General features: G+C 38.7%; 1 protein-coding gene and 1 pseudogene across 2 annotated transcripts; both read left to right on the top strand.

Moving 5' to 3' along the window:
• Positions 1-12,119: 12,119 nt before the first annotated feature.
• Positions 12,120-12,420, top strand: LOC132014542 (large ribosomal subunit protein eL43-like; annotated as a pseudogene).
• A 19,646-nt stretch (positions 12,421-32,066) lies between these two features.
• Positions 32,067-63,840, top strand: BPNT2 (3'(2'), 5'-bisphosphate nucleotidase 2). Of its 2 annotated transcripts, XM_059394600.1 has the most exons (5): positions 32,068-32,742; positions 49,181-49,343; positions 50,851-50,946; positions 60,152-60,313; positions 62,186-63,840. In XM_059394600.1, exons 1-5 carry the CDS (start codon positions 32,353-32,355, stop codon positions 62,455-62,457), a joined length of 1,083 nt encoding a protein of 360 aa, XP_059250583.1. In that variant the 5' UTR covers positions 32,068-32,352; the 3' UTR covers positions 62,458-63,840. The 2 variants fall into 2 exon arrangements, with proteins under 2 accessions (XP_059250584.1, XP_059250583.1); XM_059394601.1 differs by lacking the exon at positions 60,152-60,313 and having other exon boundaries at positions 32,067-32,742.
• Positions 63,841-72,089: the final 8,249 nt, after the last annotated feature.

Below are 72,089 nucleotides of genomic sequence, written 5' to 3'. Positions count from 1 at the left end.
ATTTTAGCACATCTGTCAAGTTTATTTTCTTTAGTTTCTTTGACTTTGCTATTATTCATTAGTTTGTCTTAATGTATTCAAAAAATTTAACCTCATCTATTTTTTGCTAATATTTAATATAAGAAATTTCTTTCCAGTTTAGGGGATGAATAAATATACATTGATATTTCTCCTACCTTTTTTAGAGTTGCTTTTTTTTTACATTTAATTCCTTAATGAAACTATAACAGTATTTCAGAAGTCCCAGATTGTCTAAAGCTTTATTTCAAGTTTGACATTGATTTCTCAAATAGCTATCTTCAAATATTTAAATGGATGCAGAACGTAAGTGGTAGAATTAAACTGGCTTTGCATGGCTCCAAGAGAGAGCATTAGAATCAATGGGTTAAATTATAGATTTTGGTTTCATAAAAGAAAGCACATTCTAAATGGTGATGACATTGAAATATTTAACACCTGATATAGCATGTTCTCCAAGCATCCAAGTGGATTTCCAGCCATAAAAAAAACTGACAATGCCCTTTGGTGTAACAGGATGAACATCAACCAATGTTAAAATTACCTGGAGAATATGAAATGGACCACTTTGAAGTTAAAGGTGCAATTACCACATGCATCAGTTATCCCATGATAGTCCTGATTTATGCCTGTTGTTCAGGTATGATTATCTGTAATGTCTTTTTTCCCCCACTTTCATACTCTTCCAATTTAGATAGCTCTGATCAAGGCAGCACTCTCTGAATGAAGATATTCAGCTGGAAGTGGGGGGACTAATTTGGAAGGTGTGGAATAAGGAATTCTGCCATTAAGGGACTATTCTAATCACTTCCCAGGCCCTGTTGTCAGGTTCTTATGGCCCAGAGTGCATCCAGCTGTACCCAAGTCCCTGTATCCTCTGCACAGCTTGATGACTACTTTGTGGGACTGTGTATATGCTTATATATTTCCCCATCAGAGCTCGCGTGTAATGTGATATTATGCTGGTTTTTCCCACTCACATTCCCTAACTCATGCCTAATATAAAGCAAGCACAATTTGTCTTGGTTGTCGAGCACTCCCCACCCTAAAAAAAGGTTGAGGAGGTGGGAGACATCCCCAGTGACGACGGAGTAAGTCATCTGGTCGCCGTTGAAATGTTGACAACCATGAGATTTACATGGTTTATGTCCATAGACTATGGAAGCCCTAATAAGGCATACAAAGTTCCCTGAAATTCTATCCTTTGACTCTACTGCAGAGTCTGTAAATCCTTCTGAGCCCTCAAGATAAAAAGGAAGAGAAAAAAGAATTCCCATATCATCCCTCGGCAACCTTTGGAGTAGATGAAACAGCCTAACTGCTTAGACAGGAAGCCTTCCACTATGCAGCATCACACTCAAGGACCTTTTAGGAGGGAAACAAGTATGGGTAAAAATGTGACAATACACAAGAAGATAATTTCACTCCTCTGACTGTATTATATCCTATAGCTAGAGGAACTAAAGAGGGTTCATTTGAATGGTAAGTGTTCACATTAGTGAAGTTGAATGAGAGTGTGTATTAGGCAATAGGAGGTGGGGAATGCAGGACCTGCAGTTGCAGAAATAATTTTCTAGACTGACCAATAAAATACGCCTCACTTTTTATTAAGGGTTTTAGGAAATCATGCTCACATTCTCAATCAAAGGATCTTTCTCGAAGAATCCGTAATAACAAATCTACAAAAACCTCAGGGGTTTAACACATGAAGTTTGTACTCATTCAAGTCCATTAAGAGCTCATGAGCTCTTTATGTGGTTCATAAAGTAGGATGATGAGCTTTCAGTAAAGGTTATTTGGGTCATTTTAAGGCCAAATTATGAATATAAGTCAATGACCCTTAAACAAGACCAAGATGACATAATGATAAATTAATATGATGTCAAGCAATTCATACAATTAACTATCACTTGCCTCCGTAAAGAAACTTTTCTCATCTGAACTTGAGCAGCTTCTCGTTCACTCAAATTTAAGATAGGACTCAAATTCTTTAAGAATTAAGAACAAATGATTCTCATTTGGAGACCTGGATTTTACCGGAGAGGAGAATAGGGTTTTCCCCCACATTGTTCCCTCTCCCTGAGAGTCTTCTTGTTGGGGCAGTGGGGGATTCTTCTGATGCTTCCTGAGGAAAAATGCCCTTTCTCCAGCCTGGGAATGACTGCTGAGTGAATCTCCATAACCAATGGATTTGTGGGGAAAGATTTACTTAAAATGTACATTGAAACTTATTAAGAGACTAGTCTAATATGATACTGAGATTTTATTTTATTTTATTATTATTATTATTATTATTAGATTTTATTTATTTATTTGACAGACAGAGATCACAAGTAGGTAGAGAGGCAGGCAGAGAGAGAGGAGGAAGCAGGCTCCCCGCTGGGCAGAGAGCCCGATGTGGGGCTGGATCCCAGGACTCTGGGATCATGACCTGAGCCGAAGGCAGAGGCTTAACCACTGAGCCACCCAGGCGCCCTGATACTGAGATTTTAATACAGAACTCCAGACATTGTTTGAGCACTATGAAATATAATAAAGCTATTATCTCTTATATTGTTCATTTCCTACCTATAATAATACAGCTATCACTATATTGTTTCTTAGGCTTTACAGACCTATCAATATTCATGGTTTCTTATTAATATTAAAAATACAAGTGTCTCTGATTTTTTATCTCTGCCTTCTTATTTGCTACTTTGTGCGTCTCCCACTCTGCTCTCAAACACATGCTGTGTATTTCTTGAACACACACACACATACACATATCCACTTCAGTGTAGTGCTGGCTCTTTTAAAGTGTATTTCGTCATTTACTTCCCACAAGAAGTGCTATGTGTGTAGTAGTCTTACTTTACAAAGCAAAAATGTTAACATAGGGAGGTTAAATGCTCTGCCAAGTTTCCATGCCTCTCAAATGGTATATTACCATATAATTGTTTAGATAAATACAAGGTGCTCTTGTGCAATAGGGTAATAGACAGTACAATTATTTGGCACAAGGGTTTTAAATGATTCTGTCTTAAATTCATAGCCACACAGATGGACCATTTCAAATCATTGTGTTTTCATTACCTTTATTTTCATGGAATCGCAGACTCCCCATACCACACTCTGTGAGTTCAAGACTGTGGTCATAGTCCTTACAACCTTTCTTGGAGTTAGGAGCAGTCATTGAGCAGACTGAAGATATACATTCAAGGCCAGTAAAGTCCAGAGTGGAAGTGAAAGTCCATGGAATGCGAATGCGTTAATTACTTGTGCACCCAAGTTCCTTCACGTTTTTCATAACTGCCTCAGACATGTCCTCAAACTACATTATTCACATCTCATGTCCATCTGAGCTCAACCTCTAACCTCCTAGGTCACTAGTTCCTACATTTTTTGCACCAACCAGGTTGTTGCTGCTGTAGGTGAAATGTAATGGCCACAGACATATCATGCCTGAGCTCCTATAATGCACAAGCAGGTCCAACTAATGCTAATGGCAGCACAAATGTTTCTGTAGTTAAACCTCAATATGTTTCTCAACAGCACTTTTTAAAAAAGATTTTATTTGTTTATTTGACAAAGAGACAACACAAGTAGGCAGAGCAGCAGGCAGAAGGAGAGGGAGAAGCAGACACCCCACTGAGTGGAAAGCCTGATGTGGGGACTCTATCCCAGAGTCCTGGGATCATGACCTGAGACAAAGGCAGCTGCTTCACCAACTGAGCCACCCAAGTGTCCCGCTCCTCACAAGTACTTTTTAAAAAATCTCCCCTGGTGTCCAAGCAGCTTATGAACAAAGATTCTGAAAAATCAGGACTAATTTTTAAAATTTATGGTCACCAAAGGAATATGGACTAGTTTAATGACTTCCCCACCACTAAGAAGGCAGGCAGGTCATGAGTCAGCCTGGGACCATCCTGAGTACTTTTCTTCAACCTTCAGTCTAAAAGTATTTCTCTGATAGAAGCTGCTACTTCATGTAAAATAAAGAAATTCCTCCAAACTAATGCACTAATTTCTTTTTTTTGGTCCAAATTTCTACACATAGATCCTATGTTTCTTTTTCATTTCCAAAAAACATGTTTCTATACCATTTTTTAAAGATTTTATTTATTTATTTGACAGACAGAGATCACAAGTAGGCAGAGAGAGAGGAGGAAGCAGGCTCCCTGCTGAGCAGAGAGCCCGATGTGGTGCCCGATCCCAGGACCCTAGGATCATGACCTGAGCCGAAGGCAGAGGCTTTAACCCACTGAGCCACCCAGTCACCCCTCTATACCATTATTAATGCTTTATTTTATGCAATGAAAAAAATCTTATCTGGATAAATTTTGTAATAGCACTGACTTAAACTTACTCTCCCTTCATTAAAAATAATAATCACAGTACAATAAGCAATAACAGAATAAAAAATTCCCACCAAAGCTTCTCAGTTTAGTTCACAGTAGAACAAACTAACCAAACCACAAAACATACTTTGGTGGAAGCTGACATAGTAGAAAAAGCCTTCTATTCGAAATCAGGGAATTAATTGCTGAGAGACCTTGTGGGGATTGTTTGAAAACTGGCGTAAAAGTGAAAATGCTATTTGAAATGCCATCATTGACTTTAAATCCCTCACTTGGAAATACACATATGTACTCATGCATTTGGTCAATCAACAAATATCTGTAGAGTGTCAATCATGTATTGCAGACATAAGTGTTAGGTATTTATTCTGATTTAGGTTACTGAACCGTCTTTCTAATCTAATCTCTTTTTAACAAAGAAGAAAATAACTTTCTGCTGGATAATTAAAAACTCTGCAACAAGCTGCAATAAGAAGTCATCTAAGGCATATTTATTTACTTCTAAATTTCATGCGACTATTGAAATCGAATTATGTATTACTCATCATTGAAACTTGGGATTTCTTTCCACTGAGGTATTTCTGTTTCTGGGGAAACTGAGGTCAGAGGCTTATTTTCATTGCTCTCCCTTGTGTGTTTCCTCTGTCCCTTGCTTTCTGGTCAGACTGAAAGGATAGACAGAATGAATTGAGAGAGGAATGTTAAGAATTTAAGACATCCATCTTTTGTGTGACGAGGCCCAATTCAATTTAAGAAGAATGAAGCAGAAGAGTACTAGAAGAGAGCCATCTAACCTGTTCTTTCGAAAAGTTCGGCTTCTGAAGAGCAGGGAGGGAAGGGTTCGAAAAAAGGGACAGTTAAATGCTTGCATTTCTACTTAAGAATGAAGGGGGCGACATCTGTATCCTTGGGGTAAATACCCAGGAGTGCAATTGCAGGGTCATAGGGAAGCTCTATTTTTAATTTCTTGAGGAATCTCCACACTGTTCTCCAAAGAGGCTGCACCAACTTGCATTCCCACCAACAGTGTAAGAGGGTTCCCCTTTCTCCACATCCTCTCCAACACATGTTGTTTCCTGTTTTGTTAATTTTGGCCATTCTAACTGGTGTAAGGTGATATCTCAATGTGGTTTTAATTTGAATCTGGGCATTTATCCCAAGGATACAGATGTCGTGAAAAGAAGGGCCATCTGTACCCCAATGTTTATAGCAGCAATGGCCACAGTCGCCAAACTATGGAAAGAACCAAGATGCCCTTCAATAGATGAATGGATAAGGAAGATGTGGTCCATATACACTATGGAGTACTATGCCTCCATCAGAAAGGATGAATACCCAACTTTTGTAGCAACATGGACGGGACTGGAAGAGATTATGCTGAGTGAAATAAGTCAAGCAGAGAGAGTCAATTATCATACAGTTTCATTTATTTGTGGAGCATAACAAATAGCATGGAGGACATGGGGAGTTAGAGAGGAGAAGGGAGTTGGGGTATATTGGAAGGGGAGGTGAATCATGAGAGACTATGGACTCTGAAAAACAATCTGAGGGGTTTGAAGTGGTGGGGGGGGTGGGAGGTTGGGGTACCAGGTGGTGGGTATTATAGAGGGCACGGATTGCATGGAGCACTGGGTGTGGTGAAAAAATAATGAATACTGTTTTTCTGAAAATAAATAAATTGGAAAAAAAAAGAATTCAAACAAACAAACAAACAACAACAACAACAACAAAAAAAAAAAAAAAATGAAGGGGGCTGTGCTATTTCTCCCCAGCAGGTGATGGTGGCTGAGAGCCATGTTTGCAATTCTCAGCTACAACCTCTCTAGCAGTATAGATAGTGAGGTGGACACCTCTCTCCACACCCATCTTCTTAAAGCCTGGAGATGAGTCACCCTCACAGCTCAGATAAGAGGAGCTTGTTAAGCATTTCAGGCTGGGAAGGGTGGGTGCTCTTTAATAGCTGTGTTCTACCTTTCTTAATGGGAAACTATAAAAAGAGTTCCTTCCAAAAAAAAAAAAAAGAAGTAAAGGCTCCCCACTATTCTCTATAATTGTTTTGAAGGTCCTTATCAACATAATTAGTCAGTATGAAGTAGTTACAGGCATAAGAATTGGAAAGGAAGAGATATAACCATCTGTATTAACAGAAATGAAGTTATTAAATATATGGAAAACCTAAAAAAATCATGTTAAAAAACTACAAAAATAATAGAATTCAATGAACATAAAAAATATTAGTCTTTATAAATACATATGATAATTTTCTAACAACAAAATGGAAGCAGAGACTTCATTTACAGTAGTAAAAATAATAGTAATAACAACAGAATACCTAGGTATAACTTAACAGTACATGTTTAATAGCTATATGAAGAAAATTCTTAAAGAATCCTGAAATACACAAAAATAGACTTGAGCAAATGAAATGATACATACCTTGTTTGAGATAGGAAGGCTCAAATTATAAATATGTCAATTCTTTCTAAATTAATTTATAAATGTAATGCATTCACTACAAAAATATTCTCATATTTTCTAAATCAAGATAAGTTGATTATAACAAGCAATAAAAGCCAAAAAAGAAACCTTGAAGAGAATGAGAGGTGATTAGGAAGCTAGCCATCTGTCTAGAAATTACTCCATAGCATGAAAAATACACTTTCATACTAAAACATATTACATTAAAGCATGTGATAATTCTCAATGGGGAAAAACTGAGAGCCCTTCTCCTAAGGTAGGAACACAGCAGGGATGTCCACTATCACCACTGTTATTCAGTGTAGTACTAGAAATCCTAAACTCAGCAATCAGACCACAAAAAGGAATAAAAGACATTCAAATCAGCAAAAAGTCAAACTTCTACTCTTCGCAGATGACATGATACTGTATGTTGAAAACCCAAAAGATTCCACCCCCAAAATGCTAGAACTCATACAGCAATTCAGCAATGTGGCAGGATATAAAACCTATGCATGGAAATCTGTTGCATTTCTATACACTTAACAAGACAGAAGAAAGAGAAGTTAAGGAGTTGATCCCATTTATAATTGCATCCAGAACCATAAAATACCTGGGAATAAACCTAACCAAAGAGGTAAAGGATCTGTACTCAGAAAACTATAGAACACTCATGAAAGAAACTGAGGAAGACACAGAAATGGAAAACCATTCCATGATGATGGATTGGAAGAACAAATATTGTTAAAATGTCTATATCACCCAAAGCAATCTACACATGTAACGCGATCCCTTTCAAACTACTACTAGCATTTTTTCACAGAGCTGGAACAAAAAATCCTAAAACTTATATGGAACCACAAAAGACCCCAAACAGCCAAAGAAATCTTGAAAAGGCAAAACAAAGCAGAAGACATCACAATTATGGACTTCAGGTTTTGTCACTAAGCTGTAGTGCTCAAGACATTATCATGCTGTCACAAAAACAGACCCATAGATCAATGGAATAGAATAGAAAACCCAGAAATGGACACACAACTCTATGGTCAACTATTCTTCAACAAAGCAGGAAAGATTATTAGTGGAGAAAGACAGTCTCATCAATGAACAGTTTTGAGAAAAACTTTTCTTACACCATACACAAAAATAAATTCAAAATGTATGGAAAACCTAAATGTGAGATAGGAAATCGTCAAAATCCTAGAAAAAAACACAGACAGTAACCTCACTGACATCAGCCATAGCAACTTCTTCCTAGATATGTCTCCCAAGGCAAGGAAAACAAAAGCAAAATTAAATATGGGACTTCATCAAGATGAAAAGCTTCTTCACAGGGAAGGAAACAATCAATAAAACTAGAAAGCAACTTATGAAATGGGGAAGATATTTGCAAAAGACATACCTGATAAAGGGTTAGTATCCATAGTCTATAAAGAACTTCTCAAACTCAACACCCTAAAAATAAATAATCTGGTTAAGAAATGAGCAGAAGACATAAATAGACAATTTTCCAAAGAAGACATCCAGATGGCTAACAGATGCATGAAAAAATGCTCAACATCACTCATCATTAGGGAAATACAAATCAAAACTGCAATGAGATACCACCTCACACCAGTCAGAATGGCTAAAATTAACAAGTTAGGAAATGACAGATGTTGGTAAGGATGCAGAGAAAGGGGAACCCTCTTACACTATTGAGAGGAATGCAAATTTGTGTGTAGCCACTCTGGAAAACAGTATGGAGGTTTCTCAAAAAGTTAAAAATAGGGGCACCTGGGTGGCTCAGTGGGTTAAGCCGCTGCCTTCGGCTCAGGTCATGATCTTAGGGTCCTGGGATCGAGTCCCGCATCCGGCTCTCTGCTCAGCGGGGAGCCTGTTTCCTCCTCTCTCTCTCTGCCTGCCTCTCTGCCTACTTGTGATCTCTGTCTGTCAAATAAATAAATAAAATCTTTAAAAAAAAAAAAGTTAAAAATAGAACTACCCTACAACCTAGCAATTGCACTACTAGGTATTTACCAAAGGATACAAAAACACAGATTTAAAGGGATACATGCACCCCGATGTTTATAAGCAGCATTGTCAATAATAGCCAAACTATGGAAAGAGCCCAGATGCCCATCAACAGATGAATGGAAAAAGATGTGAGATATATATATATATATATATATATATATATATATATATTTAAATAATATATCTATATCATATATCATATACCATATACATGTAATATCTATATATGATATCTATCACATATATATATATCACATATATATGCATATATATCATATATATGTATACATATATATCTCAAAGAAGATGTGGGGTGTGTGTGTGTGTGTGTATACATATTTGTATATGTATATATACACCCATATATATTACTCAGCCATCAAAAAGAATGAAACCTTGTCATTTGCAATGACATGGATAGAATCATGTCATGGATAGAGTCATGGATAGAGTGTTGTTATAGGTACATAGAGTGTATTATGCTAAGCAAAATATGTCAGTCAGAGAAAGACAAATACCATATGATTTCACTTATATGTGGAATTTAAAAAAAAAAAACAACAGATGAACATAGGAGGAGAAAAAAAGGAGCAAACCATAACACAGACGCTTAACTAGTAAAGAACAAACTGAGGGTTCTGGAGGGGAGGTGGGATTAAATGGGTGAAGGAGGGCACTTGTTGTGATGAGCCTGGGGTGTTGTACGAAAGTGATGAATCACTAAATTCTTCTCCAGAAACTATTGCACTATATTTTAACTAAATGAAATTTAAATAAAAACTTGAAACAAGGGCGCTTGGGTGGCTCAGTGGGTTAGGCCGCTGCCTTCGGCTCAGGTCACGATCTCAGGGTCCTGGGATCAAGTCCCGAATCGGGTTCTCTGCTCAACAGGGAGCCTGCTTCCTCCTCTTTCTTTCTCTGCCTACTTGTGATCTCTCTCTGTCAAATAAATAAATAAAATCTTAAAAAAAAAAAAAAAAACTTGAAACAAGAAAAACAAGCAAAAGATATCTGAACAAAAATATGAAAATATGTATATGTGTGGTTTTCTCTTGTTCTTGTTAGATTATCTGTAAAATACTGGAAACAATCTTAATATGCATCCTCAGAGTACTGGGTGAAGACAGTTATAGTATACCCACGTGATATCATGCTATCAAATAGTCACAAAATGAAGTATTAGTCCTCAAAGGAATGAGGAAGACTGTCCTATGGAGTAATCTCCAATATGCACTACTAAATGAAAAGGCAAGTTGCACCACAGTCTGGGTAGTAGGTTTCTTTATATCTAAGAAATAGAAAACATTCTGGCTTGTGTTTTTTTCAAAAAGCAATTCTTAAAAGCTAATAAAAATTGTTTCTTGTATGGGGAGATAGAATTGATTGAATCAGAGGTGGAACTTGGGCTGCTTACACTGTTCCTGGTTTTGTGCTTTTGGCTTTGGAACAGTGTAAAGGTAAATAGAAAAGGAAATCAAAATTGGGGGTGGGATCCCTAAAAATTAAAAACATAAATAAACAAATGACCCTAGCTGTATATCAAATTGGTGGTTTAATGACCCAGAGAAAAATCATATAATCTGATTTTAAAACATAGCATTTGACAAATATAGTCCTAGTGGGAAATATTCTAAGAACAACAACAAATAAAAAACTGCAAAGAAATCTGTGTTCATTATTCCCAGTGTTTAGTAACGAAGCACCAGGCCCTTCTTGCCAGGATTAAGGTGTTGGCTTTTATTCTCTTCTTCAGAACTCTTGGCTAGAACTGGGTTATATGACCACACTCTAGCTTTAAGGAAGCTGGAGGCAACAAAGAGCAACATTATCACAATTATTATTATTTTTTAAAGATTTTATTTATTTATTTATTTGACAGATAGAGATCACAAGTATGCAGAGAGGCAAGCAGAGACAGAGAGGAGGAAACAGGCTCTCTGCTCATCAACCCTGATGCGGGGCTAGATCCCAGGACCCTGAGATCATGACCTGAACCGAAGGCAGAGGCTTAACCCACTGAGACACCCAGGTGCCCCCATTATCACAATTATTTAGATGAATCATGAACCATTCCTTGGGGTGAGGCCTTTATCTGTTCTCTGCCACAAGAAGTAGCATCTGTTAGCAAGGATGAAGCAGAGAATGTACTGGAGAGAAGTAATTTAAAGCACTGGCCACAGAGGGTAAGGATGAGGGGAAAATCTCAGATGAATGCTTCCTGGGGGACACTGGAAGGGGACAAACACATTTGTAGAGCATTCATGGGGCAAGTTAACCAAAGGACAGATTTGACTTCTAATCCCTACCACTCTTATGAGTTGGATTATGTTTATCTCTCTAAAGCATTCTCTGAAGATTCTTTTTTTTTTTTTTAAATATTTTATTTATTTATTTAACAGAGGGAGAGAGAGAGATCACAAGTAGGCAGAGAGGCAGGCAGAGAGAGGGGAAGGGAAGCAGGCTCCCCGCTGAGCAGAGAGCCCCATGCGGGGCTTGATCCCAGGACCCTGAGATCATGACCTGAGCTGAAGGCAGAGGGTTAACCCACTGAGCCACCCAGGCGCCCCTTCTCTGAAGATTCTTGAGCATCCTCTGTGTGTGTGTGTGCATGTGTGTCTGTGTGGTCCACTGACAAGAGAGGTCAAGCATCTTGCCTGAGAGCATACAGCCAACAAGTGGACGAACCTGGATTCCCACTCTCACAGCAGCAACAGAGCCAGGGTCTTAAGTACTCGTCGAGAGACTGGTTTTACCTAATCCAAGATAAGGGCCATAATACCTAGGATTCATTTTGCAATGACAGCTAACATCTAACAGGCAAGCAGTGTGCTAAGGGCTTTATATAGACGATCTCTCTTAAACCTAGAAAAAATTCAGCCATTACCTTGTGATTCCAGACAGGAACCCTGAGATTCCCATAGCCTGAGTAATTGTCCAAGTTCTTGGCTTTTCTAAGTGGCAGAGCTGGAATGTGTGCCTAATTCTTTCTGCCTCCAGTGTCTCTCCTCTACTCTGCCTTGGGAAACTGTCTCTTCCAGAAAGAAGTTTTTTTAAAAAGCTTTTTATTTCTGAGACATCCTTTTCAGTTCTTAAATTTACATTGGGTGATTGTGGGGGTCTTGGGGTCTCACTAAGTGGACAAGGAATTTAATAAAAATATTTTAGAATATAAATTGCCTTCCATAGATAACACGCAAATTAGAGGAAACTTTCTGAAAGAAATATGAATGAACATTGAGAGTTAACAATTCTGAATTCCAATCTCTGGTTTCAGACCTAGTTTTTAGCAACATGGCTAAACACACCAAGAAGGTCAGAATCCTTGGTGACTATGGGACTGGTTATGGTGCCTCCTTCGGGAAAATGGTGAAGATTTAAATAATCCAGCATGCTAAGTATACTTGCGGCTTCTGTGGCAAAACCAAGATGAAAAGATGAGCTGTGGGGATCTGGCATCATGGTTTCTGCATGAAAATAGTAGCCAGTGGTGGCTGGACCTACAATACTACTTCTGCTGTCCATGAAGTCTGCCATCAGAACACTGAAAGAGTTGAAAGACCAGCAGAAGCTCCACCATTTGAAACACAGCTAGCCTATAATAAATGGGTTAATTTATATAACAACAACAAAAAAGAATTCTGAATCCCAGAATTGGTGGTCTAGATCACAGTGCCCTTAAGCAAAACTCAGGAAGTTGTATGCCAAGTTAAAAACCTACTGTTGGCACAGAGATAAAGGCATATACTATCTCTAGGACAGGGACCAAGATGAAGGCCAAGAAGTCTACAGAGCATGTTAGGATCTGAGAGTCCCGAATGTAAGACCATAGAACTTTCCAAGGCCAGCTATTGGAGTAGCCAAGAAAATATATAGGAGTTGCTTCCCCCCACAGATAACAAGAAGACTTCTGCATGAAGCAACGTAGGTTCACCTAGACTAAGAGTCACATGCTGTCAGACAATGTGTTCTTTATAAACCACACTGTCTGTACTTAAACCAGCTTTGCTTTCTGCATCAGTGACTCTAAAGAAATACAGTTGACCCTTAAACAAAACAAGTTGGAACTCTGTGGGTCCACTTATGCCCAGAGTTTTTACAATATGGTACTGTAAATGTATTTCCTCTCCCTTATTATTTCTTAATAACAATTTTTTTTCTTTAGCTTACTTTAAGAATACAATATGTAATATATAGAATATGTGTTAATCAATTGTTTATGTTATTGGCAAGGCTTCTGGTCAGCAGTAGGCTATTAATTAGCTTCGGGGGAGTTGAAAGGTACACTCAGGTTTTTGACTATGCAGGGGGTTGGTGCTCCTGACCCCTTAATTGTCCAAGGGTCACTTGTAATTTTCTTGTTTGAGGAGCTCTTGATCTCTGGGCTCCCTTTCATTAGTGTTATCCTCTGAGGACTGTCCATCCCACATAAAGCCAGACAGCTATGAATGTTACCAAAACCCAGTGTACCAGAACAAATATGAAAGCAAGACAATGTCCCTACAGTAAGAATAAATAATTTTAAAAATAGGCAAAGCCTCCCAAAAATTTTAAAATTTATTTATGAGAAATACATAAACACCCCAATAAGTATATGAAAATCAATAAAGGGAAACCTCACTAAGGTAGAGTCAGCTGGCTGGCAGAGGGAGGCCTACCACTCAATGTCAGCTACAGGAAGAATTGTCAATTCCAGACTAGAACAGAAGAATCCTCAACAGGAAGAGATGTAAGTTGCATCTTTTACAAGAAATGGAATACCCTGGAAATCAGTCAATGGGGAATCGTCTTCACCCTAAACCCTCACTTTTCTCCAGTTCACTTTTACTCAAAACAGCCCCTCCCAATTTCCTCCTCCTTCTCCATACACTAACATTTTTCTCCTTTGTTTGTTGGACATGTCTGAATTTGTCCTGAATTTGTAGCTTCCAAGTCCTGAACTACAATTCTCTGATAGTCCTAACAAACCCATTTTGCGGTAAAATAACTGGCTGTTTTATTTTTAAGGTTAACAAATAAAAAGATAGTGTTTTACTTTAGGCATTATTATCCTCTCACCATTTTTCTTTTGTGTTTATTAATCTTATGACTAGTATTGGGCCGCCCAGAAGGAAAAGAAAAAGCCCCTGAACATTTTACATTATTTAAAGATTCAAAATATTTTTACTCTTCCCTGATGACCTGGACCTGTCCTGCTTACCTGGCCTTTCTCTTGCTTTGCCTCTGCATCTCACAGCTGTGAGATATCATGTTTCTTTCACTGAGTTCTGGCTTTGAGATTAAGATTTAGTATGCCTCTCAAAATATCTTCCAGTATTGAGGTGGATGAAATATTTAGATTCATCAAAGTGTTACAGAGAGTGAGATGGTTCTTTTCGGTGCCACAGTAAAGAATTAGAGGAAGAGGAAACGAAAGGGAGGCAGAAGAAAGTTTTATTAAAGTACACTCCAAAAGGATACCTTTGCCTCAGGTCATGATCCCAGGGTCCTGGGATCTGCTCAGTGATGAGTCTGCTTCTCCCTCTCCCTCTGCCCCTGTTCATGCGCCCTCTCTCTTTCTCTCTTGCTCTCTCTCTCTCAAATAAATAAAATCTTTAAAGAAGGGATGCCTGGGTGGCTCAGTGGTTTAAGCCTCTGCCTTCAGTTCCGGTCATGATTTCAGGGTCCTGGGATCAAGCCCCACATCTGGCTCTCTGCTCAGCAGGGAGCCTGCTTCCCCCTCTCTCTGCCTGCTTCTCTGCCTACTTGTGCTCTCTCTGTCAAATAAATGAATAAAATCTTAAAAAAAAAAAAAAAAAACGATCTTTAAAGAAAAAGAAAGATAAAGTACACTCCAAGGGAGGACCCGGCCAGTCAAGAGAGACAAAGGTCTGGGGAACTCTAGGGTGTGGGCTTGTTTTTTTCTTGTGGGTGGGTCCTAGGGTCCCAACATTTGAGTGGCATGCCTGAATTACCTAAGAATTAGCCAACTTTGCCTGTCTTTCCCTAAAATGTATTTAAAATACCTGCATGGGGTAGGAAATTGCAACATTATTTCTATTCTAGGGACACAGGTCACATGGGAAGAACCAAGCAGCTGCTTTCTGCACAAGTGTAACAAATACAACAAATTTAACTCTGTCTCTGCCCAGATGCTGTAACCACAAACTGACTGTGAGATGGGTGGAATGTGGTGGTCCCCTCTGCAATCCTGGATTGGGGCTCTCCAGCAGGACATCTAACGACTTTGGTGAAGATGACAATTCTGCCCAGTCCAGTGATAACCATGTTAAATCAGCTTGCTGGGAAGCACAGATCCCCCTCCTCCCCTCACCTCATCCCCACTATCCAAAAGCCAAACATTCCTATGAAACCTTTAATGAACCAATACAGCCACAAAGAGGAGGAGCAATTGCCATTGATGTATATAGAAAAGTCCTTTGAGTGCTCCCAGACTCAAAAAGCAATCTGTCTTAGGACACACTGATTGAGAAATACTGTGCTCTAACATGGCTGACCAAACCATCAAGGGAATTCCAGTCCCTGCCTCAAAGCCCTTCCAGGTTTTCCTTCCTACCACATCTCCCACATGTACCAAATACCAAATATGTGGAAGTAGAAAGGTATAAATCCCCCTCCCTGCTTGAGCTAGGGGCTCAGACCTTTGGAAAACAACCTCATCTGAGCTCACCGGTGTTAAATAAACCTCTGATCCTCCAAGGTCTCCGAGTGCTGCTAGGTTCTTCCACCAGGATCCAGTCCAGGTTCTGCAACATTTGGTTCCCTGACCAGGAAACCCAACCGCACTGGCCCATTGATTTGGGGCAATGGTGGGGTAGTGCCAGAATGAGGGATCGTAAGGGAGAAGGTGCGCCCTGCCTGGTTTTTGGCAGTCTCCCGCCCGGTCGCCCCAGCCTGGCCCGCCCTGCTGTTCCCACCCAGACTCAAAGGAGACTTGGCAGCTGAGGACCTGGTCCTGACTTTGGATTCTGGTAAGATCTGGTGGCCCAGGACCCAGTCAGGCCCACCCCTGAGGGTAGAAGGGGAGACTGATCACCTCCCAGAGACCTCTTAGAAGTCTCACAAGTAGGCCCTTCCTGTGGGGAGGTCCTTCAGGTCAGGAATCCCAGAAAGGAATTTCCAGAAGGAATTCCACAGTTCAGGGCCTTCTGGAGGGGAGGAACTGTAATAACTTAGGTGTGAAAGTGTCAGTGAATGTATAGTTCGACCTGGCTTGTCAGGCATATGGATTTTGTGGCTCCACAGATGGGGACCCTTAGGGTCCCCAGAAGCCTACGGAGTCTAAGTGGCCCTAACATGCTTCCCTGGTGACCTCATAGGGTCTAAGGCGAGCCCCTTTGGGGTGCCAGTCTGGGATTCATACGGACTCGCTAAGGCTAAGAGGCACCCAGGTGTCCTCTGGGATGGTGGACAGGAGGACATCTGACTGGTCTGTCCTTTGAAGGTTTGCCCACCCTTCATTTGTCTTCATGCCAATGACACAGGGAGGGAACACACAGGGTGGCCAAGGGAGCCTCCCTGCACATCATGGTGAGCATGATGACTGATTCAAAACCTATGGTCTTAGACTGTATGCTCAAAATCTTAAGAAGCGATTCTCAGGAGACTATGGGATCAAAACATCTGGGAAATTCGGCACATTATGTGAATTGGAATGTGCCACCTTTGGGGTCAACTGGCCCTCTGAGGGGCCCTAAGACTTGCCCACTGTCCAGGTCATTTACAAAATTATGGTCGGGACTCCCAGACACACTGACCAATTCCCATGTATTGATTCTTGGCTTCAGATAGCCCAAACTCTGCCCCCATGGGTCCAAATCTGCGCTAATAGGAAAGACCAAAGTAGGACATTTGTAACCCAAGTAAAAGAGCTCAGAGTCTATAAGGAAGCAAAGCCTATCAGGGAGGCCCTGGCCAGTGGGCCTCAGGAGCAGCAATGGGGATGAGCTCTGGACAAGTATGAACCCGTCAGAAAGTGTGGGGACCACAGTCCTCCTCTGACCTGGGGCCTAAAGGTGAGCTGCAGGAAGACAGTGTTCCTGCTTCTGGTAAGTGACATGTGTAGGGAGATACCCGATTTAGCAGCTCTGATAGCCCACAGGAAACTTGATCCAGACAGAAGCAGAATGAAAAATAACAGCTCTCATATTTACCTTTAAGAGAAAGTGGGAGGGGCGCCTGGGTGGCTCAGGGGGTTAAACTGTCTGCCTTCCTCTCAGGTCATGATCCCAGGTGTCCTTCAGGATAGGGAATTTAAGAATATTTCCAAGCAGCTGCAAAACCTCCTTTGTTTTAGGGAATTCCCTGTCTTCTCTGGCCCAATATGGATTGTCTATCCCCGCCCTTGTTGGTGTGAAAACATGGCATCTGCTCCTCTGGAGCTGATGATCTCCTGAACCAGGAACTCTTTCTCTGCCCTCTGGCAGCACTTTGTCTCTTCTGCCTCCCCATCTTTCTTTTTCCTGTTTTTGCACCACCTTGGATGCAGCCTGCATTACTGGCTTCTAGACCTTCCTCACTGCCTTAGGCACCACTGTCAAGGAGCAAGAAGAGCAACCCTAGGAACTAACACCACCCACTCCAGATTTCCCCACGTGTCTCAGGTGAAAACTGACCATGGGGAAGATGCTAGTGGAACATATTTCAGCATTTAAACTAAGCTTGTTGGTTTAGTTCAGACGGATGTGTGAAATTTTTATTCTGTCAAGGTTTACTGAAGGTCAAATAAGCTCGTTATCACTGTTGAAATGTGTTTCCAAAATAATGACTAAACTGATGGTTAATTGTCTCAAAGTTTTCATGAGTAATTGTTAATACAGCTTTTGAAGTCTTTGGTAACCTGAAACTTTTAAAGTTTTGGTTGAATGACAAATGGAACGAAATTCGTTGAACATCTAGGTCTTTCAAATAGGATAAAATGGTAAGTTATTAATTACTGGACATAGGTTTGTGCTTTTGACTTACTAACGAGACAAAGAATATGTAGGCAAAGAAATTAAGAATATTAAAATTGTTGGTAAGGGGCGCCTTCGGCTTAGGTCATGATCTCAGGGTCCCGGGATCAAGTCCAACATTGGGCTCTCTGCTCAGCAAGAAGCCTGCTTTCCCTTCCCCCTCTGCCTGCCTCTTCTGCCTACTTGTGATCTCTTTCTCTCTCTGTGTGACAAATAAATAAATACAATCTTTAAAAAAAAATAAAAAACAAAACCAAAATTAATCTGTTGGTAAAAATGTCTTGTGCTTAACCGATTAATAAATTTGCCATCTAAAGAATTCTGTTGTAACAGTTCACAAAGGGTTAATACTTAGCCATTGCTAGCTATTAAGGTGTTTCTAAAAGTACAAAATTATGCTAACTGTAACTATGACTGATGGAAATAAGGGAAACAACTCTATGTGGAAAAGTAGGAGATATGTAAGAAAGATAGAAGGAATGGGAATGCATTTTGTTGAAGGAAAAGAAGGTAATTTTATCCTAAATGAGATGATTTTTTGGAAGGAAAATGGCTTGGGACAAAACCTAAATGCAAAGGAAAGTTGTAGAAGGTTTGTGAAGGGAAATCTTCAGAAAAATAATTTTAAGTATGGCCACGATGGACTAAGATTGAAATGAATTTTTAAAAAGACACTGGTATAGAAAGCTGGTTTTCTCTCTGTTAAAAGGACAAACTTTTCTTAGGTTAATTGATCTGCTGTCAGGAAGAAAACGTAAATAGTTGTTTCCTCCTTGCCTGTCCAGAAAAAACATTTTCCACATTTTGCCCCTATCAGGTGTTTAACATCCCTAATTATATTTAGGCATGTGCTTTAAAACTTTCTAAGATTTTAGAAAATGTTGACAAGATTTAAATTGCAAATGAAATCTCTTTAACTCCTTAGGCTTTTCCTTGGTATGCTAAGTTACTCAGGAAGTACTACTGAACAAATGATCAATCTTGGGTTACATTTGGGTAAATGTTATAATGATTCTAGAGATTCTATATATTTCCCCAAATTTCAATATTTTGATAAGTCATCACTTGATATTATTATTATTGAAGTGTTATGTGTTACAGAAATAACCTGATTTCCTTACCAGCTAAATTGTAAACTCTCATCAGCTCTTTAACCATATCTATTCTATGGTTTTGTCATTTATAATTGTTTTAATTCTCTTGTAAAATGAGTTTCACCTTAAAGGAGATTCATATAAAGGATTTTCAGGATAAATACAGGTATCCAATATATTAGAAATCCTAAAACTGAAATGGGAAAGAACTTCCAGAACTAACTAAAGCTGCATTCAAATTAAACCAGAATTAGTAACATGGGAGTAAATGAACTAAAAGATTATAGCATTATGCCTCTTATTTTAGACATTGCTCATTCTCTAATGTTTGCCCTTCCAGACTAAGAAAAAGTTATACTTAAGTTATCTGTGACTTACAGAAATGTAAAAATATTCATTTGTAAACAAATCAAAGCATTCAACTTTTCTCTCTTTCTGAATCCTCTGAAACTCAAAAGGTCTCAGTAAGTATTCCTTCTTCCATGGCAATCAGTCATTTGCATAAATTCAATAAGAATCTGTTCTCCGGTGTGCCTGGGTGGCTCAGTGGGTTAAAGCCTCTGCCCTTGGCATGGGTCATGATCCCAGGGTCCTGGGAGCCTGCTTCCTCCGATCTCTCTCTGCCTGCCTCTCTGCCTACTTGTGATCTCTGTCTGTCAAATAAATAAATAAAATCTTTAAAAAAAAAAAAAGAATCTGTTCTCTGTGTAATAAGACACTATTGGAAACATTGGTTATTTTACCAAGGCTTTGACTGGAATGTCTTTTGAGAAAGACATGGATAGACTCAGATATGACCAGATAACTTTAAGGACCTAAGGTTGATTTTATGAAACCTGGAGCCATAAAGCCCCTTGGAACTATTGGCCTGATACCTTGCTTACAGAGTTCCCAGCAGCCTCACCAGGTGAGTAAAGAAAGTCACTTCCTGGCAGGTACAGGAACTTCAGGATACTTTGGGGACCTCACGAAGAAGAATCTACCCAAATCTACAGGTGCTGTAAGCATGTCTGATGTCAAGTACTTGGCTTGGTTTCTGGTCTAGAAAGGCTACTGAAAGTTCAACCGAGATTCTTTATAAGAAGTTCCAGCAAAGCAGATTCTAAAAGATCTGTATGATCACTCACTGTTCTTGCTGATCTTATGTAAATAATTGAGCCAAATCTGTTTAAACTGGACTTGTTTTTCAAATAAATCAGTCCTAATTTGGCTATCTCTGGAAATGAGGGTTATTTAGAAAGAAAAATTATGTTTCAGTAACACACCTTTGTGGATGTAAAGTTCTAGATTGGGTTGTCTTTAAATGTTTGTTGTTTACCTTAGCTAGACAACTAGAGGTAAACTTAAGAGAAATTACCACAGTAACTCATATATAGATAATCTTCTGCTGATTATTGTGTGGGGATAATAACCCCATGGGCACATAATTATCTAAGCAACTGGAAAATGGGATTGATCCCCAACAAATGTATAACTTAACTATCACCTTAACTAATTCTGTGGGCTAGGATAGGAAATTGCCTAAAAGCCAGAAACATACCCTACCGCATAGGATTAACTATGGACTTGTGGAGATAATAGATGACCCCACTTTCTTTATGATTTTATTGGATGATGCATGTGGGACTCACCTTACCTCTTGACAAGTTTTCTCCCACTTGCTTGTGATCCTTTGTAATTAGGATATTGTTAAGACTGGACAACTCAAGAAAACGGCTTCTTAGTGGTTTCATCCCTTAGTCATATTTATCCTAGAAGCCACCTCTATTGAGGTACAATTACAATCAAAGGCTTTAGCTAAGCATAGAACAGCCCTCCTCATAAAAGGAGCCTCAAAGCTCACTATGGGACAATCCCTGACTGTAATGACTTTGCATCAGGTCCAGATTTGTCTTAGAAAGCAAAGGCCACCAATGGATGATGGAGGCCAACTTATTAAATACCAGGCTACACTGATAGAGGTGTCTGAAATAATACCTAAAACCTGCCAAACTTTAAAATCCAGCTACCCTTATGCCTGGACCTGAACGTTGCACTTCTGTAGAGCATAACTGTTGGAGGTCATTGATATTGTTTATTCTAGTCAACGGGATTTAAAAGATTGCTGCAACTATAATTCACCAAGAAAGCTCTATGGCAGGCTACTCCCCTCCCCCACCATAGTAAGTAGTCTTAGAGAAGACCTTGAACAGATTGGAAACTTAGAGGTGTCCCAACACCTCCAAGCTTGGGAAAAACTAGAAGGCCCATCTCCTGAGAAGCTTTAGAAAGGACCTTCTCAAATCATGGTGGAAAGTGCCCCACACTGTTGTTCTAACCACCCCCTACTGCTCTCAGGGCCTTAGGTGTCACCGAATGGGTCCACCACTCTAGAGTAAAGAAGGATCTCACCAGCTGGATGAACCACACCAGTGGAAAGCCCTACCAGATCCTCCAGACCTGTTCCAGCTCCACCTTCAATGAGACCTCCACCAACTGATGGACATCTGTTCACCGTGGTCCTGTCTATTGTAGGCATGACACCAACACTCTTACCTCAAGAGATGAACTTTACATTGCTGCCCCATCTGACTGGACATTCTCCCAGAAACTTGTTATTGTTAATTGCTTATTGGGCAGCCTTAGGAACCTTAAGATGGATTGCTAAGATCAGAGAAAACCTGTTACCAGGCGAGCCACTGCCCAAATATTAGCCTTGCAGGGCCATAGTAATAGATGATAATGATGCCCTCCAAACTAGGTGTTTAAAAGGGCATCAAAGGGGGGAATGATTGGGAAAAACTGTACTCTAAGATGACTGACCAAACCAGCAAGGGAATTCCAGTCCCTGTCTCAAAGCCCTTCCCGGTTCTTCTTTCCTACCCCGTTTCCTGCACACACCAAAAGTACCAAGTATGTAGAAGTAGAGGGTATAAATCTCCCTCCCTGGCTTGTGCTAGGGGCTCAGACCTTTGGAGAACAACTTCCTCTGAGCCCACTGGTGTTAAGTAAACCTCCAATTCTCCAAAGTCTCTGAGTGCTCCTTGGTTCTTCTGCCAGGATCCAGGCCAGGTTCCGCAACAACATCTTGCTAACAGATGAAGGAAATAAATAGAAGGGAAGCATGGATGTTCACAGACACAGTTCAGAGCTATAGTGGCTGGATTCTGAGCTGCTGAGTGTGGTTCCCTGGGGAAGGAGCTTGGTGGGGTTGGCCTCACTGCTCTGGTTGCATGAGGCCCCCAGAAAAAGCTCAGTAGATGCAAAACAAATGCTGGACACTAGTATTGCTTTTTGCCTTTTCTCATAAAAGCAAAAGTCCCCTTCGGATTTCCTTGGTTAGCAGAAACAGTAATAATAGAGAAGGTCTTACGTGAAAGTGAAGTGGCCTCATAGGAACTTTTGAAAGGTGGGAGATACCCTGTATCACTGTAATGCATATTGAGACTCAAGCCATCAGCTGAACCCACAACTGTGAGACAAACTTTCACCTTCTTGCCCATTTCAATTTCCCATTCTTTTATTCTCTCTTCTTTTCTCCATATAGTGTATTTAAATGTAAATAGAATACAGTGTGCATGTCAATCTATGTGTTTGAAATACATCGAGGCTTTTACTTGGTAGACACTGTGCCCTCACAATCTGGGGCACATGGGTTCTTTTTCTCTAAACGGTTCCACCCAAACCCCTCTTATTCCATCGGAGGCAGAGTTGGGGCACGCTCAAGGTAAGAACTGCATTGAGCAACTAGCTTTAATGGATCCCCACTTCACCTTTCCTCTCTGATCATGCTCCAGATCTATGGATCTATGTCGTGGTGGAAGGGAGGGATTGGCCCTATTCCTTGAGGGTCCTGACAATAGCTCTGGGAAGATGAGGGGGCAGGTGCCTCTCTTGAGAATGTATCTTTTCTTCATTGTTCTCAGCTTTCGAATCTCCATGAAAACAGCAAGCCCTAGAAAAAACTTACAGTCTAGCCTCCTGTTGCGTAGGGTTGATGCAATTGGGAATCACCCCTCCCTCTCTTTTTCCCTCGAGGCACAAGTCATCTTATAATCAATCAACCACCATACTGGGCCAGGTCTTTGCTAGCTACCCGGGAAATTGTTCCCTCTCTCACTGTGTGTCTATTTGTCAAATAAATAAAATATTAAAAAAGAAAGAAAGAAAGAAAGAAAGAAAGAAAGAAAGAAAGAAAGAAAAAGAAAAAGAAAAAGAAAAACTAGATTACAAGGCTAGTAAAGTAAGTAAAACAAAGGGTGTCCATTTAAAACACAACACACTGAGTCAACAGCAGACCTGTGCCAGCAGGCACGGCCCGGCCCGGTTAGGCTGGTCAGCCCTTGAAGGGGTGTGGAGGGAGGTGATGCCCTCCATGGTCATAAAATTTTCCTCAACAATCACAGAACAGTGGCCCAGAGGCAAGAGTCTTGGGAGGGGAGAGGGCACAAGGAGGGGAAGCAGGGGGTAGCCTGTCCCACCCTGCCGGATAACCAGAAGTGTGCAAATACAGGATGCCTCCTTGTCTTAGGCTCTCCAGGGGCCCACAGGCCACAGAATTCCTCATCCTCAGGGAAGGGCCTTCCTCGGCCAGAGATAGCCCAAGAGAGCCAATGTGTGCCCAGCATCTGAGGAAAGTAAGCAAAGCATGGCCTTTGCAGTGTATGAGAAATGCAAGTCAAGAATGAGAATTTGAGGGAAATGATCCTTTGGTTGCCATGCTGTGTTCCTTCAAGCACGAGAGACAAGCCCATGTTGGTAGAGCTCAAGGAATGTTATGCAGAAATAATGAGGAAGGCCTTGCAGTGCTAAGCGGAACAGGAAAGATTAGGAGCACAGAAGAAATGTAAAGACTGAGCTGCTGGGAGGAGTCTGAGGAGGGAAAAGGGATGATTGTACAGGGCTCAGAGGATGGCGGAGAACTGGCAAGACCCAGAAGGGAAGAAGGATGCCCAGAAGAAGGGGAGACAGCTTCTAAGAGAGACAGAGCAACCTGTGGTTATAAAGCATACACCATCATAAAGGGAAAGCAAAGGGTTTTGCATCTTTGTTCCCGTTGTAGTGTCAGCCTCAGGAGCCCTGTCTTGGACATGACAGCTTTAGGTGAAGTTGGCCCCGAGTGCTCTAGTTAGGGAGTAAGCAGAGCCCCCTTCCAGATTATTCAGCAGGCATTTGTCTTCTCCTTGCATGTGGCTGGAGCCTTGCCCCGGGATTGATGGAGACACGTGACATCACTTTCAAATGCTGCCCTAGTTTTTCTTATCCAGGTCAATCTTTGAAGGACCTTCAGTCACAAATCTAGTCAGACAGGGAACTTATTCATCCTCATGATTTATATTCATCTGCAGCGTGCCCAATGGAGAGAAATATCACTTTGCCCCCTCCCCAGTCCTTGGCATTCTAGTCTGACTAGCCGAAGGGCTGGACTTTTTCCCTCGACTATTCTGTGTTTATTTCTACCTGCATGAGTTGGTGGGGAGAATGAGCTTGCAGATGATGCCAGACAGGAATAGAAGAAATTTCTTATCCTCTTAAGACATTACATCAAGACAATTTTGTTGGAACATGATAGGGCAGAAATGCTGAATTCTCCCCCCATTCTATTTTGTCTCCAAAGAGGTACATTGTTATCATATACAGGATCTGTTTCTTGACTTGATTTGTCCTTCCTTCTTTCTAAAAAATCGGTTTTTTTTTTCTTTTAAAGATTTTATTTATTTATTTGAAAGAGAGAGAGTGAGAGAGAACATGAGCAAGGAGAAGGTCAGAGGGAGAAGCAGACTTCCCATGGAGCTGGGAGCCCGATGTGGGACTCGATCCCAGGACTCCAGGATCATGACCTGAGCCGAAGGCAGTCGTCCAACCAACTGAGCCACCCAGGCGCCCTAAAAAATCGGTTTTTTGATGTACAATTTATATATGCCGATTTTAATTATTTGTCAAGTTGCTGAATTTTGACCAATGTCAGGGAACCACCTCTACAATAATAATATTCAATATTTCCATCACCCCAGATGTTGCCTCAAGTTTTCTTGCCATCAACCCCCTCCTACTAGCCCTGACCCTGGCACACTTTGTCCCTTTCTACATGAGGAGGGATGTGAGCAGCCTAAAAGGAGCATGGTCACATAAATATCCCCTGAGTCGTCTTGTTCTTAGTTTACAGAAATTCCATTTTGCTGGTCATTTTCTAATTAGCATCTTGAAGAATCTGGAATTATTAAGAACTGTCCATCTTTTGCCACTTGCTAAGAGCTGGACTCATTGTCTATGTTGATCAGCTCCACGAATATCATAGATAAATTTGGTCCATGTTTCCAAAGAGATGGCCCTAAAATTGACATCTGTCTGAGGCCAAAAGAGAGCCATCTGAGCTTAAAGACAAAGGAATGCACAGTTGAAATTCAATGTAGTAAACTCTCCCTCCTACTGCTCTTTTATCTTTTGGTTAGATTTTTGTAGGATTTTGTGTCTGAGAGATTGTTCCCTTATTCTTTTGCCCTATGGGAATAGGAAGAAATAAGAAGTAATGAACAAAGCTAAGCAAGGAATTCTGGAAGGGATAAATAACGGTGGTGTAAATGTGGTGGGTGGAACAAAATGCATTATAAAGCCCTTGCTGGGCATGCATCAGGTATTCCAAGTGCTGGGATACCAACCCAGAAAGAGGTATGGGTCTTGTCCACCAGGAGCTCACAGTTCAGTACGGGAAGTCACCAGGTAACTGGGCAGTGAAGAGATGCTGGGATCAGGCAATGGCAGGCAATGCTGTTGGCTACTGGAGCACACACAAAGAGGATGGCATCCATTCTTCCACCAGGGAAGCCTCCTGGAGACTGTGGTATCCAGGCTTGAAGATCATGAAGAGCACAAAACCTGAGAATTGCTTTCTCTGGGTTGTTTGTGGTAATAAGCAATTCACAAAGTAGAAACTGGAGACTATTTAAAATTAAGTGGTATCATGCAGAAGCATGCAAGAAGGGAGAAAAATTAAAAATGCAATCTGAATCAGGTTATATGCAAATCTAAGGTGAATCAACTGAATCTGAAAAGAGAGGGAGGGAGGGACTGAGAGGGAAAGAGAGAGAGAAAAAGACAAAGAGGGACAGAATATGCCACTCCATGGAGCAGTCTTTGTGGCAGAGCCTGGAAACGAGGGCTCTGCATTTGAGGGGCTAATGCACTTGCTGCCTTCCAAAGAAGGGATATGTGGCCCATATGTGGGCATTGTGTGGAAATCATGTTGAATAGGAAATGGAAGACCAGGGTTCCCATCCAGCTTAGCCCTGGGGGAACTCAGCTTACTGACCTACAAAAACAAGAGATGGAGCAAACTGATCTCTCCAGTGTTTTAATCGCTAGACTTTCCTGATTCGATGTTTACCTGGCAGGTGTTTGTAACTTTGTAGTGAGGCATAAGGATGTTAAGATGTTACTTGAGGCACTAGTAGATGGCCAATAATGACTATATCTGCCCATGGCCCTCTGCAAAGGAAAGCAACATTAAGCTATTCTTCAAGTGGCTATGGCTTTTGCTATATGTGTGGATATGCAATGGAAGTAACCCTGCTTATCCTGGATGAAATGATTGGTCCAGAGCCAAAGGCACCCAGCGAGATGTATATGGGAAGTACCACATGACAAGTAACTTGATGTGGAACACTGCCAGTATGAGTGACCTAATCTGAGGTTTTCTTGCTGGTGTAAATACGATGCATGGAAGAAACATGGGTTACTAGAGCTGTTTTGCATTCTTCATGACTATGAGTCAACTTTGAAGCACTTCATGATCTGTGGAATAATATGGTTGTAGAAGCAATGAGACACAGAATGAATCTAAGTTGTTGAGAATGTTCCTGGGGTTCCTCATTACTACAGATAGTCTTACAGGAATGCTTCTCATCTAGAGCAATATGGGTGTGTCCCATCTCTGCCAACTATGGAAATTCCCAGGATTAGCAGGAAGCTCTAAGTGAAGCTCCTGGGTGAATAGAAAGGAGTAAGAGATTTCATTCTGCTAAAAGAGGAGGTGCTTCTGGAAGACACTTTGTAGCATAATGCTGTATTAGTAAGTTGATGCTGCAGAAAAATACATTTTCTATTTGCTTTGGGACTAAGGTATAGAAATAAATTGGCAAAATTGGCCTTATGGCTAAATTGATAATGTGGGAATATTGTTTGAGACTTTACCCTACCTGCAGCTAACCTGTTAGCATACAAGTTTCATGGATGCTGGCAGAAGACATGAGAGTCCTGGCTCAGAGACAAGGCAACTGAGGCATTCAGAGTCAGCATTGGCCCCTGTTTCTCAGGCCTCATTTCTCACTGAGTGACACTAAGAGGGTCCAGAGGAGCAGAATTCTGAGCTCAGGAACCTTGAAACAGTAAGCCTGCCTCCCATTATCTTTATTTCAATGTGCAGGAAACAAACTTGTCTTTTTCTCTGGAGGAAGACACTATCTCTGTTTTTCAAGGCTGTTTGTACAACAAACAGCCTTGAAAGGATAGCATTCTTCATAAGGGAGTCAGTGCCTGTGCTGGAAAGACAAAGAGAAATAGAGACTCACAGAAAACTGTCTCCAAACAGTGAGTCATTAATAGAATCATGAAATAAATTCAGAGGGTTTAAACACACAGAATAATATTTCATGTAGTAGGGCAAACAGTGTTAGGGCAATTTTCCTTTAAAAATATATTTTTTTCACCTTTTCTCATTGACAATACATTTGAGATACACTGGCTAAGATATTATTAAATACACTGAGTTCTTACATTCTGGGTGACATGATTTGGCTTGCATTTTACCTAGGAATGTGCAATAACAACCTGTATTATATTGGGGTTCTTCTGTAATATAAATCATAAACACAATGCCATAAATGACACATTCTGATCGTGATTAATAAACATACTCAATTGCTATTTTTGGAGACTAGGAAATTTTAGATACTATATTGTGGGCTTTTTTTTTTTTTTAACTAAATGGAGTTTTAAGAAGATAAATTTTACCTCTAGTTACAGGTAGATAGCAGAGAAAATATGTAGTATGAGTTTGGACCACTCAGAGAAAAAAATATAGTGTGGGAAAGTTTATATTACTAACTAAATTGATGCTTTGCCAGGCATTGGATTTAATAAGGAGCACATACAAAAATTAACAAATATTTGACATCTTAACAGCCCCAAAGCAAATATTTTTTCTGACTTGTATGCCTATGAAATGAAAGTTCTGGACAGACAAAAGGAATGTTGGGTCCTCAATGTATTTATTAAATTCAAGATTTTTAAAAAATACTTTACACAATAGACAAAATTTCATTAAAACTAGTTTTTAAAAGTCCACTTTCATAAATATCTACTGAGTTCATATATGCAAAAAGTCAGAGGATAGAAAGATATGTAAAATATCTACCTGACTTCATGTGGATCATGTGGATTAGAGTGATCACAATTTCGAAGGGTAGAAATTATATGCAATTTTCTATTTTACATACCTACCGCATTGCCTCTATTTAAAATAAGTATTTGCTGTTATTATTGCTAAGATCAGAGCCATAGTAGAAGGTTACAGTGCTAACACATTATTTTATATCAATTGAAAAAGTTACCCATTTAAGTGGGGTATTTCTAAATCTTTGGGAAAATCAATTTTAAGAATGGATGTAGATCATGTTTTAGAAATAGGCATAAGAAATCTTAATATATGAAAGCCATTATCCCAAGAATTACATGATCTTCTATAGAGAGAACTTTAATGGCAGACCAAGCACCATATCACTGGGTCTATTACAAAATAGAATTATTGTTTTTATAGGCTCAACTCGTTTCAAGCAAGAATATGCAAATAATATTCTTCTTGGAATATTTTAAACATGAAGAAATGCCATCAGTTCTTGCTTTCTCAGAAAAGTAGTAAAACCACTTGTCTGTAAGGTTCAACTTGCCTGAACACTTAATTAATTTCATTGTCCCCATTAAATGCTCTTTCCAAAGAAAAACCAAAGAAGAAAACTAGCTGGCAGAGATTTCACACACACATACACACACACACACACACACACACACACACAAACACACACACACCCGTTTTCTCTAAGATAAATTCTGGGGCCAGGAGTCATTCGGACAAGTCAAAATATCCTCATCATTTAAGATCTCAATAATGTTCTATACATGGATATTATTTATTTCATACATAATGGAGAGCATAAAGAAAGGTGGTATTGTAGGAAGGTAGCAATATCCAGACTTTAAGGGGCGGTTCTTTGTCTAATATAATCAAGATAGGAGTGGGTTGTAGATGTAAATATCTGAATATATAATCATTAGTCTATCTTTTTATACAACACAAAGGGTTTTCTTTCAGTATATTCATTAGTTGTACTTTCAACTACATGGGTAATGCATTACTTAAGATAACCAGCCTGGTTTCCTTAAAGTCAAGCAATCTGACTTCAGCATTGGTTTGAGCTTTTATGATTCTTTTTCTTTACAATCGGATACAGTTTTTGCTCCAACACTTAATTTGATAGTAATTTTTGTTTTTAATGACTCACCCATATCAAGCCATTAAATGCTTTCAGCTTTAGATTTATACTCATATTTTACTGTTTTAATAACATTTAACTTGTATGTATTTGTGATAGTAACCACAATAGAAAAATGAGGTTGAAATAAACAAAATTAACCCTTAAGAAGTATTTAAAGCTCTAACAGTGGGGGTAGGAGGGGGCAGTGCTTCAAAAGGTGGCATTTACTGTATATAAACACACAGATGGCAGCAAGCAGGGTCTGCCAAGCTAGTGAAGGGGAAAGTTGTTAAGGAAGTTTCTATTGTGTGTCAATGCTTGCTGCTATTGGTATTTATACAGAATAATGAGGTCTGCCTCATCTTCTTCAACACTTAGAAAAAAAGTTATTTTTGAAAGTCCAGTTTGCCTCAGTTCACAAATCTTTTAGTTTACATTTACTTGCATATAATTTTCATTGGTATGTAGCATTCTTTTTTGTTTGTTTTTTGAAAGAGAGTGAGCAGGAGGGGCAAAGAGTGAGAGAATCTCAAGCTGCCTCAGTAAGCATGGAGTGGGACACAGGGCTGGGCTTGATATCACCACCCTGAGGGCATGACCTGAGCCAAAACCAACAGTCAGATGCTTAACCAACTGCACCACCCAGGCCACCCAGTTAAGCATTCTTTAGAGCCTCTGACCACTTGCTACTGAGAAAGCAAGTTACTTGCAATCAAATTCCTGTGAAGTTTCTAAGACAACATCACTGTCCCACATGTAATTAATTGCATTTCCTCAACACACAGTTTCTCTTAATGATCACATGCTATATTTTATCAGTATTCCTTGTGGTCACCTGGGTACTAGAGCCCTTGTGGTCACCTGGGTACTAGAGCCCCTTTTGGAACTATGATATTTATTTATTTATCAGAACTATGATCTTTAAACTCACACTTTGTTTCAGGGCATTTTCTCCTTCGATTCTTTAATCCCTTTCCCTGCAGCATAAATTGCTAGAGCTTTCAGTATCCCTCTGGCTGTCTCACTGGTGCTTTGTATAATGCCACAGTGAATGGGGCCAACAATTCTCTTTAATATCCTTGGAAAATATTATTCAGTTTATTTTTACAAACCTCATCCAAAAAAGCATCATCTAATGATGCTTTGAATATTTTCACAACTACTCCCCAACCCGTATCTTTTGCTGATCTCATAGTATAGTTTGAAGTGGTTCTGTTGAACTTTTAAGTCTACTTCAACCGGGATCTTTATCTCTGGATTTGGTAGCCATAATTACCCTGTGACCTTCACTTTCAAATTTCTTTTGAAAGCAGCTTTGCTTAATTGTGAATTTGTTCCCAAAAGCTGACAAAAACAGTGCCAGTTCCTTAAGATCTGGTGCTGTCAACACTCCAGAGACTGTTCTTTCATTGATTTGTATTTGTACTTGATTCTGTGCTGTGATTATTTTTAAGCTAGTTACAGATTGCTGCCAGGGAAACCAAGCAATCAAAAGTCTTTGTTTATTGTATCTATATAGCCATATGCAAATTCTACAGATGTTCTGAACTCCTGAGAAGTGGTGAAGGTTAGCCTGTTTCTAAGGACTTGCTTAACAAAGGATGTTCAGAATCCATTTCGTATATTTCCAGTTTTTAAGGTCATTAATGTTTATTAAAGCCCACTTAAAGCCAATGACTTTTGCCTATGAACTGTAAAATAGGCTGCATTTTAAGCTGATTTTATATAACTGTTCTAATACCTGAGAGTGATACTGCACATCCTAATATTCACTTATGAGATGGAAGAGGAATTTATTAATGCTTATTATAATACTTACTAAAATTTAGTATTAACTATGACTGCTAAGGTAAGTGGCATACAAGGCAGTTACATCTGTTAAAGGCTTCTCCAAATACCTTTGGAGGGACTATACTGACTCAAAGATTACATATTCTAGATTGACTGACCATCCTGTAATAATCTTTACATCAACTGGGTTTTCTCAGACCTTTCCTCTTTCTGGACCTCTGGAGGAAAGGTACGTATAAACCATCCTTGGAAAGGAGAGAAGCCTCAGGCATTTTCTGGACATAAGTCCAGAATCAAAGCCATGTTTTTCAGCCGCATAAAGGATGGTTTATTCTGGCAAATGGAGATATAGGGAAAAATCTATATAATATACAGTTGTAAATGCACACACGTTTAGATAACCACAGATAGACCAATACACTAAAGAGCCAAGTAAAATTCTCCAGTACTGGTCACTGCCCACCTCTCCCAGGGCAGAGAAGCGATTTAAAGCTACAGGCTCTGTTTCCATGAGCGCCAGAGAAAAAAAGCATACCGATCTCTCTGAAAATGGCTTGTAATTTCCTCCGTTCGCCAATATTCTGAGATCGATGGGTACTCTAAAAACTAAATAGTACACCTCATTTCAGCCATACATCTTCGTTCGAAGAGAGATTTAATTTGAATTTGCGCAAGGCACTCAGCACCTTCCCTCCATGGAAAATTGTCCCGTCACACGGAAGAGTGATTCGAAAACTCAAACATTGCTCCATCCGGACTAAAGGACAAGGAGCAATTTAGCAGCTCCCTAAACTGGTAGACCGTCGTCCCGCCCCCAGGGTCGCCCCGCCCCGAGGGCGTGGCCTATAGTACCCCCGCCCCGCCCCGCCTCCTCGCGTAACCCGGATACACACCCACGCTCCCCTTTCACCTCGCAGCCGTTGGCTAACGTGGAAGTGAGACCTGCTGCCCGGCTGAGCACCCGGGACCGCGCTGCCCGGGACAGTTGGGCGCGCGGCCCGTCAACGGTGGGCTTCTCGGCGCGGCTCGGCCTTTCCCGGAAGGGAGCGATGGGGCGCGCGCGCGCCGGCGAGCGGACGCCGGTGTAGGAAGCGCGGCGCCAGGCCCGGGAGCGCGGCGGCGGCGGCGGGCGCGGGGAGGCCTGTGAGGGCCGCCGCCCCGAGCGCCGGCCTCCCGCGCCATGGCCCCTATGGGCATCCGCCTGTCCCCGCTGGGGGTGGCCGTGTTCTGCCTGCTGGGGCTCGGCGTACTCTACCATCTGTACTCGGGCTTTCTGGCCGGCCGCTTCAGCCTCTTCGGCCTGGGCGGCGAGCCGGGCGGCGGCGGGGCGGCGGGGCCCGCGGCCGCGGCCGATGGGGGCACGGTGGACCTCCGCGAGATGCTGGCCGTGTCGGTGTTGGCCGCTGTTCGCGGCGGCGACGAGGTGAGGCGCGTCCGCGAGAGCAACGTCCTCCACGAGAAGTCCAAGGGGAAGACGCGCGAAGGCGCCGAGGACAAGATGACCAGCGGGGACGTGCTGTCCAACCGCAAGATGTTCTACCTGCTTAAGACCGCCTTCCCTAACGTGCAGGTGGGTGCCACGAGTGCCGGGCGCGCCGGGAGCGGATGGGCGGCGCCGCCTGCCCAGGTCCGGGAGCCGGGGAGCCGCGGAGCGCGTCCCGGAGCCTTGACTCCTCCGACGGCCCCGGGGCCTGGGGTCCTGACTCTCATTTTGCAGACGTGGAAATTGAGACGCGAAGTGGAGGTGCTCAAGGTCGTACAAACGGTTGGCAGGCGAGATGGGTGAGGTTGCAGGTAGTCTGACTGAGAGGCCTTACCTAACTTCTTGGCCCTCCCGGGGTTTGTGTAAGTGCTTTATACCTGGAAGCTGGAACTCTCAGTTCTGGGTGGGCCTGGATATGAAAAGGCTGTGAAAGTTAACTTCATTCCTCACTGCAGGCCCTTTTCTAAAATGAAGGAGGTTGGACTAGAACCCCCTTGGCCGTGTAGCCCTCCTTGATGTAGTTGTTGAAAGGGTTGTGACTATAGAGTTCATGTTTTTGCCGGACCTACCAGGAGCTAATTGAGGGCTAAAAACCGTGGAAGTCTTGTTGCGGAGCTGTTAATGTGCAGGGCATTTGTTGGGGGTATGCTCATGATATACTTTAGCTGTGGAGTGATCTCTTAATGACTTGTACTCTGGGGGCTCTTTAAAGGGGTGTTTGGAAGTATGTTTCCCAGCAACTTCATTTCAGCTGTCTACCCGGTTATTATCTCCAGATAGAATTGAAGAACCTTTGCATTTTATTTGGATAGATTTCTGGGGGAAGGAATTGACGTTTTCTTAGGTAAATCTAGAATTTTGAATTTTGTTACTAATACTTCTAAAATTCATTTTAGTGGAGCTGCTGTTGAATGAATAAAATTTTAAAAAACATAATTCTGGAGGAAGAACTTAGCATAGCGTAGCAATGCTTTGTAAGTGTATGTCTTAACTCACCTAATAGTAGATTTTGGCTACTGGGAAGAAAAATTTTTTCCAGTGGTATTCTATTAATTAGATAAACAGTGAAATCTAAACCCCAGCTTCTTTGGAAGGCATCTGACCTTTTACTGTTGTTCTTGGAAGAGTTAGGAGAATATTGTCATTGTAGAATTTACTTATCTTGTGTAACCTTTCCTCTGGTCTGTCATATTATTGCTTTGTTTCTCCTTTGTCCTCTTTCTGTCGTTTTTTTCTTTTTTCTTTTTTTTTTTTTTCCTTAAAAATTTTTTTGCAGGGAAAGGAACATTGGCTTCTGGCAGAGCTGCTAGCAGTCAGGTGTATTTGACAGGAGAATTCTGAAACAAAACACCAAAAATTTATTTTTCTTTGCCCTAGCTTACCTTATCATTATAAATCTTTATCAACACAAATACTTACGTTGTGTTTTCATAGATGTAAGATGTGCTTCTAAAATATATTCTTTTTCCAAAACAGGTGTTCTTCTCTTCAGAGTTTGTGGAAGAAACAGGAGTTTCAGAGAAGTTGATGTAGAATAGTTACAACAGTAGAAATGATAACCATTTCTTGACTGTTTTTTAGGCCCCCAGATAGTGGCCACACAGGACTTCATTTGATCGCCACAGCAACTTTTTTATTTTTTATTTTTTTTAAGATTTTACTTATTTATTTGACACAGGGAGAACAAGGGAGAGACAGAGAGCAAGCACAAGCATGGGGAATGGCAGGCCTCCCACAGAGCAGGGAGCCCCAGGTGGAACTCTATCCCAGGATCCTGGGCTGACGGCAACTGCTTAACAGCCACCAAGGTGCCCTCGCCACAGCAACTTTTAAGAAGTAAATTTTATTTATGCCAGTTTACAGATGGGAAATCTGAGGCTCATGACACTGTAGTTTATGTGAACTCTCTAATTCTTCATTTTAGCTAGATCTTTAGGAGGCTACTTAAAACTTATGGTAAATTTCCTGGGAAGACATCAAATTGTGGAATATTAAAAGCAATAATAATAAAATATATGAAGTAGAGTTGAATTTCTTTTTTTAAGGGTAAAGACAAAATTGTCTTAAATACCAAAAACATGGAAGTATGTGCATGTGTGTTCACATGTGAACTCCACCCCACCCCTACCAGACCTTTTGCTTTGGTGAACTTCCACAGGATTCTGCTTTGTTTTCTCACTTTTTAGCAAATGCTATGGGAATAGCTGCCAAGGGTGGTGAGCTGCATTTTATTAAACATAAAAGCTAGGCTTTCAGAATTGCAGATGTTGAAGGCTCTGCCTTTAAGTAAAATAACTTTTTGTTTTCTTGTGACTGAATGTTCACATGTATATTTTTAATGTTGGACTTTTGCTGGGGTAAAGGAGGTTATGTTCATTTATACAGTATCAAAGTAGGGTAGTATCATATTGAGTTGCTTCCTTTTATCACTATGTTGTTAAACTAGAGTCCAAATGCTATCATCTAAGTAGAAACTCGGCTCTGGATTCTTTTCTTTCCTCTCCTGCAGCACCCAGAATACAGTCTTCAATGTCTCGTCGTTTTTGAAGCCTCACCTGGATTTTTTGGATAAGGAATTTAAGTCAAATCCCACTCAGTTTACTTTCGTATGGCAAATTAGCACTGAGAAGCCACAAATACTTTCTTCTTTTACCCTGGTGTCCTGTGCAAATAGGGAGAGGTGTCTTACTTTCTCTCATGATTTTCCTGTCTAGAATCAAGATTCAGTCTTGAATTCTCCTGATGTTTACTTCTCAGAACAAGGTTATACCAGGTGTATATCTGAGTACACTCTAGAGTACTCAGGGGTGTGTTTTTGCCCTTGAGAGACATTTGGCAAAGTCTAGAGATTTTTGTTTGTCACAAATTGGGGTGGAATGCTATTGGCATCTAGTAGGTAGACGGTTAACTGGCCCACAGTGGCCCACAGTGCACGTGACAGCTCTCCATAACAAAGAATGATCTGGCCTAAGTTTTCAGTTGGTGCCCTGGTTGAGAAGCCCTCCTCTGCAGAAGTGTGTTATCATAAGAAAACTCAGGTTTGACCTATGATCCCTGGATTTCCTTTTGTCTTCAGCCTTTCTTACATTAGGGTTCTTGGGAGAGTCCTCAGGGCAGTCTTTCTCCTCTTCTTCTAAACACTCTGGCTGTACTTGATTTTATTTTAAGAAAGTAATAGTAACTGCAGCCATTTGTATGATACTGTCTTTAATTACATCCTTCTGAATAGTGATGAAAATGAAGGCTGACGATAGGTTTGTGGAATGAATTTAGAGCCACAGAACAGACAACTTGGATTTGTAGTTTCAATTTAACACACGGGGAGCTCTAACTGTGTGAGCCTCTATATCTTCAACTTATTTAAAGTTTTTGACTTTGAAAATGATTCATTTTGCTCTTCAGAGTCTTGGGTGTAGGACTTCCTTGACCTCTGGGATGGGAGTTAAACTCTTCTCTCAGCAGGAGTGCTCATTGGAAAAGTCTGAGAAGTGCTAATATCGTGCTAGAACACTTGCCTTGAGGGGTGCCTGAATGGCTCAGTCAGTTAAATGGCTTTCTTCAGCTCAGGTCATGATCCCAGGGTCCTGAGATGGAGCACCACCCTGAGCTCTGTACTCCCTGCTCAGTCGGGAGTCTGCTGCTCTCTCTCCCTCTGTCTGCCACTCCCCCTGCTTGTGTGCATTAGTGCTCTCTCTCTCTGTCCCTCAAATGAATAAATAAATTTCTAAAAATAAATAAATAAATAAAAGGAATCACTTGCCTTGATGTCTTGTCTAGTCACCCACCTATGTGATCCTGGCCAGTCATTTCACTTCTTTGAGCTGCAGTTTTCCTCTTCTATAAATTCCAGATAACTAGTAATTTGACAATTAGTGCAGACATAAGCATTGCGGACAGAAAAAAACCCAAGTTGAAAGGAGCTGGCCCAGTAGAGGTGGTAGTATAGTAAATTCAAGTATGCTGATAGGTCTGAATCCGATGCACATTGGGGGAAATGACTGTGGAAGAAAATAGGAAGGTAACTGGGCTGGATCATGTGCCAAACTCAAAGAAGTTTGAACGTGATCTTTAATTTAATCCGAAAGTACTAAAGAAGACCAGATTTACCTGAGCTTGTTTAAAGCCTACAATACGCTTTGAGCTGTGGGTATTTGGAGGTTCTTGAGACCAGTTGGGGTATGTTAAAATAGGCTGTGCAAGAGATGAGGACCAGAACTCAGGCAGTGGGAACATTACACTCAGCTTGGTTTACTAGCTAACATTTATTTAGTTCTCAGTAGCAAGCACTGAATTAAGCTTTTAAGTTTTTATTCCCATTATTAAGGTACTCTTGTCAACAGCATAGGAAGTCAAGTACTATTGCTTCCATTCTGCAGCTACAGAAATTGAGGCTTGGAAAGGCTAAATAATTTACCAAACTTTAGATAGCTAGAAAATATTTTAGGCCTGTAGAGAGATTCATTTAATGGTCTGAGAATCATCTCAGGTTTAATTCTATATATAAGTCAGTATAGGAGGTATAACTACAGTGTACTTTTAACTAACCCACAGTATTTTGAATGATTAGAAGGCCTCAGAGTTGATGCTTGGAGAATCATTTGGAGGGAGTAAACCAGTTAGGAGATTTTTTTCAAGAGAGACATTCTGCATTTTAAATTGGGGCTGTGTTTGTAGTGAAGATAGAATTGGAAAGAGATGAGAGAATTTCTAAGGATGTTACAGAGTGTATTCTATATCTGGCTTTCACAATTGGTGTTTTGCTGGAGATGAAGAGTGAGGGATGATACGTCCACGGGGGCAGATTACAAGTGCCATCTTAGACTTATGAAGTTAAGAGTTGTCTTTGATATGGCCAAGGGGACATGTTAAGGAGGTATTTGAATATATGGCTCTGAAGAGACATCTGAATTTGAAATACGAATTTGTGAGTCATCGTTGTGATATTAATTGGAACAGTATTGCTTATGGAAAGAATATAGTGTGAAAGGGGAATATCAAAGGCCTAAGGCAAAGATGGAAAATAATCATTTAATAATAATAGCAGCCAGCATTTACTAAATGCTTACTCTTTGTTAAGCACAATGTTAAGCTTGTTTGTTTTACCTATTCTATTCATTAATTCAGCCATAGATCCCAGTAGGAAGATAGATTTATCATCCACTTTAGCAGCTCAGGAAGATTAGGTGACTAGCCTAGATAAGTCACATTCCCAATAAATTGAGGAGCTGGCAATGACAGAACATACTCTTAGTGATGGTTCTGCATGGTGAATGGTCATTGGTGAACTTTTTAAGAGCTTGCTTGGTGGCTTGATGGAAAGGTTGCAGAATTGAAAAAGATGGGATGAGGGAAAATGGAGATAGTAAAAGACAAGACTTTTAAGAAATTGGACTTCTACAGAGCTTGGCTGGGGTCTTATATGAAACTAAGAGAAGTTTCTATGAATTTTTTTGGTGGTGTTTTTAAAATGTGAGAAACTAGAACATGTTTATTTATAGGTATATGTGTGAAAGATGGTGTTGATAGTAAAACGCGTCTAAAAAGGTAGAAGAAGGTACCCATTTAGAAAATAGTTATTGAATGCCTGCTGTGTGATAGGCACAGTGCGAGGTACTATATCTGAGAACTTTTTATGATGTTATGATTTATGGAGAAATTCAGTAGTTGGTACCTCCTTAAGCATTAACCAAAAGCCTCTTCAACCCCAAAGTTACTGAACTTTCATATTAATAGCATTAATTGTGTTTTGAAGTCTTGATTTCCTATTCTTCAGTTCCCTTTTGAGGACTGAGACAGGCAGTACCAATGAGGGAGGGAGAAGACTGAATGGAAATGGTTATGGGGAAGAAACGAAAGTACAATGGCAAAGAATAATGTTGTCAATACAGAAGTATTTATTCAACACCTACTATGCCAGTTTCAGCAGTGGGATGCAGCTACAGTATGAAGGAAATTATGTCCTAGAACTTATAAAACTTAAGGTCTGGTGGGTCAGTATTCTGTATTCAGTATTCATATGGTACACATATGAACAAATAAACTGATTTCAGATACTGATAAGGGTTTTGAAGAAGAAAAATAAGACCATGTTAGAAGAGTGAGTGGGGGCTTCTGCTTCAGCCATGATAGTCAGGGCAGGCCATTGTATGGCTCTGTGGTTTGAACTGAGATCTGAATGATAAGAAGCAGACCATCATGAAGAGATTTGGGAAAAGTGTATATGAACAGAAGAGTACAAGTACAAAGCAAGTACAAAGGCCCTGAGGCCAAGGGACCAGAAAAGACAAGTCTGGAGTGTAGGAAATAAGGATGCAAGTAAAGAAAGGTTACTGAGGCCAAATCATCCATGCCTTACTTTGTAGGTGATGGTGAGGAGTTTGGATTTTATTTCTGTGTAATGAAAAACCATTGGCAAGTTTTAAGCAGGGAGTGACAATACTCTTATTTAGGAAGATGACAAGTTGCTGGGTTGCAAAGGGAAGCTCCGTTAAGGCCATGATTTTGTCCATTTTGTTCATTATTTTATCCTAGTGCCCAAAACAGTTTAGAATATATGGTCATTAGTAGTTGTTGAATGAATGCACGAATCAGTGAATGCGTTGTAGGAGACCAGAGCAACTGAAAGCTATTTGAGAAATCCAAGTGAGAGCTAGATGGTGGTTTAAATTGAGATTTGTTTGGAATACATAATTTCATTTATTTGAAATTGGGAGGACTTAGTGAAATGTGGAGAAGAACTGGGATAGATTTACTGCTTGTGATCTTACCAGCTATGTGTGAGGCTCTTTACAGTGGCGGAAAGTGGATTTATTCAATTTGTAGGTGTGTAATGGTAGTGGCAGGTTACCAGTAGCAGTTGTGCAAAAGCAGATGAGGACATTGTGCTGATGTTCTCCTGCTTCATTTGTTTCTCAGGAAAGATGTTTTCAAATACACTTCTATAATTTGTCAGGTCATACTATATTGAAAATATATGGAGAAGCTGACTTGAACTTTAGGCAAAATTCTTAAATCATAAGGCACAGTAGTTGCTTCCTAGACTTGGCATCGCCATTTTTGTAAACTACAAGGGTTTGTAGTTGGTGAACTACTTTGTTGTTTCTGGGAGTCACATTTGTTGTTTAAGTTTATTCTGTGGTGTTTGTATGGTGTTACTCTTAGATTCATTCATCTGACATAGCCTAGCATTGTAGTATTACTAAGCGTATGGGCTCTAAATCCAAAATACTTTAACTTGATGTCTGCAAGATGGTACAAAAGGACCTGGTCTGGGTTTGTGGAATTGAGACAAAGCATATAATCTTAAGAATGCCCTCCAGGAGGGAACAGAGAGTGTGGAGAAGGCACATCTACAGAAAAGGTCAGAGAAAGCCTCTGAATTCCACATCAGACTCAAGGTGAGACAGCTGTCTCCCAAAGCCAGTCAGGAAAGAGTGGAGGAGATAACTTCCTTCAGAAGTGAAGACAGCAATGCAAAACTTCAAGGAGTACAAAAAAATTAAGGAAATAAAACATTGCCAAAGGAATATAATTTCTTAATAACTGCTCCCCCCAAAATAGAGATCTATAAATTGTCTGTCAAAGAATTCAAAATAATTGTTTTAGGGAAGTTCAGTGAGCTTAAGAAAACACAAACAACTCAAAGAAATCAGGAAAACAATATATGAATGAAAAAGAGATAAAACAGAGAAGTTTAAAAAGCTGCTAGAAATTTAGAGCTGAAGAATACAAGAAATGAAAATGCAGGAATCAGCAGAAGACTTGATCAAGCAGAAGAAGGAATCCACGAACTCAGAAACAGATCCTTTGAGATCATGCAGTCAACAGAGAAAAAAGAAAATAAATAAAACAAGTAAAGAAAACCTGTGTGCATTATGGGGCACCATCAAGTGTAACTATTTACATTTCAGAAGTCCCAGAGAAGGAGAGAGAAAAGGCAGAAAGTTTATTTAAAGGAATGGTGCTGAAAACTTCCCAAATCAGGGGTGATATAGGCATATCTAGCTGTGTGAAACTCAAAAGTTCACAAATTCAACTCAGAGAGAACTTACTGAGATACATTATAATAAAACTGTCAAAACCCAAAGAATTTTGAAAGCAGTAGAAAAAAAACTCATCTGATAGAAGGGAACCCCCATAAAGCTATCAGCAAATGTTTTACCAGAAACCCTATAGGCCAAAAGAGAGCAGGATATATTTGGAGTGCTGAAAGAAAAACAAAAACAAAAAAACCTGCCAACTGAGAATACTTTACCTTGTAACACTCTGTCTTTAGAAATGAAGAAAAGATAAAGACTTTCCCAGGCAAATAAATGCACCACCACTAGATCTGCCTTACAAGAAATGTTAAATGGAGTTCTTCAAGTTGAAATGAAAGGATGCTAAATAGTAATATAAAAAATGAGTATATAATGAAATTCAGAATTTTTGAATGTAATAGTGGTATGTAAATCATTTAATATAAAAGTTAAAAGATGAGTTTTTTTTAAAACTATAGCTACAAAAATTTGTTAACAGATATAGAATATAAAAAGATGTAACATTAAAAACATGTTGTAGAAGGAGTGAAAGAGGGAAGAGTTCATATGCAATCAAAGTTGTTATCAACTTAAATTAGACTGTTATAACTATAAGATATTTTATGTAAGTCTCATGATAACCACAAGACAAAAACCTCTGATAGACAAACAAAGGATACCACCATGGAAAATAATCATATCAGAAAGGAAGACATTTAGAGAGTTCTAAGAAAGGAACAAAGAAGCCACAAAAAGACAGGAAGCAATTAACAGGATGGCATTAGTAAGTCCACATTACTAATTATTTGAAATGTAGATGAACTAAATTCTCCAGTCAAAAACAGACCAGGTGAATGGATTAAAAAAAAAAGAGAGAAAAGACCAAAATGTATGCCACCAATAAGAGAAACACTTCAGCTTTAAAGACACACATAGGATCGAAGTGAAGGGGTAGAAAAAAAATATTCCATGCAAATGGAAACCCAGAGAGAATGGGATAGCTATACTGTTATCAGACAGAATAGACTTTTTTTTTTTTAAAGATTTTATTTATTTATTCGACAGACAGAGATCACAAGTAGGCAGAGAGGCAGGCAGAGAGAGAGGAGGAAGCAGGCTCCCCGCTGAGCAGAGAGCCCGATGTGGGGCTCGATCCCAGGACCCTGAGATCACGACCCGAGCCGAAGGCAGAGGCCTAACCCATTGAGCCACCCAGGCGCCCCCAGAATAGACTTTAAGTAAAAAAACTCTAACAAGGGACAAAGAAGAATTTATGTAATGATAAAAGGGTCAGTTTATCAAGGAGATAAAATAATTGTAAATACATATGCACCCAACATCAGAGCACTGAATATATCGAGCACATATTATAGATCTGGGTACAGAAACAGATAGCAGTGCAATAATAATAGAGACTTCTGTACCTCACTTTCACCAATGGATACATCATCTGGACAGGTCATCAATAAGGAAATAATAAACTTGTACTATTTTCACACTGGTATAGGCACTGTCAGAAATGTATAACCCATTTCATTCAACAGTAGCAGAATACACATTCTTCTCAAGCTCATATGGAGTACTCTCCAGGGTAGATAGCCTGTAAGGCAGAAAACGAGTCCTAACAAATTGAAGATTAAAATGATAATCATAGGTCTTTTTTGAACACGGTGGTGTCAATGACAGGACAAAAGCTGGAAGATACACAGACCTATGAAAATTAAACGGTGTACCTTTGAACAATCAGTGGGTTCAAGAAGAAATCACAAGGGAAATAAAATCTTGAAATTAACTAAAAAGGGGGCACCTGGGTGGCTCAGTTGGTTAAGTGTCCAGCTCTTGATTTTGGCTCACATCATGATCTCAGGGTCGTGAGATTGAGTTCTGCACTCAGCTCAGAGGGTGCTTATGATTCTTTCCCTTTACTACCCTTCTTCTCTTTCTCTCTCTCTAAAAATAAAATTCATAAATGAAAGCATAAACATTATACCTGATACTGCAAATACAAATGATCATGAGAGACGACTATTAACAACGCTAGGCCAACGGATTGGATAATCTAGAAGAAATGGATCAATTCGTAGAAACACGCAACCTACTAGGACTGATTCATGAAGAAATAGAATACCTGAACTGACCTGTAAGGAGATTGAATCATTAGTGAAACTTCCTGGTAAAGAAAATCCCATGAGATGTCTTCACTGGTCTACCAAACAATTAAAGGAAAATTAATACCTGTCCTTTCCAAATTCTAACCCCAAATTGAAGAGGATGGAACACTTCCAAACTCCCCTTTATGAAGCCAACATTACCCTGATACCAAAGCTATGCAGGGTACTATAAGAAAAGAAAATCACAGGCTATTATTTCTCATGCTCATAACATGCAAAAATCCTCAACAAAGTGCTAGCAAAATAATTCAACAGACATTAAAAGAATCAAACATCATGATTAAGTGGGATTTAACCTGGGATGAAGGATGGTTTCCATATATGCAAATTAGTCAATGTGATATACCACCTGAGCAGAATGAAAGATAAAAATATATAAAAATATATATATCTCACTATAAAAATAAAAAGATAAAAAGAACTTGACAAAATTCAACATTTTTTTCATGATAAAAACTCAACAAATTAGGTATAGAAGAAATACACCTCAACATAATAAAGGCGATATATGACAAGCTCACAGCTAACATGAGACCCATTCATGAAAATCTGAAAGCTTTTCTTCTAACATCATTAGGAAGACAAGGATGCGCAAGTACTTTTTAATTCAATATTGGAAGTCCTAGCCAGAGCTAAGTAAGTAAAAGAAATAAAATTCATCCAAATCAGAAAAGAAGAAATAAAATTATCTATGTGCAGATGACATGATTTTACATATAGAAAACTAAAATTCTTAGCAAAATACTATTAGAACTAATAATAATAACTGTAATAATCTTTTTTTAAGATTTTACTGATTTAAAGAGAGAGCACAAGAAGGTGAAGGTCAGAGGGAGAAGCAGGGACTCAATCCCAGGACTCCAGGATCATGACCTGAACTGAACGCAGGTGCCCAACCAACTGAGCCACCCAGGCACCCAAACAAAAACCATTTTATTTCTGTGAATTAAGAACAATGAACTATTTGTGAGAGGAATTAAGAAAACAATTCCATTTACAATAGGATCAAAAACAATAAAATTCTTAAAAATAAATTTAACCAGGGAGGTGAAAGATCTAAAAACTCTGTCATTGGTAAAAATAGTTGAAGAAGACACATAAAAAATGGAAAGGTGTTGCATTTCTTGGATTAGAAAAATTGGTATTGTTAAACTGTCCATGCTGCTCAAAGCAGTCAACACATTTAGTGCAATCCCTATCAAAATTCCAATGTCAGACTATCATATGATCTCCCTGATATGAGGAAGTGGAGATGCAACATGGGGAGTTAAAGGGGTAGGAGAAGAATAAATGAAACAAGATGGGATTGGGAGGGAGACAAACCATAAGTGACTCTTAATCTGAAAAAACAAACTTGAGGGTTGCTGGGGGCAGGGGTTGGGAGAGGGGAGTGAGGTTATGGACATTGGGGAGGGTATGTGCTATGGTGAGTGCTGTGAAGTGTGTAAACCTGGCGATGCACAGACCTATACCCCTGGGGATAAAAATATATTATATGTTTATAAAAAATTAAAAATTTAAAAAAAACAAAAACATAAAAACCCACATTGAGATACCACCTTATACCAGTTAGAATGGCCAAAATTAGCAAGACAGGAAACAGCCTGTGTTGGAGAGATGTGGAGAAAGGGGAACCCTCTTACACTGTTGGTGGGAATGCAAGTTGGTGTAGCCACTTTGGAGAACAGTGTGGAGATTCCTTAAGAAATTAAAAATAGAGCTTCCCTATAACCCTGCAATTGCACTACTGGGTATTTACCCTAAAGATACAGATGTAGTGAAAAGGAGGGCCATCTGTTTATAGCAGCAATGGCCACGGTCACCAAACTGTGAAAAGAACCAAGATGCCCTTCAATGGACGAATGGATAAGGAAGATGTGGTCCATATACACTATGAAGTATTATGCCTCTATCAGAAAGGATGAATACCCAACTTTTGTAGCAACCTGGACGGGACTAGAAGAGATTATGCTGAGTGAAAAAAGTCAAGCAGAGAGAGTCAATTATCATATGGTTTCACTTATTTGTGGAGCATGACAAATAACATGGAGGACATGGGGAGATGGAGAGGAAAAGGGAGATGAGGGAAATTGGAAGGGGAGGTGAACTATGAGAGACTATGGACTCTGAAAAACAACCTGAGAGTTTTGAAGGGGTGGGGAGTGGGAGGTTGGGGGAACCAGGTGGTGGGTATTGGGGAGAGCATGTATTGCATGGAGCACTGGGTGTGGTGCAAAAACAATGAATACTGTTAAGCTGAAAAGAAATAAAGAAAAGAAAAAAAAATTCCAATGTCAGTTTTCAGTGAAATAGAATAAATAACACAAAATTTACATGGAATCACAAAAGAGACAAGTAGCTGAAGCAATTTTTTTTTTTTTAAGATTTTATTTATTTATTTGACAGAGATCACAAGTGGGAGAGATGCAGGCAGAGAGAGACAGAGAGAGGAGGAAGCAGGCTCCCTGCCGAAGCAGAGAGCCTGATGTGGGACTTGATTCCAGGACCCCGGGATCATGAACTGAGCCGAAGGCAGAGGCTTTAACCCACTGAGCCACCCAGGCACCCCTAGCTGAAGCAATTTTAAGCAAGAAAGACAAAGCTGGCAGCATCACATTTCCTGATTTAAAACTATATTACAAAGCTACTTTAATCAAAACAGTATGGTAGTGGCATAAAACATATACTTAGATCAAAGGAAGATAGACATAAATCCACACATACACATTTAACTAGTATTTGACAAGGCATCAAGAACATACCACAGGGAAATGATAGTTTTCTCAATAAAGGTGCTGGGAAAACTGTTTATATCCAAAAGAATAAAACTGGATCCCTATCTTACACCACTCTACAGAAACTAACTCAGAACGCACAAGAGGAGTGCCTGGGTAGCTCAAGTCCTTAAGCTTCTGCCTTTGGCTCAGGTCGCTTAGGCGCCCTGCTTGGCAGGAAGTCTGTTTCTCCCTCTCCCGCTCCCCCTGCTTGTATTCCCTCTTGTTCTCTCTGTCAAATAAATGAAATTAAAAAAAAAATGTTCAAAAGATTTAAATAGACCACCTGAAACTGTAAGCCACACAGAGAGAGTATTGTGTGGTATCAGTAGTATGTGGGATCTAAAAAAAAAATGTTGAGCTTATAGAAAAAGTGATTAGAATGGTGATTGCCAGAGTCTAGGGAATGGAGGGGATGTTGGTCTAAGGGTAAACTTTTAGTTATAAATAAGGTAAGTTCTAAGCATCGGATACATAGTCAGATTGCTATGGTTAATGCTGTATCATGTACTTGGAATTTGCTTCAAGAGTAGATCTTAACCGTTCTTACCACAGAAGAAAAAAATAAGTAATAGATGCATTAATTAATAATTAACTTGATTGTGGTAATCATTTTATAATATATACGTATATCAAATCATCACACTGTATACTTAACGTGTGTGTGAATATATCAAATCATCACACTATACACTTCACATACACTGTACACACATGTGTGTGTGAATATATATATACACATATGTATATATGTGTAGCTTTCTCAGTGAAGCTTTGGGGAAAAGTGCCACAGTCTTAATTCTAACATTAAAGTAAGTCTTGATATTTGGTCAGGGAAGTCATCCCACCATGTTAATTCTTTGTTTTTTTTCCTTCCTTCCTTTCACCAAAATGGCTTGCTCTTTTTCCAAGAAGAGATTAAAAAAAAAAAAAAAAAGAAGAAGACAACTTATAGGGATTTTGATTGGAGTTTTCATTAAATTTATAGATTTACTGATGGGAGAATTGACATCCTTACCATTTGTAATTCCTTAATGTTTTTTCATACATCTTAATTTTCTCCATTGTACTTTTGCACATCTTAATAGTAGTTTTAAGTCTGGGTAATTTACTTTTTTGTTAGTTTTAAAAGCTTCCATTTTTATGTTAAGTACTTTTAATATTTTCACTGATATATAAAAAATGCAATTGATTGTTAAATATTGATCTTGTATCTAGAGACTTTGCTACATTCTGTTATTCTGTAGTTTATCTACAGTTTCTTTTGGGTTTTCTCAGTCACCAGTTGCATGTTATGATTTCACTTCTTTCTATCTCTGTACCTCCCTACACAGGCCACCCTCCTTTAACTTTCTGCAGTGGCTAGGATGCTCTGTGCATTGTTGTGTAACAGAGGTTAGGATGGAGGGCAGCTCACTCTATGTCAGGCCTGTATGGTCCTACACCATCCAGTTTCCATTATTGTCAAACCTCATCTTCATTCAGTTCCTTTCTTCTTGGCTTACTCTGCTCTAGCCTTATCTTTTTTTTTTTTTTTTTAAGATATTATTTATGTATTTGAGAGAGAAGGCACAAGCAGGAAGAGAGACAGAGGGATAAGCAGATTCCCTGCTGAGCTGGGAGACCAGCTTGGGGCTAGATCCCAGGGCCTGGAGATTATCTGAGCTGAAGGCAGATACTTAACTGTCTGAGCCACCCAAGTGCCCCTGCTCTAGCCATACTTTACTTCTTGCTTGCTCCTGAATATACCAGGCACACTCCCACCTCAGGGCCTTTGTGTTTTTACTCCATGGGCTGGAAGGTGAGATGCCTGCTAGGCTCACTTCCTCTAAATTGTCATTCTAATACCACCTTTTCCTTAGCTACCCTATCTTTGAAAACAAATAGCAGCTTTATTGCAGCATATTTTGCATATATAATTTGCCCCTGGCATTTGTCCATTTCAGTAGTTTTTTGATTTGCCAAAGTGTACAACTTTTGTCATTGATCAGTTTTAGAACATTTTTATCACCCTAATAATTAACCTGTGCTCATTTACTGTTAATCTCTGTTCCTACCCTTACCCCAGGCAACCGCTGATCTCTTGACTCTGTAGATAGGCCTTTTACAGACATTTCACATAAATGGAATCATCCAGTATGCGATCTCTTGTTTCTTGCTTATTTCACTTAGCATGATGTTTTGGGGGTTCCTCAGCCCTATAGTATGAATTGTACTTCATTTCTTTTTTGGCTGAATAACATTTCATTGTATGGATGAACCACTCTTTGTCTATCCATTCATCAGCTGATGGGCATTAGGTAGTTTCTAATTTTTGGCTAGTTAGTATGAATAAAACCAGGCACCGTATCTTAAAGAATAGCCATTCTTCTACTGCCCTACAACATACTTCTTCCCTGCTACATTTTATGTCTTCTTGTTGTCACTATTCAGCATATCACATTTTACTTATGTATCTTGTTTATTGTTTATCTCCCTCTCTAGAATTTCTACTAAGTTCCGCAAGGGCAGAGATTTTTATCTCAAACTGATCACTTTTATACATCAGGCCCTAGAACTAGCATGTAGTAGGCAGTCAGTAAACATTTGCAGAATCAGTGAAGAAATAAGTGAATGGATGGGTTGGATGCTTACTGTACACCATATTAAAAATATTTTTTGATTTAAGTGGCTTGATGTTTCTGGGATTTTCTGTTTTTGTCCTTTTGGATTACCCAGCTTACCTTTGTTTACATTTTATGATCTAACTAACTTATGATCTATTATTATTTCCATGTTTCTTTTCTCTTTTGATCAAAGGTATATTTTAGATGATTACTTTTCTAGGACATTGTGTCAAACAAGATGGGATTGGGAGGGAGACAAACCATAAGTGACTCTTAATCTCAAAAAACAAACTGAGGGTTAAGGGGGGGTGGGGTTATGGACATTGGGGAGGGTATGTGCTATGGTGAGTGCTGTGAAGTGTGTAAACCTGGCGATGCACAGACCTATACCCCTGGGGATAAAAATATATTATATGTTTATAAAAATTAAAAATTTAAAAAAAACAAAAACATAAAAACCCACATTGAGATACCACCTTATACCAGTTAGAATGGCCAAAATTAGCAAGACAGGAAACAGGAAACATCCATATATTCGTCATTTCTCTGTTTTAAGGCATATTTCTTTTAAGTCCATTGTCACTTTTCTCTTCCTTTTAGAGTTGATCGTGCTCAGTGTTCCATCACATTGTCAGTCTATTTTTACACTTTAGATCTACTGTTTTTTGTAAATATCATTAAGCTTTCTTAGTTTCTCTCTATTTCTCTATATTTGGATTCTCTATCTTAGGCAACAAACAGCTTAAATATTAGATTAGAAAGTACTTGAAGACAGGATGTTGCTGGAATTTCTTTTACATATTTCCATTTTACAGTGAAGTGCTTCAAAATAAAAATACTGTTTTACCTACTTTCGGTTTGTGTGATTTGGTCTGAAATGTTTTTCTGTCTTGTATTTTCTCAGGTGGCGTTTTTTTGTTTCTAAATTTTTCATCTGTCTTCTGGTTTTGGTGCAGATAAATACTGAGGAACATGTGGATGCAGCTGATCAGGAGGTGATCTTATGGGATCGTAAGATTCCTGAGGACATCCTGAAGGAAATAGCCACCCCTAAAGAGGTACCAGCAGAGAGTGTTACTGTCTGGATCGATCCACTTGATGCTACACAGGAATATACAGGTGACTCTACATTAAGATTGATCTCAGACTTTAGATTGCCATTATATATTGGAGAACCAGAACAAAGGCAGGTAATATATACTTGGTAGTAAATACTTTACCGATCTTACACAACTTTTCCAGTTAGATTTTAAGGATTAATGCAGTGCAGTATGAAACCTTTGGACTGGATCAGTTATTCTCAACTTTTCTCCCCTGACCACAAAACCAGTATATTGTGGCATACTCCTATTGGTGGTAGTGATTCACTGTATCACTGATCCTTCAGTGAAGGGACATTTTTAGCAGTCAGAAAAAAAATGGTTCCTGTTGGACACCTGTTTATTGAAGTGTTTTTTATTGAGTTATATATTGTATGAGTTCAGGTATTTATTTATATAGCCAAAATACAATATTTACTTGTGATTTGGGCAATTTAGGTTTTATTGTATATACATCTATCTTTGGAATTCAGAATACTAGGCACCCAGGGGTAATTAAGTAGCAAAAGAGAGAATTACTCACCTCATCTCCATTTTGTTTTCTTTCTTTCTTTTTTTTTTAATCTAGCCCTAGCTTAGATTTCCATTTCTATAACTCCTCTCATGCCTTGTTTCTCACCTAGAGATATCCAATTCCCATTTTTTCTCTGTTCTCTTGGTGTATATGGTAAAGTTAATTGCTTATCTATGTGCCCTCCTTCTAGATGGTAAGTTCTGAGTGTGGGGCCTTCTGCTTTTCATCTTTGTATTCTATTTGTTAGGCACTAAACTTGACCATAATAGACACTCAGTAGGTAGCTTTTTGGAGAACAGGAGGAAGATATATAAGGTGTCTTAATAGTAGTGATATTAGAAAATAGGTAGAAATAGGTCATGGAAATAGGTAGAAATAGGTAATGGAAATGGGGAATATTGAGGGTTTTTTTTTTTTTTTAAAGATTTTATTTATTTATTTGACACAGAGAGAGAGAGAGATCACAAGTAGGCAGAGAGGCAGACAGAGAGGGAGGGGGAAGCAGGCTCCCCACCGAGCAGAGTCTGACGCAGGGCTTGATCTCAGGACCCTGAGATCATGACCTGAGCTGAAGGCAGAGGCTTAACCCACTGAACCACTCAGGTGCCCCAAGGGGATTTTTTTTTTTTTTTTAAGATTTTATTTATTTGATAGACAGGGATCACAAGTAGGCAGAGAGGCAGGCAGAGAGAAAGAGGAGGAAGAAAGCTCCCTGCCGAGCAGAGAGCCCGATGCGGGGCTCATTCTCAGGACTCTGGGATCATCACCTGAGCCGAAGGCAGAGGCTTTATTTAACCCACTGAGCCACCCAGGCGCCCCCCGAGGGGATTTTTTTAATAAAAATGTTTCCTAAACCAAAATTGGCCTGATCATATAATAGTGATGATATTTAGTGAGTATATCCCTTGTACAGAGACTAAGTATTTGAGTTGATTTTCAAATTTAAAACTAAAAATTTGAATTATTTTAATAATTTTTGTTACTGTTCTTTTTGTTTTCTTTTTCTTCACAGAGGATCTTCGAAAGTATGTCACTACTATGGTATGTGTGGCTGTGAATGGTAAACCTGTACTAGGAGTGATACATAAACCATTTTCTGAATATACAGGTAAGAAATGCACTAAAGCTTTCGAGAGTTAATGTTTTTAAGTCATACATTTGTAATACTTAACCATCCTATCAGAATCTCAGCTGTAGCTCAGCAATTATTAAGGTCAATCCCCTACCATACCTCACCCTTTTGTTGGATACAGTGAGGATTTTGTCATTGGTAATGATAATATACAATGAAGCGGAGCTTTCTAAACTTTCTTTAGTGGATAGAAACTGACAATGAGAGATAGTCAGTGATGAGGAGTATAGTTGGACATAGACTTCCCAGCAGCTGAATTCTTTCTCTTGTGCTGTTGCAGGGGATAAGGTCCAGGGATCTTAACACATTGATTCCATGTGGGTTCTGAGATCCACCTTCAGGGACCTTAGCCAAATCTGTTGTCACATTAGAAAATAAGCTTGAGGGACACCTGAGTGGCTCAGTTGGTTAAGCAGCTGCCGTCGGCTCAGGTCATGATCCCAGCATCCTGGGATCGAGTCCCACATTGGGTTCCTTGCTCGGCAGGGAGCCTGCTCTTCTCCCTCTGCCTCTGCCTGCCATTCTGTCTGCCTGTGCTCGCTCGCTTTCCCTCTCTCTCTCTCTCTGATAAAAATCTTTAAAAAAAAAAAAGAAAATAAGTTTGATATTGTGGTGGTTAAGGGGAATGGCAATTTGGCAGCAGGCTAATCCTAGTATAGCCCTAGACACTTCTTCAGAGTTCAGTTTCAGAGTTCATTTGACCCTTGCCTACCCCACCTTCTTGATATAGTCATATTTGTTAGCTTTGTACAGATGGCAGGTGAGATCTTTGATCATCATGTTGGAGTTGGGAGTATAGAATATCATGTCAAAGAGCTTCCCCTGCAGCTCAGGATGACCTTACCCAAAGTCTTTCCAGTGCTAGTGAATACTGGCATGACATTTTGGTATCAGCACAACCATTTTGCTGTAGTTTGCCGGCTAGTTTGTAGTTTCTCTCTTAGTTTCTAATAGTTTCACAGTCTGTTGTGTTCCTTGGCTTGTGAACGCATCACTCTATTCTCTGTCTTCAGCCCCTCATGGCATTCTGCCTATGTCTCTGGGTTACTTCTTATGAAGACACCAGTCATACTGGATAAAAAACCCACCCTACTCTGCCGTGGCCTCATTTAACTGATTACATCTGCAATAACCCTGTTTGCAAATAAGGTCCGATTCTGCTATGCTGGCGATTAGGACTCAGTATATCTTTTGAGGGACAATAAACCGCTAACAGTCAGAACTTCAGAATGTGACCTTATTTGAAAGTCAGGTCTTGACAGGTGATTAAAGTAAGTTATCAGCATAAGATCATCCTGGATTAGGGTAGGTCCTTAAATCAATGAGAGTATCCTTATAAGAAACCAGCATTACTGAGACATGGGGTATAGGATAGGATGGTAGAGGCACAGATTAGAGTGATGCATATAAGCTAAGAAACACCAAAGATTGCTGGCAGCTGCTGGAAGCTAGAAGAGAGACATGGAATAAATTCCCCTTAGAGTGTCCAGAAGTAATAAACCCTACCAGTCCCAATATCTGGATTTTGGATTGCCAGTACATTTCATGAACTGTGAAATGTGTGAGCTTCCAAGACTGAGAAAGTAAGTTTCTCTTCTTCTAAGCCACCGTGTTTATGGTAGTTTGTCATGACAGCCCTAGGAAACAAATACACCCAGCATCCATACAGTTAGCTCTTTTGTTTACTCTGCCCTTCTCACTGTGCCTCACTGTGTGGCTGACACTGCGTAAAAAGGCTTGCTGTCAAGTGGACAGAAATGGAGACAAGGTCAGTTTTTGACTACTCTTCAAACTACTTGCTGTGAGGAATACTTTGTATCCCAGATTCCAGCTCCTCTGAGATTGGCTGAACATAGACCAAATCTGTTTTGTGTTAATCTGACCTTATATCTTCTTTTCATAATTCATACAGTTTTTACAGTTAACAATTTGATGAGCTATAAAGAATTTAATGTCATTATTGCAACAGTGTGCCTTAAAATTAATTATGTAATCTTTTTATGGTTTGTGGTTTGCTTTCACATGTTTCCTTTAATCCTTACTGCATAAGTGAGGCTACATGTTAGGCTGCTAATTTAGGCTGTTGTAATACAGTGCACCAGAATAAGAGAGCTTGAATAAAATAGTTGATTTCTCTCTTCTCTAATAGTCCATATGCAAACAGATTAGGCATGCAGGCTATTCTCTTTTTGTTGCTTTGCCTTGCTAAATTTTGGTGCCCCCTTCTGCTTGACTGAGGATGGCTCTCTGGTTTATCGGCATTTCACCAGTGAAGAGGATCAAAGGGGAGACGTGGACATTTTCTGCTAAGGGTTTGTCCTATAAGTTGCATGCATCATTTCAGCTCATATCCCATCAACCAAAACGTAGCTTGAACCCAGCCATAGGGGAGGTTTAGAAATGTGGTCTTTATTTTTTAATGGCCATCCAAGCATCCAGTTTAAGGGTTCTGTCACTGAGGGAGAATAGAGCAAGTGGATATTGGAGCATAACTTAATTTAGCAGTATTGCTACACTTAGTATAACACATGAGAGAAGGGTACACTTACCAATACTACCACTTACAGATGAGAAAATGAGACTTAGAAGTTTGATGCATTCCTCAAGGTCATCCAGCTAAATTAGAGGAGGAAGCAACCTTGGGAATTTTATGCAATTCAGTATATCACACCACTTTCGTAATAACTCAACAATTCCTAACATTTGTATAGTGGTTAACTATTTGCAATAAACTAAATTATCTCATTTGAACCTTATGATAACTCTGTGAGACAAAGATAAGTGTTGTTAGTTTGTTTTTTTATAGATGGGAAAAGGGGCTTAGCAAAGCTCTTATGAAAGCCACATAGTTCCTAATGTTAGAGCAAGAGCTAACCACTCCTTATTAATATCTCACATTTGTTTAGTATTTTCACAGTTTATGAAATGTATTGACATAAATTCATTTCAGCCTTAAAATCACTCTGGAAAGTATGTAAAAGAGGAATTCTAGTGACTTTCAATTAAAGAAAGAAAAACAGGCATGTAAAGTTTAAGTCTTTGAAGTCCTCTTCTTTTCCTTTCTTTTTTTTTCTCTCCTCCCTCCCTCCCTCCCTTCCTTCCTTTCTAAATTGAAGTATAGTTGACTCATTTTTTTTGATAGTGTTCCTCATTGCCTATCTATATCAGTTAGGGTTACATTTATCTGTATACAGATAAATAGGTTTTGTTTTTCTCATGTAGTAAAGATAGGCAAATGGCAGGAAGGTTCAGTTTATGATACTGTTAAGCACCTGAATCTTCTTTTTGCTTTTTCTCTTAGAAGGTAGCTTTTTGTTTGCTTGCTTACAAAGATGGGTGTTTCCAGTTTTCATGGTTTTCTTCCAGGCTGGAAGAAAGGGGAAAGAAGAGGGACAAAAGATCTATCCCAGATATTCTTTGTATTAGGAAAGAGTAACTTTAAGCCCTCTGCTCCATCTCATTAGCCAAATGTCACATGGCCCCTTTAGCTGCAAACAGCCTGCTACTCCAGAGAGAATTAGAATTGTAGTAAAGGAAATGAAGAGGAAGTTGGTACTAGATAGGTGAAGAGATTAACATTCTTTGGGTCCTGATTTCCACATCTGTTCCTTTTAGGGGTGGGAGAATAAGGATCATAAAAAATGCCCATTTAAAAAAAAATGTATTCCATAAGACTATGCATCCCCTCCCCCTAGAGTCTTAACTCCTCTAAAATAAAAAAGCCCAAAGTTTCTAACTTAGGAAAAGCTTGCGTTTCAAAATGGTTTCCTTAAGTTGTAAGAAAATGCCCTGTTCTTCTGTGATGCTGCTAAGTTGTCCAGTATGCTGGAACAAAGGCACTTGCTAGTCAGCAAACATTCCAGAAGAATCAATAAGTCCTTAATTAGGTGTGGGGTGACCTTCTGTTCCTGTATCGAAGGTGTGTTTGGCTTGTGTTCTCTTTTTGGACTGTTATTTTCAGATCCAGACTGTATATTGATACTGGCAGAGTACCAACTATCAAGTATTATATGCTAACCAGAATTTAGCTACACTTGACTATAATGGGAGCTAGATAGTATTGTTGTTGGCAGCAGGTAGAGCAAAACTGATCAAAATCCTTACCAAACTTAATTAGAAGTATTTCACTGAGTTCGAAATCCTAAGAAGCAACAGGTACTTAAATAGTATTTTAACAAAGTAATATATAAATGTTTTAGTGTAGTAGTATATGCAAGCATTGGAAATATGTAGCTAAGTTATAATGTCTGAAATATGTAGCAAAGTAACAGTCACTTTTTATTTCCCACTCAGCTTTTTTTTTAGCATATCCTCAGATAGAGTAAACCCATTGTTAGCTGCTATTTTACCTTTTCATGATTACCTTGTCATCATCATCAATCATTTATTTAATTACCTACTGAATTTTTTTAAAGTGCTTGAAATAATTTGTCCATGCATGTGTTAGGACAGAATTTATTGAAATTCTGTAACATGAAATACATTTTTAAAATATTAAATTACTAATTCTTATCTAAGATTATTCTGGTATTAGATAGGCTGTCTTTATTCTCTTACACAATACTGACCTCTAGAGATGCAGCACTGTAAATTCATTTCTTAATAAAACTGTTTTTACTGATCATTTCTAAAAAGAATTGAGGAAGGTTTTTTTTGTTGTTGTTGTTTTGCTTTCTCCTTTCTCATTTTTTAACTTCTTTGTGGATAATTTCAAACAAACATAAAATTGTACAGAATTTTCATATGCTCTTTAATCAAGATTTAACAGTTGAACATTTCTTTATATTTGCTTTTTTTTATGTACTTAAAAGAAAATTACAAGGATTGTGACATTTTATGCCTATATATGTCACTATGCATCTCTTAATATACTATTAATGTAATACTTATATTATGTACTATTATGAATTTAATAGTATAATTAACGTTTATTCCGTAATTGATCCCATATTCACATTTCCTCCAGTTGTTTCTAAAGTGGATTTTACAATTGGTTACTTCAAACCAAGATCTAGTCAAGTAACATGCATTTTTTTTTTGGTGGTTTTGTTAAGTTCTCTTAATCTAGAACAGCCTCCAGTCCTGTTCTTCCCCATGACATTGACATGTTGAGATCAAGTTAGTTGTTATATAATGTCCTGCTTTTTGGACTCTTCTGATTATTTCCTCAGAGTGTCATTTAACTTACTTACTTTTTATCTTCTTTTTCTTATAAAATGCAAATTAGATCTGAAGTCTTGATTGGATTAAGGTTGATTTTTGTCAAGAATACATTGTAGGTTTTCTTCATGTATTTCCTGCTGCATCATTTTATATGACATATCTAGTGTCATTATTAGTGATGCTGTAAGATTGACCAGATCTCTGTTATAAATTATTTTGATTCCCTTGCTATCAGCAAGTAGTCTGGAGAAATATTTTGGCACCATTTGAAATCAGGATTCTAATTCATCATTTTGCAGAATAATTTTAAGATCTATTAAAGATGTGAAATGGAATTTTCTAATTCTATTGTATTTTCTACATACATGAGCTGGAATTCTACTGAGAAATTTCTTCTATCAACTGGAGTTACTTTTTTAATCCTGAAAGGTAGTTCCTGTTAGGAAGACAAAATACACGTTTAACTTCTTTTCTTCACCAATTTCAAAGTAAGGACGTAGGGTAAAAACTACCTCCAGTGGAAACAAATGTTATTTTTTTCGATGAAGAGCAGACTTTGCCTTTATTTTTTTGATATCCTTAAGGTCTCATGGATTTTTGTATATTCACTGCTACTCAAACTACAGATACTGTTTTTTAAGTTAAATCTGTTCTTTTCCTTGCCTATTTTTACTAACTACTTTATATATGCCTTTTTGTTTAAATGCCATTATATCGTCCTTTGCCTTAGTTGTCTCCTCTGTTGGTTCTCCCCTGTGAGCAACAGTGAAATCAGTTTATTTTAGGCTCCTTGACTACCATCCCATTTTAGTAAGTCATTTCTTTTTTGATAATGTGTGTTTCTGCTGTTCATTTCTTCTGATTTAAATGGTAACCTTCGACTCTGTGAGATAACATTGACACACTTTTATTCCTATCTTTGGTTTTCTCTTAAATCCACAGTTAAATTTATTCAGTGTTGACCAACAGTGCTTTTGCTAAGAGATCTTCAGTCATCTTTTGGTTGGATAAAACTTGTCCTCTAGTAGATTACTTCAGGAGAGCTAGCTCATCCAGGTCATATTACGTGAGTTCTCACATGTGAAAAGCTTTTTCTGTAGCCTTCATTCTTGAAAAACTCTCAGCTACTTATAGACTCTTTGGTTTAGCCCTGTGTCCTTGGACTACTCTAATAAATTACCATAAACTAGAGGGCTTAAAACAGCAGAAATTTATTTTCTCACAGTTCTGAGGGCCAGAAGTCTGATAGCATGTTGTTGGCTATGTTGTGTGCCCTCTGAAAGCTCCAGGAAAGAATCTTCCCTTGCCTCTTCCAGTTTCCAGTAGCTCTAGGTGTTCATTGACATGCCTTGATTTGTACACATACCGCTCCAGTTCGTACCTCCAGTTCGCATTCTCCTGGTATATATTTCTCTGTCATCTATTTTTATAAGGACACCAATATTAGGGCCTGCTCTAATCCAATATGACCTCAACTTGAATTACATCTGCAAAGACCCTATATCCAAATGAGGTCATATTCTGAAGGTTCCCGTCGACCAGAATTTTGTAGGACACTGTATCACTCAACTATACACTCTTTTTTTTCTTGGGTAGAAACTGTTGGACTGATACGGTATCTGTGTGGGTGCATGTTGAAGCTTATTGGCAGAAAAGCTGATAATCTGATTTTCTTTCCTTTGTCAGTAAGTAGCTCAGTATTTTTGCCTGGAACCCCAAAGAGCTTTATCTTAAAAGACAAATAATAGAACTGTGATACATCTCAGATTCAGAGTTGGGATTCAGGGCAGATATCTACACAGTATGTCTCCCAGTGTGACTGTCTCCCAGTCGTCTTTTATTTCAGGAACATTTTTTTGAATCAAAGTTTTAAAGATTAGTTCTATTTCATTATTTTTGTTTTTATTTCTTACAGAGTCCTGATACATGTATATTGATTCTTCTCTAACTGACTTCTGTATCTATTAACCTTCTCTCTGGTCCCCTTTATCTGTTTGCTTGTTTCACTTAATTTTTTGCTTTTCTCATTGCTTGCTGTGCTTTTGAACCAATCTGTTGCCTTTCTGTGTATCCTGTGATCGAGTGCTAAATCTTAAGTGATTTTGTCTTTTTGTTGTTGTTTGCAGTTTCTTTCCTATAATGTGAGTTCCCATTTCATATCTTCTATCTTTCTTGAGTTATTTTTTGTTCCATAGTGTTTTTTTTGTTGTTGCTTATTTATTTTTAATCGTCTTCGGATGTTGTGTTAGTTTTACTCTGCTTTAGAGAAATTTTCAAGTAGCCTGAAATATTTTAACCTTCATTCATTGTGTTTTCTTCTTAGACTTCTCAGTGGACATTGCAGTTGTACATATTTCTTATATTTGGGCCGGCCACCAGCAGTAGATGGGAAGGTGGCAGAAAAGGAGTTTGGGTTGTTCTCAGTTCAGGAAATTTCTTTTCTGTTAGAGCGAGGAAGGCATTATCTTTATTATCAGGCATCTTTTTTTGTTTTCACTTTTTTTCTGTTTTTTTTGGATCTTGTCTTGTTTTAGTAAAGTCCTTATCTTCAACCCGTTCTTTTTCTTCTGCTTGCTGTCTTCCAATTGTCTCATGGGGACACTTTCTGAAAGATGTTGTATGTCATCTGGTCTGTTTTGAGAACTTCACTTTGGCTCTGTGTCTTCTCCAGGCCTCCTCTTATAACTGTTCTGTTGCCATATCTCGGGCCTACTTTCAGTAGTTCTCATTTTAGATGGGACCTTTTTCTTCTGGGGAGAAATCCTGGCTGTTCTCTGAGTCCTAAAACCACTGAGAGGCTTCCACCAACTCTTGACATTTCTGTGAAGCTCCTGCCATATTCCCCACACTGGGTTCAGCTCTGGCACTCATTCTACTGATCTTCGGTATTTACTTCCCTCTTTTTCATAAATTTGTGTTCATGACTATTCTTCATCTCCTTCTTATTCTTTAGCTATTGATTAAGGGTGTTATTATTTGCTCTTCTTGTTGCAGTGTATGGTTTTCAGAAAGAAGTGTGAGAGGAGTCCAAAAGACTGCCATCATCCTTGGGCAGCTCAGAAACCCAGACTCTCTGTTCGTTTTCCTTGCTTTCTCCTGCAGCCGGGAGTAAGTGGTAATGCAGCTGCTTTCACTGCTAGCCGTGGTGGACTGTGCTTTACCCCATAGTGAGTGACTGCTAGAACAGCAGTCTGATTGGGATGATTCTGAGTAAGTTTATTTTCTTGTATAGCTTGGTATAGTTAGTGAAGAAAAATATTTCAGGCCATTTCTAAGGTCTCCTCACCTTCTTAGAAATTTCTGTTTTATTTTGAAATCTAGAGCATTTTCTTTTTATATTCTCGTGATAAAGCAGATGTGTAAATCTAACTCACCTCTCTGTTTTGTTTATCATTAAAACCATAAATATATCAGAAGTAGATAGGAAGAGAAAATAAGAGGAGGGGAAATAGTAAGGAGGAGAAAATAGGAGGAGGAAAAAAATTAGGAAAAAAAAAACCAGGAAAAAAAAACAGGTTTTTACCTGTTTTAAATTTTGAATTATTCAGGGTAACTAGTTGTCTTTATGTCCTAGGTTGTCATAGTTGAGTTCCCCAGGAACCAGACTTTTGGAATAGAGATTAGCATGCAGGATATTCAGGAAAGACTACCTTGAGATCAAAGTTGTGTAAGGTAGGGAAGGAAGCCATTTTAGGTACAGAGAGATAATTGATGCAGTATTATTTAGCACCTCACTGGGAGGTGTAGCCTGGGAGTTCTTAAGCCAAGTTTTTAGTAGTTATTATCTGAGGTTGGGCAGGATTACATGGCCTTTTTAGCTTTGTCTTAATATTTACCTATCTTAATGTATAAAAATGTTAAATATTACTCGTTCTCAGAAAAAAAGTATTTCTGTTTTTGGGGAGAACATACAAGTAATTCTGGGGAAAAGGTTATTTTGTTGGTCAATTCTTGACACTTCGAGTTCCTGTTTCAAAAAGTTTCAGTGCTATTAATGAATATTATATTTCCTTTTCAGCTTGGGCAATGGTAGACGGTGGGTCCAATGTGAAAGCCCGCACTTCCTACAATGAGAAGACCCCAAGGATCGTAGTGTCACGCTCACATTCAGGAATGGTCAAACAGGTTGCTCTTCAGACTTTTGGAAACCAGACTACCATTATCCCAGCTGGTGGTGCTGGTATGTTGCAACTCCCCTGTAGTGCTAGGGACAGTGTTAAGGCTTATGTTGGGAGAAAGATTTCGTATTCCTGTGCTTGGGAAAAAAGTGAGAATGGAGAATGTACTTTGCAGACAGGCATGGTCTCCTGCTTAGTTATCTCTAGGGTGAGATTTCAGTCATACGTGCCTTCTTGTTAGAAAGGACCTCACAGTCGCGCCTGGGTGGCTCGTTAGGATGAGCGTCCATACTGATTTCCCTGCTTGGCGAGGGGGCCTGCTGCTCCCTCTTCCTCTGTCTGCTGCTCCCCCTGCTTGTGCATGTGCGCTCTCTCTCTCTCTCACTGTGAAATAGATAAATAAAATCTTTAAAAAAAAAGGAAAGAAAAGAATGAAACCACCTCACAGTAGGGCCAATAGTCTCACTACAGTGACTGCTATTCCTCAAATACTACAAAAGCATCTTCATGTCAGTGATGTATCAGCAACAATGGTTTTATATATGATGTAATTTCAAAGTAATTGTGCTGTTAGGCTAACTATAGGACTGTCAGGAAGAGAAGGGAAGATCAAGCACAGTCCAATGCTCTCTGTGGCCCCAAGATGCCAGGGATCCTCATAAGTATTACTAGGATGATTAAACCCTGGGCACTTGTAACACCTTTGAACTCCTCAGCTTGTATGTCCGGCATGAGCCAGAGTCTGGGGGCCACTCTGCTTACTGGTATGTTCTGCTCTGTTTTATTACCTGCTGCTGATCAGGGGTCAGCTTACTTTTTCTGAAAGACCGGAGAGTAAATATTTCAGGCTTTATGAGCCACGTGTAGACTCTCTTGCCTACTGTTCTTGGATTTTTGTTTTGTCAGCATCCTTTAAAAATATGAAAACCATTCATAGCTTGAAGGTTGTACAGAAATAGTGCATGGCCTGGATTTGGCTCGCAGGCCATTTGCCTGCCCTTGTTTTGAGTGCTGTTTAATATGACAGAAGTGTTTTAATTCAAATAAATAAGAAATTATAGTCAGAAATGTGTGTTTGAAAACCTTTTCAGTATAGTAATAAAGGGAAGAATAATGCTTATTAACTTTTAAGCCTAATAGTTTTAATTTAGTGATTACATATATGTACCTTACTTAGTATGACTTTATTATTTCCCTGTAAGCCCTCTGTTAATGTTGGTTAGGAAGGGTAATGTTCAGAATACCCAGTATGAATGGGATAAACCAGATTCAAGACCTGGTTTCTTCTCTTTGTTTAATTATTTTTAAAAAATTCTGCCTCATCAAAAAAAAAAAAAAATTCTGCTTCATTACAAAAAAGACTTAAGATTGTGTTATTTTGTCTTCTTTCAAATCCAGTGTTCCTAGAAATTCAGATGAAATCCATGGATATTTAGCTTTAGTATAGTATTCCACATTCACAAAGTAGATTTAAATTTAAAAGATTATAGATGTGTATTTGGTTACACTTGAGAATAGCTTTACATTATATATTTTTTGCTCATTTGGATTTAATGTCTACACTGTTTACTTTCTTGAGAAAAGAACAAAACTATTTTTTTAAGATTTTATTTATTTATTTGACAGACAGAAATCACAAGGCAGAGAGAGAGAGGAGGAAGCAGGCTCCTCGCTGAGCAGAGAGCCCAATGCAGGGCTCGATCCTAGGACCCTGGGATCATGACCTGAGCCGAAGGCAGAGGCTTTAACCTCCTGAGCCACCCAGGTGCCCCAGAACAAAACTATTTTTAAATAATTTTAGATTTCACAGTTGTAGAGATAGTATAGAGAACTCCTGCCTGTTGTGTGCTGTTATTTTTCACAATTACTCTTAAAAAGTAAGCTACTTTTTAAATCTTTTGAGTTGTAATCTAAATTCTTTGTTTACCTTTTAGGTTATAAAGTTTTAGCACTCTTGGATGTGCCTGATAAAAGTCAAGAAAAAGCTGATTTATATATCCATGTGACATATATCAAAAAATGGGATATATGTGCTGGCAATGCCATCTTAAAAGCCCTTGGGGGGCATATGACTACCCTGAGTGGTGAAGAAATCAGTTACACTGGTTCCGACGGCATTGAAGGAGGGCTTCTTGCTAGCATCAGAATGAACCACCAAGCTCTGGTCAGAAAACTCCCAGATCTAGAGAAGACAGGACATAAATAAGCAAAGGCAATCACAGATCACAGCTCTTCCTCAGTTGAACAGTCAACCTGAAGCGTCTGGGGGCTTCAAATGCATCGGTGGAGACTCTGCATGGTTAAGGCCATCCTGAACTTTTTAAGTATTTATGAAGCATCAGAGACTTACTTTCCCTGTAATAGGATGCAAGATCAGGGAAAGTGGGTTGCTTCCTGTCTCAAGTATTGTCTTTATTTTTGAGACTATTTTCGTATGGTTGTCCTACACAAAGCACCCACACACACACATGCATACACACACACACACACATTTGTGAATTGAAATCTATAGCTGAGTCTACATTGTTATGAGTCACCATGTTCACACAACATCATGAATCTTCACTATTTGTTAGTATTTTCATACAGAATTGGGCTGAAGAAAGGATTGATTTTGTGTAGATTTAATACTACTTTACAGTTGTATCTCATTGAAAATAAAGTAATTGGGGGTTTTTACCCCTAATTCAGATGGAAAGCACAAGAAGCCACACATTCATTAATATGCAACAAATGCTCTATCTGTTGTTACTGAATATTTCTTATGGATTAAAAAAGAAAAAACTTAAATTGTTTTTTTTTTTCTTTGAAATTTTAATAATAAGTTCACCAGCTAGTTGAGAATATAGCTATATGATGATTGCGTTGTAATTGTAGTTTCTGTGTGTGTATTTTTGTTTTGCTTTTTGTTTTGGTACAGAAAAGTGTATTTGTACCCATCGGTCCAACATTCCTGCCATCTTACTCTTGATTTTTGTTTGCTCTGTGGACATTGCATGGTCCCATCCTTTCCCTCCTAACCAACATTTAGTCTTCAACACGTAAGGTTTGGATTAAGGTTTCAGGGTTAGCACTAGGATTTTGGTACATGTTCTCCTTAGGGATAAATTATGCACTATAAGAATATAAATTATTGTTAGTTGAGTCATTTGATATTACACAAATTGAGCTAGCTTTCGTTATTTTCAAAAGTTTTAGTACTTTTTAAAAACTTTGCCAGGTTTGTATGTAGAGGTTCTATCCTTACCAAGAATGATTTATGGTTGCTTTCACCATTAATAAATGGATCTGATCTAATCTCAAAGTAGTAATTTTTAAGATGTTTTAATGTTTCTGTTCAGATTAAAATAACAAAGGTTAATGTTACTTTTTGATTAATTTCTCTTTTAATTCAGTAGGCAGAATCTGACTGGAAGAAAGGTGGCATATTCACTGTGTCACTGTAATTAGATCCTTGTTTTGTGAATTTCATTGGGATGTTGGATTTCTGTTAGTATGTTATCTGGAAACTTCGTGTAAACAGTACCGTTATTTCATGTGACTTTGATGTCCTTGTATTTTATAATATACTGATTAGAGGGGAAGGGGATTGCTCATTGTTTTCTTCTTCCTTTTCTTTAAAACAACTTTCCATTTCTTTTCCTATCTTAGAGGTAAAATTGACCAAAGAATGGACATCCTCTTCTGGTGGAATGTGCATACAATTTTAGGCCTGAGTTTTATATAGTCTCCAGAGTCCTTTCATTCCTCCTTAGGGAACTGAATTTAGTACAAAGCACATGTTTCCACCCAGTCTCTAGCAACTGGTCACAGACCTGAAAGTGTAGTGGGCCTCAATAGGTAGGATTTGGTTCAGTGAAAATTCATACAAAGTTTTGGTAGTTGGAACACTCGATATTTAAACAGGACTTAGGGGAGTCAGAATAGAATATGGGAGACCTCATCTTTTTACTTTTCAATTAAACAATATTTTTTTTCCTCAGGAGAGATGGCAGAGGCATATACTCTTTCCAGAGTCCATGGTATAAGCATTTATTTTAATTGTAATGTATCAGAAATGGGGCAAGAAGACTGGCATATTAAGAAATGGCATTTAATTGGAGTTTTTTTTTAATATTACATGGAAACTTTGTAATTTAATGGAAATGAAACTAGATCATATTACCAAGCATGATCGCTTTCGTTTTATTTTTAATTCCATTAATCTGCATGTAGATAATGACTTTGCGAAGGGCTTGTGTTGTGTACAAAAATTAAGATATTGGCTGACAGATTAATGCATTATTTTTATAATTTGTTGGGTATAGTCTAGTTACTAATGGTTTTTACGTGGTTTTGTAGAAAATTCATTTTTAATTTTTTTTCTAAAAGATAATGTACATTATAGAACTAATATAAGTAAAAAGAACAGTATTTATATTTATTAATGTGAGACATTTCCATGCCAGAACATACCAGTAAAACACCATGAATAAGTGAGGCATGTACTATCTCTCAGAATTACATAAATTACTTCTAAAATGTAGCAAAATAACTAGAGTTGAACTTTTAGTGAGCCTCACCTCCCCAACTCCTGGTCTTCCCTTTCCTTTATCTTTGCCCTCATTTAGAGCACAATGTTCCCTTAAACTTGAGTTTTACACATCACATTTAGTAAAAGTAGTGGCATCAGTAGCTTCAGTATATATTAGCTGTCCCTTTGCTCTGGCCTTCGTCTCTACCTCATTCCCTGGTTCTACAGCCTGTTGATGTTCTTCTATATCTGCCCCTCTTTCTGGACCAGTATTCTCCCTCAAAACTTAACCCCTGAGTTCTCTCCTAGACCCACTTCTTTCAAGATTGACTGCTGAAATATTATGGTAGAACTGAGTTAAGTTCTTAGGGAGATGAAGCTGGGCAAGAATTCTGGTTGACCGTCACTCCTCAAAGATGTTCTCAAAAGATAAAGGAAAATCACCTTCAAAACCACAATCGAGTCTAATCCAGTGCTTCTGTCTTTACAAAGCATTTCTCCAGATCCTTTCTTCACAGAATGAAAATGCAGAAGATACAAGAATTAGGTATATAAGCCTGCTAATGAAAACCTCCTTTTTCTGTTGGCTTTCATACTTGTGTCCCTATTTCAGTTGAGATTACAAAGGGCCTACAAGGTGGGTCATATTTGGTATTCAATTGTCCTCTTTAATTGTATTTTTTCTGGATTTTATTATTTTTCTGGATTTTAAATCAGCATTCAGATGAATAGTTTATGGCTATATGATGAATCTAATAAGTGTTTAGTTCATGAATCTAACAATTGTGCAAATTCTGTTCGCTTGGTGCTCCCCTTGAATAATGGGCAGATTGGGTTGGAGGAAGTAGGGTAAGTAGATAAGAAGAGGGTGGGAAGGAAGAAAGCTCCAGGGAAGGGTAGGAGAGGGAGAATGCAGAGCAAAAAAAGCCTCCCTCTCTGCCTTGAGCCCTGGGATCAGGAACTCTGCCCTTGTCTCAGATGTTAAAAAATTGGATCTCACTTGGGCTTTGAAGGTGACAACTATCTATGATAGCAACGCAAAAGTAAAGAAAGCTGGGGTGGCACCACCCCCAGTTCCTCAAGAGAATATCCAGCTTGCCTCTCCTTTGATAACACCTTAAAAATGGCCTCATGGAGACAATCTTTGGCAGGTTAAAAATAGAATCTACTTGGGTTATTCTAGCTTCAGCTATTTATCTTGGCTATGTGTTGACTGGTCCTGCACAGAAACTGATTTTTCATTTTTGATCTTGGTTGAATCTGAGCTATATTATTTGCAGTATATGCCTATAAAAAAGTCTGTCTTGTAACTGTTATATAAAATAAACCTAGTCTATGGTTTCATTTTTATTCTAAAAAAAGTTGTGCCTTAACAATAGGGCATTGTATGTTAATAAGGGAAAATAAAATCTTTTTTTAATAGATGGGGAAAATAAGAACTTTTTGCCATTAAAATTTAAGTTCTTGTAACATTTTTAATATTAGAGTTGGGGGAAATTCATTAAAGTTAAATACAATTGATATAAACTTATTTTTGCATAACCTAGCATTTACAACTAAAGTACATTTTTATAAGAACTGGCATCTTGATGTATATAGGTCTGAAATGATACTTCATCCTTTGGTTTTTAATTTGAATTACTACAAGACCAGGATAAGGTATATTTAAAAATTTTTTTCTTTTAAATTTTTAGTGTACTATTATATTTGTTCTACTAGTCCTCTGAGTTGCTTTGGTTTTAAAAAAAATAGCTATTCATGATACCATATCAATAATTTATTAATGCTAAAAGATACTATGTGTTATGTGACTTAACAAACCAGAACAGTTCCTGGATTGAGGGGGGGAGGGGTTTGATTAGCAGTTACTAAGAGGGCAAGAAGAATTGAACTTTGTATTTCAAAAGGTTTTGGTTTTATGAGGTGCTGTTTATGTAAGATACATATATATGATTTATTTTTAATCAAAGCCTGGCAGGTATTAGCATTCCAGTTTACTATTGGTTTCTGTTTAAAAGTTATTTTTAAAATTGGATAGTGAATTAATTCTGTGGGAAAATGAGATTTATAAAAGAAGTAGTTTTTTTTTTTTTTAAGGTAAAATAATATAAGCCAAACTTGTAGAAGTTAAGGCTGATGAATAATATTAAAGCAACATTACATATTGTGTTTGTAAGTGTTCTCTAAAGTATTATAATTAAGGTTAATTTGTATAAATTACAAAAGCAGAAACTGTGATGTTTGATTAGTAGTATGTTCTGTTAAAATTCCTCTTGAGGTATGTTCTACACATAGTTATTCAGGAAAGACTTGATCATCTTGTATTTTTTTAAATAGGAAATACAGCATGCCAAGTCATCATTAGATCAGTTAGCCTAGAAAGACTTAATCTCTCTCCACAAATTATCTCTTCTAAACTGTCTTCATCGTTTATGCTGAGTTGAAGAGGTAACATTTAAGGACTTTAATTCATGTTTAAAAATACGGACTTTCAATTTCCATGTAGCATTACATCCTCCACTGGCAGGAGCCAAAGCTAGTCTTATAGTCTAACAAGAGAGAACTTGTTCTGCCATGATAAACTGTGGTGCTCCCAATGGATTCCCCCCCCCACCCCATTTAATGATGTTACTTAAGCTTCTGGATGTATATATACGCATGGGGTTGAGTTTACACATAATGGTGTTTCCTGCTCATATCCCTGCCTCTTCAGACTTTGTTTTTTTAATAGACCTCACTTCTGTAGATCTTTTTTCTTATAATGGGCTAACATTGATGAGAGGAATTAAAAATAAATACCTTTGAGTACTCCTGCCCTAGTCACACATTTAAAGCTATGGAGGAGCTAGTCCCATTTCCTGGTGCCAAGCCATGCTTGGGCACCATACTTCTCTTGGCATGCTGTATCCTGCCTCACGCACAGCACCAAATTAAGGGGGTCCTGACTTTAATCTCTACTGAGAAGTTAACTCTTCTCCGTGTTTTTAGAGCAGTTATTTTGTACCTCACCTATAGCACTCATTTTTATATGTGCTGTTGTAAATTTCTTAAGGACAGGGATTGTGTCTTGGTGATTTTTGTATTTCCACATCAACCCCAGCAGCTAGCCCAGTGTCTTGAATAAATTAGGTGCTTAATGTGTGTTGAACTAAATTGAATAAAGAAGTACTACTAGAATAAGCATTTTTCATGCTTTGATTGGGTAAACTGATTGTTTTGTTGACTCTGTCAATATTTATGATTATCACCTCATGCACACTAAATTATTTTTTAAAGTTTTGCTTTCTTTAGATACTACCCATGGACATTTATTTAGCTCTAGAAAATGTGATTGCTTCCAATGAAATGACTGTCCCAAACTCTCTGCTCCTGGATATACTTTGCCAAACTGAAATTTGAATATTCTGAATAAATTGGTCATGTCTGAAAGAAATGGTGTGCTGCATCTGCCTTTCCCACCTCTTCTTTTTTTAAAACTAGGGTGACATACATGCATATATGTGTTTACCATTTTAACCATTTGTAAGTGCACAATTCAGTGGCATTAAATACATTCACAATGTTGGACAACCATCACCACCATGCTTTTGAAGAACCTGTTCATCATCATAAACACAAACTCGACCCATTGAGTCCCTCCCCATTCCCCCTTCACCTCAGCCCCTGGAGCTACTCTTTTCTATGAATGCATCAGCTTTTGAACTAATTTTCTGAGATTCTCTCACCATGTATAGGAAAGCCATCTCTTTGAGAAGGGGTGTACAAGATAAATGTAGTCGTAGCAAAATTACATCTTGCATTCTTAGATTTGTTTAAGATAGAGGGAGTTTAGAAAAAGCAAAAGAAGCTAAGGACAAATATATAGAAAGGTAGTAATAGAAACAGTGTGATTAGAACGATCTCCAAGGTGCTTGTTTTCCTCAAGTCTTACAGATAATAAAAAGATGTCATCAGCCCCATATTATAAATTCGGTTATTTCATATCTTTGACTTCTGCATCAGCAGATGTATATATTTGTTAATATAAATAATAGAGAATTCTATTCTACATCCTAATAAAAAATTAGGATATAGACCATTATTTTAAAAATTGTTTATAAAATCTGAGTATTTTGAAAGCACAAAAACTTTCATCTGAAGTATAGTTGACACAATATTATGTTAGTTTCAGGTGTACAATGCTGATTTACAATTCTATACATTGTGTTATGCTCTCCAGAAGGGTAGCTATCGTCTACTGTCATTATGTGCTAGTATCACACCAGTGATTGCATTGTCTATGCTGTATCTTTTATCCTGGTGACTTGTTCATCCCATAACTGGAAACCTGTGCCTTCAACTCATCTTCCCTATTTTGCCCATTCTCCCACGCCCTTCCCTCTGGTAATTACCAGTTTGTCTTCTATATTTATGGGATGAGTCTGTTTCTGTTTTTTGTTTGTTTTTTTTTTTTTTTCATTTGTTTTTTAGATCCCACATATAAGTAAAATCATATGGTATTTGTCTTTTGCTGTCTGACTTACTTCTGTTAGCATAATATAGTCTAGGTCCATTCATGTTGTCACAAATGGCAAGATAACAATCTTCTTTTTTTCTTTTAAGGCTGAGTAATTTTCCGTGGTATACATACCACATCTTTCTCCCTTCATCTATCAATGGACACTTGGTTTGCTTCCATATCTTGGTTATTGTAAAAAATCCTGCAATAAACAAAGGGCTTCAAATATCTTTTTTGAATTAGCATGTGCTTTTTCTTTGGGTAAATACAAAGTAGTGGACTTACTGGCTTATGTATATTTCTAATTTAAAAAATTTTTTTAAAGATTTTTTATCACACATGAGAGCACAGAAGGAGAGTGAGAGGGAGAAGCAGACCTCCCACTAAGTGGAGAGCCCTATGTAGGACACGATCCCAGAACCCTGAGAGCATGACCTGAGCCAAAGGCAGACACTTAACCCACTGAGCCATCCAGGTACGCTTGCAGTATTTCAATTTTTAAATTTCTGAGGAATCTTCACACCTTTTCCCACAATTGTTGAACCAATTTACATTTCCACCAACAGTGCATAAGGGTTCCTCTTTCTCCATATTCTTATTAACAGCTGTTGCTTCTTTTCCTTTTGATATTAGCCATTCTGACAGGTATAAAGTGATAATCTCATTGTTTTGATTTGCATTTCCTTGATCATGAGTGATGTTGAGCAGCTTTGCATGTGTCTGTTGGCCACCTGTATGTCTTCTTTGTAATGTTTTTTCAGTTCCTCTGCCCATTTTTTTTTTAAAGAAACACTGGATCCTTTTTTTAAATTTTAAATTCTGGCATAGTTAACATACAGTGTTATATTAGTTTCAGGTGTACAATATAGGGATTCAACACTTTCATTCACCACCCAATGTTCATCACGTGTGCACTCCTTAATCCCCATCACCTATTTTACCCATCTACCACCCACCTCCCCTCTGGTAAACATCTGTTCTCTATAGTTAAGTGTCTGTTTCTTGGCTGGTGTCTTTTCTTTGTTCATTTGTCTTTTCTTAAATTCCACATATGAGTGAAATTACATAGTATTTGTCTTTCTCTGACTAACTTATTTTGCTTAGCATTATACTCTCTAGCTCCATGTCATTGCAGATGGCAAGACTTCATTCCTTTTATAGCTGAATAATATTCCATTTAAAATATATACCACTTCTTGGGGTGCCTGGGTGGCTCAGTGAATTAAGCCGCTGCCTTCGGCTTGGGTCATGATCTCAGTGTCCTGGGATAGAGCCCCGCATCGGGCTCTTTGCTCAGTGGGGAGCCTGCTTCTCTCTCTCTCTGCCTGACTCTCTGCCTACTTGTGATCTCTCTGTCAAATAAATAAATAAAATCTTAAAATATATATATATATATATATATAATATATAATATATAACACTTCTTTATTCATTCATCTATTGATGAACACTTGGGCTGCTTCCATAATTTGGGTATTATAAATAATGCTGCTATAAACATAGTAGTGCATATATCCCTTTGAACTAATGTTTTTTTGTGTTTTGGGGGTAAAAACCCAATTGTGTAATTATTGGATCTTAGGGTAGTTCTATTTTTAACTTTTTGAGGAAGTTCCATACTGTTTTCCATAATGGCTACTCCAGTTTTTATTCCCAGTAACAGTGCTAAAAGAGTTCCTTTTTCTCCACATCCTTGTCAATAGTTGTTTCTTGGGTCTTTTAATTTTGCTGTTCTGACAGGTGTGAGGTGATATCTCATTGTCATTTTGATTTGCATTTCCCTGATGAGAAATGACGCTGAGCATCTTTTCATATGTCTGTTGGCCAACTGGATGTCCTCTTCGGAGAAATATCTGTTCATGTCTTCTGCCCATTTTTAATCATATTATTTGGGGTTTTGGTTTTTTTTTTTTTTTTTTGGCATTGAGTTGTGTAATGTCATTATATATTTTGGACATTAACGTCTTACTGGATATGCCATTTGCAAATGTCTTCCTCCATTCAGCAGGTTGCCTTTTGTTTTGTTTCTTTCTTTCTTTGTGCAGAACTTTTTAGTTTGATGAAGTCTGAATAGTTTATTTGGCTTTTGTTTCCCTTGCCTGAGGCGGCATATGTAGAAAAATGTTATTAAAGCCAAAGTCTGAGAGATTACTGTCTATGTTTTCTTCTAGGAATTGCATGGTTTCAGGTCTCACATTTAGGTCTTTTGTCCATTCTGAGTTTGTTTTTGTGTATGGTGTAAGAAAGTAGTCCATTTTCATTCTTTTGCATGTGGCTGTTTAGTTTACCCAGCACCTTTCATTGAAGAGACTGTTTTTTTCCCCATTGTGTATATATTATTGTCTCCTTTGTTGTAGATTAATTGACCATATGGTGTGGATTTCTTTCTGGGCTCTCTATTCTGTTGCATTGACCTATGGGCCTGTTTTTGTGCCCCCACCATACTGTTTTGGTTACTATAGCTTTGTAGTATATCTTGAAATTGAGATTAGCACAGAAACATTTTTAAATGTCTCAGCTCTTTAACAATTTCAAGGATTATTTTCTTCCACCCTTTTAACTCTTTTTTTTTTTTAAATGATTTTATTTATTTATTTGACAGAGAGAGATCACAAGTAGACAGAGAGGCAGGCAGAGAGAGGAAGAGAGAGAGAGGCAAGCAGGCTCCCTGCTGAGCAGAGAGCCCGATGCGGGACTCGATCCCAGGACGCTGAGATCATGACCTGAGCTGAAGGCAGCGGCTTAACCCACTGAGCCACCCAGGCGCCCCCCCTTTTAACTCTTTAAGGTGGCTTTTTTTTTTCTTTTTTTTTTTAAAGATTTTATT

This window comes from Mustela nigripes, chromosome 3 (assembly GCF_022355385.1).
Source record: "Mustela nigripes isolate SB6536 chromosome 3, MUSNIG.SB6536, whole genome shotgun sequence".
NCBI classification, from domain to species: domain Eukaryota; kingdom Metazoa; phylum Chordata; class Mammalia; order Carnivora; family Mustelidae; genus Mustela; species Mustela nigripes.
This window is presented reverse-complemented; position numbering and strand designations above follow the sequence as displayed.

What these genes read in the sequence shown, in the direction of transcription:
- BPNT2 (XM_059394600.1), top strand. Translation starts at nt 32,353, where the DNA reads ATGGCCCCTATGGGCATCCGCCTGTCCCCGCTGGGGGTGGCCGTGTTC. An exon ending in CCGCCTTCCCTAACGTGCAG is followed by an intron (nt 32,743 to 49,180) that starts GTGGGTGCCACG and finishes GTTTTGGTGCAG; the next exon opens with ATAAATACTGAGGAACATGT. An exon ending in ACCATTTTCTGAATATACAG is followed by an intron (nt 50,947 to 60,151) that starts GTAAGAAATGCA and finishes TTTCCTTTTCAG; the next exon opens with CTTGGGCAATGGTAGACGGT.